Raw genomic sequence first — 71698 nt, 5'->3', positions numbered from 1 at the left:
CGCTGCTTCGCTTCACAGGAAGAACCGTCTGCGGCTGGTCTCCATCTCGTGCCTCTGCGCAAAGCACCAACAAGCAACGTTAGTCAGCCTGAATCCAGTACACTATAGAGAAAGCTAATGGCTGACCAGCACTTATCATCGTGGAGGCAACGAACATCTCCTGAGATGATGGACTTTAAAGGCATGGAGCAAACATGGTCCGTCCCCACCGAAAATGCCAGCTGCACAACAATCTCGGCACTCGGTGCATTCTGAAAGGGCTTTTAAATGACGGAAAATGTTGCCAACTCTGCTCCTATCACACGATGCAAAAAAGGCATCTCCACTTTAACATGGTTGTGATCTCGTATGACTCCTGTACGGCTGACACTGCAACAAGCTTTGGAAAACTTGACATAAGGGGTAGGCAACACTACTCTAAAGAGTGATTATTATGGAACATGGTACCAGTGCAAGAGACAAGGACAAGGGGAGAAGACAACATGAACGCCGGTCTCTTGCGCTGGTACCATGTTCCATAATAATGCAAATAACCAACTAGCCCAGCTGTCTACTCTTATCTAAAAAGTGAACTTCTGAACCGCTTGCTCGATTTCACTGAAACTTGTAGGGCTGTTTTATACCACTACTGGGAATTCTCTGCCAAGTTTCATTCTGCTAAGGGAGAGGGGGTGGGGGTGGGGGGGCTTTCCTTCTTGAACTCTGCAGCACTGAAAATAAAGTGGGGTGATTTTCAATCTTGTATTTTTCTCATTTAGTGTGTTTTCACTAATCTGTCAGCTTTGGAAAACTATCGTTCCAACATTACTTGATATTATCAGTATTGTAGCAGGCTTTCAGGAATGAACTTTTGCGAGGAACACAACAGTGCACTTGGTTTGTCTATTTTTTTTTTTCATATTAAACGAGTTTAAAAAAAATTGGTGGAAATGAAAAACCAATTTTTTTTACAATACTATAGCGATACTAAGCAAAATAAATTCACAGTTGCGTGCCCTGGACATTCCTAAGACCACATAATACAAATAATTGGGAAAATTACCCTTCTTTCCGAACAATTGCTCTCCTAAGCAAGCGTATTCACCCTTGTCATAAATGTTGCATAACGTGCTTTGTAATGAAATTTGCAAGGATAGTCCCAACAGTGATACAAACCAGCCCTGCAAGTTGCAATCAAACCGAGCAAGTGGTTCAAGTTTTGATCGTGAAGATTCAGAGAAAGCTGTGTAGTTTCCCATTGTAGCCGTATGACTAAGCTCGAGAGGATGCGAATGGGTAAATCGCTTCTCTCAAACGAAATCCACTACTCCAGTGACACGGTGTAGCACGCGTGACGGGGAGGTGGCTCACCTTCAGCACCCACTCGTATTCACCAAACTTGGAGTCGAAGGTGCCCTTCTGGAGGCTCTTGAGGCGTAGCGTGAACCGGGGCCCAATCTCCTGGATGCTCACCTTCTCCGCATTGCGGAACTCGTACCTGCAGCAGCAGGCGGAAGCAGCAGACAATTTTGTACACCAGGCTGCACTCCACCAATGGCAACAATTGTAAATTAAATCGCAAGTTTGGCTTGGTTTATGGGGGTTTAACGTCCCAAAGCGACTCAGGCTATGAGAGACTCCGTAGTGAAGGGCTCCGGAAATTTCAACCACCTGGGGGTCTTTAACGTGCACTGACATCGCACAGTACACAGGCCTCTAGAATTTCGCCTCCATCGAAATTTGACCGCCGCGGCCGGGATCGAACCCACGTCTTTTGGGCCAGCAGCCGAGCACCGTAACCACTCTGCCACCGCGGCAGCTAAATCGCAAGCGAAGGTTTGGAAGCATAAATAATTTATACCACCGCCCACCAAAGAGACCATTATGAATAATGCATATCGAAGACGTCTGACTGTTCCTCGCAAGGCCTAAATTGTTTTCAGATGGCAAAGCTTTCAATGAAAGTACAAAAAAACAGTCATACCTTAATGAATGTTCAAGGTAATGCAGACAAAGCTTCTTTGCCTCTGCATTTTATGCAAACGCCCCTTTCCTGTTCAACTGTGCCACAGGCAGCAATATACATAGAACCCTTCATTTGGGGGCCAAACTGGATTTTAGCCGCTGCACCCCGAACACAAAAAAAAAACGGGTTAAATCCAATTTTCCCCCAAAAATGCCCATTCTAGAGTATGCGCAAGGGAGAGGGAATAAGGGGCGCGTTAAGGTATACATATATATGAAAGGGCAAAAGAACGTACGTTTTCCTATACAAAGATGAAGACATTGCATGAAAATTAGCGGATATTCTCTGCATATTCCAGAGGAGTGTTCGCTCGATTGGTGATATTAAGCCTATCTTAAGGGGAAATTCCGGCGGTTTTTTGAACATTTTGAATTAATAATCACATCACATTCTTTAAAGTACCCTCTCTCCGGTGCAAAAACTGTTTTTTGAAAACACTGAGTAGACGTATTTTACAACCACAGAAACCAGGAAACCAAAACTGGGTTTTGGCCAAACTATGATGTCACGACATACCAACCTACGACGTCACGGATACTGTCCCACAACATATCGGTGCGTCGACCGACTAAACTGACGACTGTAATAGACAGAATGGGTCATTATTTGTCTGAAGTGACTAAAAACAAGCGCAAAAGTTTGCCTTCAGCACACGCACAGCGAATATTAGCGAGCGTGCCAACCTGTAACATCACACATGCAAGGTTGCCCATAGAAATCTCCCCGACTGAGGGCATGAAGTGGAGAATTTGAGAATTCATTTGTGCTGAAACAGGATGTCGCCTCGTTGTGAAATTTGGAACAAATGACCAGAAAACTACGGTGAACTTACTGTGAAAATTTTGGTAAAAAGCGTGGAGGTACAAAAAGCGCCGGAGTTCCTCTTTAACACCCGTTATTCATGCTGCGACTTAACTTGAGGATAGCTTCAACAAGTAACTTTCAGAGGTGAGAAGACAAAACATGGGTACTGACCAGGCATATATTTGGCGTCAGGTATCAAATGCTATCCATACTAACAAAGTTCTGCTACAAGGCTCTCGCTTGTTTAAAAACAAGGCAGCCAGGTCTTGCACGCAATGCGAAGTGCTGCATAGGGGATTGACAGTTTACACAACGAAATAAATGTAGTAGAGAAGAAAAATTTGAATTTGGTGGACATTTTTTTTTCTGCTGAACCTGTAATTTCCATGTTGGTTCTGAGATATTGAGCAAAAGAATGGGACATTTTGAGTCCCACATAAAAACAAGTGCTCAGAGCAAATTTTCTTTTGCTGCAAAAAAAGCACCTGAAAAAACCCGATTTAGACATATTTTTGTTCAACAAACCGATCTGTACCCAAATTGGTACTAACATCTTAGTCCGAGTTTTACCCCGCAAATTCCGGAAAAAAAACCCCCTAAAAATGAAGGGCCCTAAATATACATACAATATTGGAAAAAAATTAGAGGATGACTGAATAGATAATTTATTGGGGCAAATTAGTCACCATACGATGCTTTACATTGATGTACCACTGCTTCTCGCATACTGTCATTACCTAAGCAGCACATTTTGTTTTGCTATGCCAATGTACCTATGCCATGCACTGTAGATGGCACATGCACTACTGTATTCAGGCTGGAATTTGCCCTCCCTCAGTTCATACATCCTTGCAGAAGGGCAACTATGGCGCTCCTTTGTCTGCCAAGTTAATACAGAGCACAGCTTTCAACAATGCAAAAACTAAACCACAATTGCAGTGATATGTCACGAATAACTTTGGCGTGCTACCTAAATGCACAATAAAAACATGCGACTCTCCAAATTCATGATCATTTATGCTTTAGTTTCATACTTTGGTATTTCTACATAAATGAAATCAACAGTACATTCATATGCAACTAACATAGTAGGACTTGAAATGTTTTTTCTTGCATTTGTATGATACTTTGTGCATTTCTCCTATTTTGTGCCAAGATGCAAAGTTCATATCACTTCTTGTAAACTGCGATATCTCATAACCTGAGCTCATTAGTTCCTGGTCTGTTTTGCTGTACTTACCATTAAGCTTTTGATTTCTAACCTACTTGACACAAACTTTTGCATTTGAGGACCCCCTTTACACATTGTATATCTTGAAGCCAGGAAGGTATATGTAAATAAATGCATAAACATGCGACATTCTCCTGCTGCCATTTTTGCTTGCTTGTTCACCCTGCCACAGTTCCGAGTCATTCATCTCAGTAACTGTATAATTTAGACCTTTTTGTCTCATGCACGTGTGTATATTCATGGTTTGCCTTTTTCCTGTATTACGCCCCCTTACAGCAATGACCTGCATGTGAATTCAGTGGTACAAAAAAACAAAACATGTAACACCAAAGGAGTATGACCACATCCATAACCACTCAGTCACTACTGCCCAGTCCTTTCTTGCTGCTCTCCTAAATGATATACAGTGAAACCTCGTTAATTCGCAATCACTGGAGCCGCGAAAAATACTCGAATTGAACGGGTCTTCGAATTGGCCAAGCACACCAGGTGAAAAAAAAATTAATCGCAGGTTTGTGCTACATTTATTGGATGAACTCTGCAATAAAATAATCAGAAAATATGACAACCTAACTCCTAACCATGGCACACAACACGAAGAAATGGCGTAGACCAGAGTAGTGCACGTGGTCGACCCACTGCATGCACGAAGCAAGAACGGTTGCGCCATGGGAAACACACTAATACTGCTGGCGGTGGGGGTGCTTCAATGCTAGCTCTGCTAGACACTCCCTTGACGAAGCAGCAACAGCAAGTGACACTAAAACCAGCATCCCTTGTTGCGTTGGAGTGCAGCCAGTCTTCTCCTCTGCAGGAGCATGCTTTGGCAGTACGCAAACCCTATTTGTGCTAGGAGTACTGAGGCTGCGGTGCTTCATCTACCCCAAGCACCAGCATCGCTCTGTGGCATTGTCTTGCAGTTCCTAAGGGTCACCGCTTCACAGGATTTTTGGCAAAATCAGGATCAATAAATGGAATCAATCAGATTGGCCGCTGGTTTGAATTACCCCACGTCAGAATTCACATTAGAAACTAAGGGACTGCAGAAATTATTCTAATTATATGGGATTTCGAATTAACAGTCTTTGAATTACTGAGGTTTTACTATATACCGCAAGAATCAGCACCTCATCCACAGACTAATACCACTCGTTGCCCAGAGAAACTGACCTGTGGTGCCGAAAGAAGATGTAATCCCGCTGATTGTGGAAGGTAACGACCCGCCGTCCCTGGAACTGGGGGTCATAGTGGAACAGCGACGCCAGCATGCGTGCCACCGAGTGGCCCAGCCGGGTGTTGAAGTTGTTCAGGATCACCTCGGGACGGTGCACGCTGTATGCAGCACGACCCTGCACCAATGCGCAACCCCGCCGAGTGAAAAGACGACCACTGAAGGATCACAACTTAAGTCATCTGATGCAAGACAACGAATGCACACATCGCAAGCAACTGTCCAACGAACACAACATATATACCGTATAAACGCCTGCAAGGGCCGCACCCTGTTTTCCAGAAGGAAATATTAGAAAAAATAATATCCATGCAAGGGTCGCACCCAAACTTCAAACAGGACCCAGTGGAAGTAGCCTTCGAAATACACGCGCCGTGGCCGCCAAGATCAGCTTCGGCTGCGAGCAATGGCGCGCTTCATCGTGGAGGCAACACATGCGCACAGGAGCTTCCAGGAGCCGCCCACGGATGGTGCCAGATGCTGCGACTCATAGTCATCATCGTCAACTTTTTGGACCGCTGCCGGCTTCCGCCAGCTCACGCTATCCACAACGGCAGCAGTATCACCAGCTCCAGCATTTTGTGGCTGTCGAAGGCACGGGAGTTGTGGTTCACTGTAGTTGTGGCTTTCTCGTGCTGCCACCAAGCATTGTAGCTTTAGCAGTTTCAGCATGATAGGCAAGCACCTTAATAGCTACACGGCTGGGAGTTTGCTGTCGAACACGGCAAGCGTGCGGCGCGCAGAAAATTCGACGAGGCCGAGAAGTGCGTCCGATGACAGCGCAACCAAAAGGATGCATTGAGGAAAACAAGCTGCAAAAAGCACGCTTTCCCAGGCAAGCCATGGAAGTTTCCCGAACTGGAAGAAGAGCTGCTCTGCTAAGTGATGGAAGCGCGGAACAACGGCTACGCATTGACAGCGGACGTGCTGCGCGACTTCTTGTGGGATGAGCGTGCACCGGAGCACAGCACTAGCTCGGAGTCGGAATAGAATAAATGCCGCTGATTTCCTGAATGGTGAGTTTTTACTTTCGAAAAAAGTTTTTTCTTTGCAAATTGCGTGTACGGTCTGCACCCCGAAAACTGGCCCTCAAATCTGGAAAAAAAAGTGCGGCCCTTACACACATTTATACGGTAATGTTGAGCAGGTATTTCTAAAAGGTAACAGGTTACCTTCGGTAACCATGTCCATGTACAGTATTTACATGATTGTAAGTCGACTCGAATGTAAGTCGGCCCTCCCCATCACATTTCCACTGACCTTTATGTCTTTGCAGAATCTCACGCTGCTGATCCTGAAGTAGGCAGTGGGTCCATCTGGCAGGTGTGTCAACAGAAGTCCATCTGGAAGTCAAGAAGTGAGCCCAGCCAGAGTCAAGCTGATGGAAAAGTGCACAGCCGGCCTACTAACCTCCTACAACATATGAACACTGCCGCAAAATACAGTCTTTGTCAAAAGTAAAGAGACCATGAGGTTTCCTTCTGAGCCATGGTGTGCAGCTGGACTGTCAGGGTTCCAAATCTCTTCAGGCTGACCGGAACTCTTGTCCTCACTGCACAGCCTAGATGCTCCTCCCTTGGCCCCTTTACTTTTGAGAAAGGCTGTACATGCATCCACAGTTCTGGCCAGAATAATACGGAGCATGTTTTCGCGATCGAACTCCTCTTCGCCTTTACCTAGGAAAAATTGGAAATTTATACAGACGTTAACACATACCACTGGTGTACTCACATATGAACCCAAGAAACCACCATATTTTCTCTATGTAACGCGTGAGAAATTTTCAAAATCCGAAGCACGCTCCACAATATTTTGGCAACACCTGCAGTAGGGCACAGCTGGTTTCTCATGAAAGGATGTAGTGCCAAATGGTCCATGTCCAGAGCCCACGGCAGAAAAAGGTCCTTGACTACCAACATGATACAATAATCCAGAGTGCTGAGCATTATATAATGGCAACACATTCCAGAGAACAGCATGCAGCTAGGGACATGAAGTACAGCTACGCCATTAAGGCACTAGCTTAGAGAACATGCACAAATCTCAAACAATCTTATCAGACTTCTTACTTACTTCTCTTCCTTCATATAGAAGGGGTCAAAACACCGGCTAAAGGGACATTAAGATTAAAGTACTAAGTCCGTATAAATTGAGAGATTAGTGTCCTAAGATTTAAAAAATCTAATTTCACTGAGGATAGAGCTTGGAAAAACCAGAATAACCTAAAAGCAAGACTGTAGTGACGCCCTCCAACAATTCCAGTAACTGCGCCTGGCTGAGAGATTTTTTTTGCCAGCCATGATTGCCGCAAGCCTGCTGTGCGAAATGCTATTGTGATGCATAAAGTACCGTCAAAATAGGAAAGCGGCGTAGTGAGTGCTGTTGAGATATGAGAATGGTAAATGGCTTGCTCTGCATGCCGTGACGGTGGCCTACATAAAACCCTACAGTTCAGAGACTTCAAAAGTGCAGGCCAAGCACAAACTTTAGAGTTGTTCATGCTGTTTGTGAACAGCGAAGCCGCAACGGCTTGAGGAAATGCCTACAAAGCATGACGGGTGGTAAAGTGGGCTTCACAGTAAACAGTCACTTGATTGGCAGGTCAAGTAGGTTTTTTTTTTGTTAATTTTCTCAGACTCACTGAAAAAGCTCTAAGGAAGACATCACAACAATAATGCAATGCCTCCTGCACTCCATGGCGGAGGACATCGCAGACTTTGCAATTTCCTCAGCAATGCAGTCTCCTTTACAGAAAGAAAAAAAATGCTGGCAGAAAAGCTACTAATTAGTCTAGCGTAGGCTCTCATTTGCGGTGAGATATCCCTTCAGTTTCCTTTCATGAAGGTTTTGCATTTACACACTGCCCGAGAAAAACCCAAGTGACAAAGAATCTGAAAAATCAAGTCCATCATAGAAAATTCTGGAAGTTCCTAAAAGTCCCTCATATGCACACCCTTGGCCCACAAGCTAATTATAGGTAGAAAATCTCCCTTTGCCATGAGATATCAATGCTACTGGGACACTTCAAGCTGCACCACATGATGCTTTTACAATATGTGCACACTCCAGGGATGAAATGGTAACCTTTCTATAAGTAAGCTACCACTTCGCCTCCCATGAATATCAGTACAAACGACTGAAGAACACCAAGCACATTAGTATACTCTGATGAACTGCCCTGCCAACCGAACACAGCCCGAAAAATTAACCTCTAGGCTTAGAAAATCTAAAAGCAAATTATGAGAGAGCATCAATAAATTAAGCCAGTATTTTTCTTTTCTTTGGAGAAAGACATGAACAACAGAGCTGCACCTCAGAAATTGTATTCGTCACACTTACAGAAATACTGTTAGCAACTGAACACCTGGGCAACATTTCACTTACTCTATAAAAATCCCAGAATATTCAAAATTTCTGCCACTGGACACAATAAGGCTAAAGTTTTGTCTAAGTTTTCAAAGATTTCACAGGATCATGAGCCACTCAACTCACTTGGGTGTCTGCGATCTTCATTTATGACTGCGATGTCTGAATACCCGCGTTCAATAGCCTGCTCGACTGTCTTTTTGACCCGCGAGCGGTTCCGCCACCGGAACTCTGCGTTGGGTATGCTCTGCTTGAGTTCACGGCAGAACCTGATGGTGCGCTGCAACAGATGTGAGAGGATCTTGTAACAAAGACTGGCCACGAACAGGATATTTCTGACTCAAACACTGGGATATATTAGTACACAAACACTGAAAATTTTCACATTTTTTATTTTAAGTTCTTCCATTAGTGTCCTAAAGCCTCATTCCAAAATATAAACTTACCTCAAGCATGCAATGCACCAAAGAAATACATGGCATGTTGAACATAAACCCTGAGTAGGTACTAAATTCTTCTTTGAGCGCAACTATAGTTAGCAGGTACCAGAATCACACAAACAGGATTTGACTTCAAGATTCAGGATGCTGTCTTAAATCAGGACAAAAGCCAAACGAAGTTAGCACAAAACGCAATTGCAGCGCCAAATATGTTTGCAGTGCAGAGGCACTGGAAGTGATTGATCTTTTTCTCCCATTTTCAGTCTAACTTTTCTCGTGTACATTTTTCTGACTTGGTAGACAATAAAATGAAGTGGGAAGGACATTGCTATTCAAACCCACTACGAAATTCAGACTCCCTAAACATGTAAAATAACACAGTAAGTAGTTAAAGTGCTCAGCCTTTTAGTTATGTACGATTATGCTGTGGGAGGGGAGATGTTTTAAAATTTTGATATTTTTAGAAACATGTCACGAATACACAGAAAAAAATTTCCATTCTTCAAGGCGATTAACTATGCAATTTCTCTCAGGCCCTCATGTGTTATCTGGCACTGTTTCAGATTGTAAATAATACTTCTTTTGACTGATTATGTAAACAAATAAGCACATTTTAAGTCCTTTAAAAGAACTGTTCTTGCAAAACGCACACAAACAAAACACACTCATCAGAGCTTTGCAAGATCCACCATAAAATGGAGACACTTCAATATTAAACAGTATTTTCTGAATTCATTTCACATGTCTAACTTGACATGGATTTACAGCTTGCCGGCAAGGGTCCCAAACATAAGCACCAGCCATTTACAGCATAATACATTTCAACAGTGACCGAACTGGACACCGAACAAATTTCGTGCCCACATGCAATAACTGTGACTGACGAAACAGATTCACCAGATCTTGAAGAATCCTCCACAAACTCACCGTGTGTGGATTGTCACTTGTGGTGATGAGCAGCTTAGGTGTGTACTCCTTTCTGAAATAGGCAGCCATTTCGTCCATTGCTTCGTCGAGCTGAACCTGCAGAAGAGGGCGAAAGTCGCAGGTGTCAGTGTTCGCCTCGCAAACAGCAAAGGCCGCACAAGGTCTTCCACACAGCACACCGGTGAACAAGCTTACCTCCTCGTCATCTGGTTGAACCATGGTGTCATCTGGTTCCCTGGTGTTTTCAATCGTACGCGGCACTTGCTTTGGGGGTGCCTGCACAGCACAGCCGAAGAAAGTGTGTGATGCCATAACCGCCGACATCACAGCAGTTACATTACAAAACAAGAAACGATGCACTTACATCTTCGCCAAGGGCTTCGGCCTCCTTGCGACGTTTACGCTGGGCTTGGCGCTTGAGCTGCAATGTTTAGGATATTTATAACTGTACACGTAAATCAAAAGAAAAAAAACTGCGCGACAAACGCGACATACAAGATGACGCTCATGACGTCTAGTAACCAGACCCATGCGTTAACACGTCACTGAGTTGGAAAGGCGCCACGACTTCCCACGGCCTGAGTTTGCTTTACTGCTTTACGGCCACGACTGTTGTTAGGCTCAGCATATCAAGCGATAATAACACGTGTGCCACAGCACGGGGAACGCAAATAACCGAGCAGTGTTCACGTAAGCACACGTTTGCTGCCAGCGATGGTGCCCGAATCGGGACTCATGAGATTGACACATTCTCTGCTTAATGTCGTATGAAAACCTTATTCCGCTTCGTGAATAGCGTAGGTCACATAAGGCTATGTTATCTGAATGGTGCACCCTGCTGACAATGCCAGAAAGTAGCCGTCGAATGACATCCAAACGGAGTTAATTCAAACGCGGCAGGCTAGCCACGTGTATTAAGCAGTCGTGACTGGGCTTACGACGAAAGCCAAAGTGAAAGGAATTGAGCGCAGTGCTTGCCTTTTGCTTGGCTCGCTTGAGCTTCAAATACTCCTCGAGCCTTCTTTGCTTGTTCTTGATCTGTGAGATGTTTCGCTTGTGCACAGGCGCATCTTCAACGCTTTCGTCCGCCATGGTGCTTTTCTTCTACTTATTTATTGTGGATGCATGTAAGTATATAAGAGGCTTTGATGAATGATTAAGGCATTGCTGTTTGTATTAGAAGGCAGCTTGCGCCACCTAGCCTATGCTTTTCTCTTAGTTATTTTTTCTTTCCTTCTGTTTTTCTTTGAAAATGTCTTGGCTGACTATATTTTTCTCCACAAATTCACCCTTTCCTTCTTATAATTTTGACCTGTACGTTTTTGTGCGCATACTGCAATGTGAATGCGCATGAACTTAGCTGAAGTACCAGAAAGCATCCAATTATTTTTCAAAGGCAGCTAGAAAATATATACACCTAATTCTAGGTCATAAGCATGACTATACATGAATCACTACGTGATATTTGTCTACTAGCGCTAAATAATTTTTAACCAAATTTTTCCGTCATGCTGTTTCGACTTCAGCAGCAGTGTGAAAAAAAAAAAAAAACTGCAATATAATCGTTTTTCCTTCACTCATTATAATTTTGGATCTTGACGCAGGCTAGCTCTATTGTTATATTGCTTTATAACGACAAAGCAGCCATTATATGTGATACTGCAGGTTTTTCATGCCACATTTGACGTTACAGCCATCGTATGGCAGTTGAAACCCGAACAGCACGAACTCCTTTATATTTGTTTTTACGCTATGCATCTGTTAAGAAGTTCAGTAGCAATAAATTATCAATACTATAGATTATACTTTTTAGTTCTTTTATTGCTGTTGCTTCTTTATTTTGTTTTGGCTTTAGGCAGACCTACAACTGTTTCCTTGGCTCAGTTGTTAAATATCACGATTTCAAAAGGCCTAGATATATAAAGATTAGAGTTTTTTATATTGTTCATCATTATCCACAAAATTGCAATGTCAAAAACATGCGAAAACCAGTTACCAACGACATCAACTTCATAGTGCGTAAGCGGACCCTAGGAGATGGAGTGCAAGCTATCTAGAAAAGAAAAATAATTTTGAGTCTGGAAAAAAATAGTATTCAGCCACTGTATATCAACAATAGCATTTTTTTACAATAAACAAAACGCTGCCATTGGTTGGATCAGCGATTAATTTCAACTTAAAGAAATATTGGCAGATTCTGGACCCGTTATATGGAGGCAGAAATAAGTGCGTAAATGGCGATTTTGCCAGTAATTTATGTATTCGACTGACAGAACAGTGACATCACATTCCTATGCAGGTACAGACTCTACATTCTTGCTAATCATGGAGCAAAATTCAGTAGAGAGCGCCATGTCATGCGGCAGGGCTCCGCTAAACTCCCTAGAAAGCTTATCTAGGGGCTTTAGGCTCCGCAAGCCAAGCCCCGCTGAAGCCGTTCCCCTTCCTCTTTGTCTCTCCAGGTACAGTGTACACCAGACGCACCAAAGTCGGCCCGGCCCCTACGTGAAGGCTGAGCTCCGGCCTTGACCAATAAAACTGGCTCCAGGCTGTCACGTGGGACTGGTTTTCTACCGCGGCGCATTGCTTAACCACTGCGCCAGGAGTGGTATGAGGACTGCTAGGAATCTCCGAATGTAAGTCAAGAACGACCAAATCCGCATACACGGATATTAACCCACTCCATTTTTTAAGGAGAGGGTGGCAGTTACCGCAATTAATCTTACAAACCCAAGGTGCTACAGGCCTACATCCAGCCATGATGGCCACATTGTCGGAAATTTCTATGAAGACGTAGAATCGGCACTGAGCAAAGTAAATTAAAGCATAGTACACCGTGCTGATGGGCGACTTCAAAGCCTTGGTAGGCACGGTCACGTGACCTTATGGCGTAATCACAATCTGCCCATCGGAATGGGAGTAACAGATGGCTTAATATTAAATTAATGACTGATCGCGAGAGGTTGCTCGGGAAGACCGACCTGAGTTGCACAAGCCCCACCGGCTGCAGCGCCTTCCATAGCACACGGCAGAGGCGCATCCCTTAACCGCTGCACCATTGCGGAAGGGGTGGTGTGAGGACCCCCAGGGTCCTATGAACTTCTATATGAAGTTCACAGAACTGAAGACTTTCAGCTCGGCCTTCATTTTGTGGCGGAATGTTCTGGCTAAAGCTTCTGTCATTTGCTGCTCCAGTTCTGCCGGCACAGTAAACGGGAGACTATGCGCTACACTTTTATATGTCTTAGATGTGGGGGCACGGTGGTCGAGGCGTTGAAAGGCCGCTCTGCCCAGCTCACCTTCAGCTGACTATCATCGGGGTTCTTGGTCGTTGGTTTGCTTACGGATGCGCGTGGGCTTCGGTAGTCGATGTGGCGAGGTGTCTTATCGCTTGGGTGGCTGTGGACGAGTGATGATCCATACGGAAAATTCTCCCCCTTTCAAGGAATATTAGGGGTAAAATGTAGCGAAACGGGAATCTGATAGAATTTGAAGCTGCTACGGGGAAAAAAGGCCTGAAATGGGGAATTTCAGGTCTAATTCTCATTGAGGCAATTTTCGGTTAGGGAATATAACATCACTGCTTGTGGAAATATGGTGGTTCCCCCATGAGGCAGACTTCCCTCCTCGCCCAACCGGCGCTGTCCTGACGCCCGACGATGAAGATGGGCCGCGTCGAAATGGAGGGGGGAAACAGGTTCTCCACATGCTCTAGACCAAGATTTGCATCTGGATCGTTTCCTTTTCCAGGTAGTAACAGTTGTACGGGTTGGCCGGCTGCGATCTTCTTCGGGGGCGCTTGCCTGTTCCCTGGTCTGTTGTGGCTGCCAGTGCCGTGGAGCATTGGTAGTGTCTCTATCGCTTTGGGCGGGGAGGAGATGCGTTTTTTTAAAAAGACGTGCACGCTGCCTGGCTGGGCAGATGCTACACCTGTAGCTGCATGGCCGACGCTTCACTTTAAGTACACATTTAGGTTAACAGGCATGCACCTTCCAGGAGTTGTCTTCTACGCAGTTCGTTCAGCGGATGTTTTTTGGGGCATGGCAAATGTTTGCTCTGTCACCCGTTTTGACACAGAGACCGAAGATTTTTCGAAATGGACGATAGGGCCGGCGTCTGACCTCCGCTCCGTAATAGTAAACAAAAAAAAAGAAACTTCTTGGAACCTGCAGGCTGTCAAACGTGATAAGGACGGCTTTAGATTTCCCGAGCATACGTGCGTACAAGGTAGGGATGAGTGTAGTTACCAAAGCCGGTGACTACCCCTTTGCGTGATGCATCAGTTGTGGCGACAATGTGACATTTGTTGGGCCTTGTCCCCTAGCTGTACTAGATCGATGCGCCTGATGCTGCCTGCGAGTTCTTGCCTTGGTGTACTGGCTGCTACGAGATTTTGGTCACTGCGAGTTTGGGCTTGAAATTACTGGGTGTTGAGGCGAGCTGAGTGTGCAATCGATTAAGCCATAGAATGAATTTCTGCATTAAAAAAAGAAAATTCCGCAGCACGTGAGAACATTCACGCGGGTGTGTCTCGCGACAGAAGAAGAAGCAGCAGCATCTGGTGGAGTCGGTGCTCCCTGCACCACACCGTGAAGGGCCCATCTACGGCCCGATCGGCGCGTCGACTACGTCACGAACGAGGGGCCTGGGCACCGTGGTCCGCCCTACCGGAAGGCAGCCGGCACACCGGGCCGCTGTCCGTGCCCGGAGCCTCCTGCCGCCATGTTGGCTCCGCTTAGCCCCAGCCAAGCCGCTCCTGCCCCGCCGCTGCCATCGTGGGTCCACCACCACGCTCGGGCTCCAGCTGGACTTTGGACTCCAACATCCTGCTATGGGCCACCTGGTACCGTGGCCAGCATTGGCAACAACGCCACGGGGTTTCGTTGCTCTGAGTCCGGTCTGTCGGCATCACCGACTAGCTCTTCGCGGCAAAAGGCATCGCACGCAGTGATAACAGCGACGGACCAAGGCTGACGGGTTGTCGCAATCGAACTCGATGCATTTACTTTTTTTTCACTTTTGTGAAATATATACATATCTACCTGCACCTTAGAGTTGTCTCAATTCGTGGCTGAATGCGCGGACCTTGGCATGAAAAAGCGGCTCGCGACGCGCTTAAAGAAAGCGAAGGCATCGCGTCAAGGTTCACACTTACTGAGCCTATCGGCTTTGCATACGGAAACTGAAGTGGATGCAACGCTATTCTAGAACTGTCACTTATTTTCTCGCGGGTGGGACTATAGTGGTTTTTGATGATGATGATTGTCTCACAAAATGGCACATACCCATAAGGGGGATTGGCCATATCCAGGCGGTGACTACTTTCATTGCAAATAGCATGTGGCAAACATAGAATGACCTAAAAAATTGGGTAACTCAGTTTCCTTGACAGAGGTGGTTACGGGTGGTTAGAGGGGTCTAAAAAGCTTAAATTTAGGCAAAGGAGTAGGTACAAGAAATAAAGAGAAAAAAACATGTAGGAATTGCAAAAAGGAAGTACCCAAACACGAAAGCTTATGGAGGTATGGGCAGTACGAAAGCTTATGATGGCAAGCGTTTTGTTTGTAGAAAAAAAAATTAACGGCAGATCTTGAGCAAACATTCCCATTGGTATGGCCAAGCATAGAAGCGCCAAGAGGTAGAACCGCAGAAGACAAGACACAAACTGAGATTCTGTAATGGAACTTCTAACAGCGAAATCTCGACAATGCTCGCTTATCATGATTCCCCGCATCGTGATACAAAAAAATGGGCATTATTGACCGAAAAATTCCCGCGAAAAAATAATTGCAGAGTATATAAAATAAGGTCTCAGTTTAAACTGCTGTGGGATCGAGCACCTTGGACTTTTTAATCCTCTATTGCGCCGAAAAAAAAGTTAGGTTCTTAGGATTCAATTGTCGATCCATTTAAACCATTCGCATGGATAGGAGAAAGCTCCTAGGGAGTGGTTAAGATTTCCTCGCGCTGCTGAATATGCCGGGACTCAAGCAGTAACCTTTTGTTGTAGATTAAACTCCGCTTCCAGCACAATAGTCTCGTAAAAGTAAATCTTGCGGTCATATACTTCGCACTGCTCGCCCAGCGCTCATCCTTTATTAATGCGGATGCGTTACTAGTCCCATTACGGAAAAAGCCGGCGGCGTGTGTGTGTTTGTACGCACTCGCAGATGGTACAGAAAATCCCAGCGATGGCAAGCAAAAAGACACGTCTCCAAGCGGTCGTATGGCACACGCAGCAAGCCAAGTACCATCATTTCAGACAATAATATTAGTGTCGTTCAAGAAGTACTTTGGTGTGGGCTAATTGGTTCACAGCTGTAGTTGATGCCGGGACGGCGCGATAGGAGCAAGGACGTGTAAGAGAGACACAAGAACACATCAAGACAGGCGCCAGACCTGTTGTTTTCTTTTGCCTCTCTTGTCCTTGTCCCTTTCGAGCCGTCCTGACATCAACTACAGTAATGTCGTTCGTGTATATGTACTCTACACTGGCCGACCTCCATGTGGCGCCAGTTTTCCCGTCAACATTTATACCAAAACTGTGACACAACTGTTCGTCATACAGCGTTCTGGGTGGTGTCATAGAATTTCTCGTTGCATACAGCTGACATATGCTAGTTACGTGGGAGGCCGATGAACCGACGACATATACACCTTCCGATTGTATGCTTTCCTAGACCACTTACCTCGTAAGGTGCGGTTGAGGTGTCTACCGAGATGTGAGACAGTTACTGCGTTATTTCCTTTCCTAAAAAAAACTGATTTCGTATCAAAAATGTGACGCAACAGTGTATACCGATATGTGAGAGTTGCTGCGTTATTTCCTTTCCTAGAAAAACCAATTTCGTGTATCAAAATTGTGACGAAACAGTTCGCCGTAGAGCGTGCCGGGTGGTGTCATACGCGCGCGTGTGTGGGTTGGTGGATGGGTGTCAGTGCACCCAGGGACAGTAATGCTTTCGCATTCCCACACGCAAGAAGCCTTAAGTGTCTCTGCCAAAATTTTTTTTGTTTGTGACGTCAGCTTTGTGCTTCAGCACAGTTGCGGCCAATGTTACACGATTCGGCAATCATCCTCCTCGCATGCTTTACCTATAGAAAAAAATTGATCGGTGTTTGGTTCATGTGAAAGCAAATAAGCGCCACTTGGGTGCACTGCACATAAATGCAGCAAACCGTTCCATTTCCTTCGCACAATGCGAGGGTCGCTGAGGCGTGCTCCGCATTATTCTGGCAGCAATTCAGAATTTTTTAGAAACGTCATGAAATTTTGTGGCTTCTAGCGCATTTATTGTATTTGGCTGCTTCGCCTATCATCTCGCCAATTCCCGCTATCACGAGTATCGATTTATATAGGAATATAATATATAAGTATACAGTTTTTACTTTAATTACACGACGGCAATGGACAGCGACGGTGGTAGATGAAAGGTCGGCTTACTAAAAACGGACACCTAAATGACACACTTACCCTCCATATTTAACGGGGTTATTATTGCTTGCTCAGTATACAAGTGCTGCATTTCCACAATGCACCATTGTCTAAAAATTACCAGGTGACCATTAAATATGCTTCGAATGTGAGGTTTTTCAGGTTTAACACCGCTTCGCTGAATGAGGCGGTTAATTGTACAGCTTCCGCCAAGTATCGCATCTGTGAGGGTGTGTTGTTTACCGAGCACGCAAAGCCGAATGGGCTGCCTCAGAATTGATGCTCAAACGCCCGACTGCCACCATCGTGGTTCGCATGCTAGCTGCGTCTGGCTTGGTCGGCTGCTCATCTTGAACCTGGCGCCGTCGTCTCGTCATCACGAGCTCGCATGTCACCATGCCTCGCCGTTCAAGCCTTCGTTCGAGTCAGTCATCATTATCATCAATCGAACTACATTCTCTCCAGGATAAAGGCTTTTCCAAATGACCTCTAGGAGACAATGTCCCGCGCCAGGCGCGGCCACCTTATCCCGGAAAAATTCCTCAGGTTCCACCCGGCTCGGTGCCTCACCCTGCTATATATACGCTTGCCTCCTCTTTCACGGGAGCGCACGTCTTACCATAGTCATCGCTCGCGCTCGGGGCGACGTTCTTCCAGGTGCTGTCTCATGCGACACGTCTTCCGTGTCGCAGCAGCGAGCGATACAAGCCACGCCGCGCTGACATTCAGTCACGTGACGCTGACGCCACTCAGCAGCGAATGGCTTCACGCCCAATTAACAGCTGCCGCTGTAAAATCATGCGGCCGATGGAGATACACACATGGCGGTCTCGTGACGTTCGATAACGCGTGAGGAGAACTGGTGCACAAGTGATGCGCATGCTGAGCCTAGTCAGTACGGCACCAAATGCATAAATTGAAGGTGTGCATTCCAAATAGTGGTAGATTAGAGGAACGAAGTTTTACATGGAGGGCGGCGACATTCTTTGGTGGCTCTTCCTGGGTATATATAAGGCAGCTCCAGAGGATAACGGCAAGTTTACGCAATGTCACCTCCAAAACCCCTCTCCTTAAATAGAAAATCCAGTATAAGGTAGGAAAAATGGTCAACAGATCCATGTTCCCGGCACAGCTACACTTCGAGGCGTTAAGTCGAGGTACGTTAGAGATGAGCCAAACTTCTGCGAAGCGCGGCATGCAGTACAACCGCGTAAGGGATAGATGAGGGGTAAAGGAGCCCAGGACACGAAAGATGGAAAGGTCGGCTTACGGAACACGTCTTTGTCTTGATAAACGTCACGCGGGGGAAGGAAAGGGTGAACTAAAGAAGGGCGGAAATAATGTATGGATGAATTTATGAAAGAATACAGACGCGCACGTAATACGCATCAAATATAAATGCTAGAGAGACAGGCCTCAAGGGTGGCCCCACAAGCGGCATCCAAAACAGAACAGCATACAGGTGAGCCTTAAGTGAAACTCTCAATATTGCTCTAGATGATATCCCATCATGTCCACGCGCAATTTCTCATAATGAAAAAGGTACAAGGAGCACATGGGCGTAAAAAAAGGAAAACCCGCCAACGGGCGCTTTACTCGACATACATGTCACACTCTGTCTGTTGTGTGGGCAGTATAGGTATAGACACTGCCCAACACTGAGTGGCATGTATCACCGTAAAATAAAACGCGAAGAGGGCAACCGAAACGCGAACAAAAAAACACGAAAATATCAAATGGCACAGGTTCAATTAATACTTCCTTTCAATGATGCTCTTTAATTCTTCCGTTCCACTTAAGGAATACAAAGCAACAGCCCTTTTGCTCAGTTCCCCTCAATTATCTTGTTTTGTCCTTCGCGTTTCAGCTGGACTCGCGTATCATTTTAGGATGACTTACCTGTACTGTAGAAACGTTTGCCGCATAATGCTCCTCTTCGTATGACTACGGTCCATGAAGAACATACTGGTGATAGCTGCCCGGCAGTTATTTCGTAAATTTACTGTAGTACGTTGAGCCTTGATTGCTCTAGTATGCAATAAGGATGTGACGACGAAGTTCTGCCGCCCGTGACCTGTGGTTCACGAGGCTTCCGTCAAAGAAGAAGAACCTGCGGGAACTGCAGGTGCCCGAGTCCCTGGCCGTTCTTGGAAGCCCCTGCAGCCTGGCACTTCAGGGTGCGAGCCTCGATTGAACGGGTCGCCGAATATTCAGAACGCACCCGGACTTGCCGCGACGTCCCAGGCCTTCCACGAGACGTCGCCCGCGCAGACTGGGGCAGTATTCACGACCAGCTGCCTCTGCCGCCATGTTGTACCACATGGCGTCGCTCACGGGGCTCTTGGAGCGCGGCCAGAATCCGGCGTCTTCGCCAGCGTCGCACCGCATGCGCAGGTCTAAGATCACCATGACGGTTGCTGCCAGCCTGCTTGTCCTGGTGGTGCTGTGCGTCGCTCTGGGCTTCATGTTCGGTGGGCCACGACGGGACGACCTCCTAGACTTCGGTCTTCGGCAACCGGCCGTGGCCCGGGATGTCATGGAGAACTTCAACGCCGTGAACGCCTCCGTCGCTGTCGTCTGGGTCGGAGACTGGGGACGTCCTACGGTGGGCGTTTCTCCCGAACTTCATCAAGGGCGAGCCGACCGGGCCCAGAGTGTGAAGACCACGCGGCCCCTCGATTGATCCGGACGACAGCTGTGTAAGAGCGGGTCTCCGTGGACGAACTTCATTTTATCCGGACGCCTTGTGCAGTTAGACAAGCATTAAATTTGTTCCATGCATTACAGAAGTTTTAATATATAGGACAATAATGATGAAAGCGGCGAGCCGACAGCAGCTCGCGTTGCGGATAGAGAACGGGCACCATACAACTCCGCGCTGAGCTTAGCAAATATACTCCCCCCCCACCCAACATTCGTCGTAATTATTCGACAGCCGTTCGCTCCTGCAGTCACCAGATTTTGTTCAACACGCCATAGACAAGTCATGTGAACGATAGTCCGACGACGCGAAAAATGGGTAAATGGTTCGGAATCAATGCAGTCCTTGGACAAGATGTATTAACTCCCATGTATTAACGCGAAAGCGTTAAGGCTCCCGTTCTGCTGAAAATACGGCGTCGTCGGTATAATTGTGAGCGGGAAAATAGTTGAGCGAAAAAGCCGGTGGTCAACCTTATGACGTTGTCACAACCTTCCCACAGGATTGTGAGCGAACTGTCCACCGTGGCAGTTAAACGAATTTGTCATAAGAGGTCGCTCTAGAAGAGAAACCTGGGTGCCCCGCCTGTGCATGTGTTTTAAACAGCCACCAGCCGAAGCAGTGCATGGCGCTTCGCTTTATACTGTGTTACCACTTCGCCAGTAGTGCTACGTGGCTTCCCCGCGATGTATGAATGTATACAAAAGAGAATTACTAATTCCGGGTAATTCTCTACTTTATATTCTGCGTCATAAGCATAAGGAGGATCTCAAGTGTCTCCTCAAGTTTTGATTGCAATGGTTCTATTAGACGTCGTACCAATTGTATCATAATAATAGGTTTTTCGGGAAAGGAAATGGCGCAGTATCTGTCTCATATATCGTTGGACACCTGAACCGCGCCGTAAGGGAAGGGATAGAGGAGGGAGTGAAGAGAGAGAAGTGCTATAGTGCAGGGCTCCGGAATAATTTCGACCACCTGGGAGCTAATCTCTGCACCCTTTTTTAGCACCGAACAATTGGAAAAGGGTGTTCGTCTGGGGACAGCTGATTTACACCCTAAAGGGCGAGAAATTGTTTAGTGTGTGGGAATCTTTAACGTGCACTGACATCGCACAGCACACGACAGCCTTAGCGTTTTGCCGCCATAAAAACGCAGCCGCCGCGGTCGGGTTTGAACCCGGGAACTCCGGATCAGTAGCTGAGCGCCCTAACTACCGAGCCACCACGGCGGGTGTGTATCATTATGCTGGCGTGTGATCCAATCTTGCGATAACCATGGAGTAGTGCTAATGCATCGTGTGCCTGCCTCGCTGCGTTGGTGGTCAGCGAAGAGCTTGTTTTATGGGTCATTGTCCGCGGCTGGAACCGGACATGATGACTCTGTTTACAGGCAATAAGCCATGGTGGGACTTCCTCTTTAGAAACATGTACGCGTTGGCTGCCATGGTATTAGTCACGTGACCGTGACAGGTGGTGTGTGGGTTACAAGTGGTTTAGAAGACGCCTGTAGAGCAGGCTTGCTTTCCTTCAAGCCTCCACGGGGCAGCGGTAGATAAGAGATTACCACACATAAAAAAATTGCTTGGAGCTGAATGGCGTTCCTCTACGAACGTGCACGGGCGATTACAAACGTCAAGGCAGGCGGCATTGTTTCGAGCCTGGTCTTCTCCGGACACTCTCCGGGAACACTGTGCGGGCTCTGCGAAGAGACCGTGTCTGACAGTGCGAACAGGGCAACGTCGTTGAGCTTTGGCGAAGTAGTATGCGCGTCAAACTAAACGCGAACAAAACAACTGAAACACGAGCATGCGAGAGAGAGGCAGGGAGTGAAGAACACTGAATTGCTGAACTTCAAATTCTGGCTACAGAAAACGCAACTTCTAGAAGGTTAAGAATAGAGTCGAGAGCCATATGGCAGTTTCTCTCAGATCATAAATGGCGGTTTACCAATATCCCTCAAGAGAAAAGTGTACAACAGCTGCATCTTACCGATGCTCACCTACGGGGCAGGCAGAAACGTGGAGGCTAACGAAAAGGGCTCAGCATAAGTTGAGGACAACGCAGCGAGCCATAGAAGGAAAAATGATGGGTGTAACGTTAAGGGACCGGAAGCGGATACAGTGGGTGAGGGAGCAAACACGGGTTAATGACATCCTAGCCGAAAACAAGAGCAAGAAATGTGCTTGGGCAGAGTTTGTAATGCGAAGGAAAGACAATAACCGCTGGTCCTTAAGGGTAACGGAGTGGATTCCAAGAGAAGGCAAGCGTAGCAGGGGATGGGGGCAGCAGGTTAGGTACGTAGATGAGATTAAGAAGTTTGCAGGCATCGAGTGGGCGCAGCTGCAAAGGACAGGGTTAATTCGAGAGTCCTTTGTCCTGCAGTGGGTGTAGTCAGACTGAACTCAGGTTCTACTAAGCGCATCAAAAAAGTTCTTGCTGGAGGATATTCATGAAGCGGCGTCCTTCAACATAGCAGACATACAGCAACTTTATAAGAGCACCTTTCAGATGTCCTTTAATCTTACGTCATGTTTACTGATATGACGTCAAGCCCATACGCAGTTTCTCATGACGGTGCACGCGGCTGCAGCACGCATGGCGGGCAAAAAAGAATAGCCCGCCTAAGGGCGCAGTACTGCTCAATGTGCTCATACAGGTACACTGTGTCCGTTGTGTGGGCAGTATAGGTATAAATACTGCCTTGCATTGTGCGTGGCATGCATCAGCGTCAAATAAAACACAAACAGGACTACTGAAATGAGAACAGAAAAAAAGATATCAAATGCCACACACAGGTTCTATTAATACTTCCTTACAAAGATCGCTCTTTAATTGCTGTTTAGAAGTGCAAATAAACCGCTATTTTCTTCAGTTTCCCTCACTTATCCTTTTGTTCGGACCTTTGCACTCACGTTTCATTTTACGATGACAGTCTACTTACCTGCAATGCTGAAAAGTTTGCCCCGTAATGATCCATTTCGTATGACTACTGTCCATGAAGAATATGCTGACCGGGCAGTGATTTGTTAATCGACTGTGCGTTGAGCCTTCATAGCTCTAGCATACACTAAAGCCAAAAATAACATTCCGTGCAAACGCGAATGTGAAGACAAAGAAGTTCTGCGGCCCGTGAGCTGTGGGTCACGAGGCTTCCACCAAAGAAGAACCTGCGGTCGCTCCAGGTGCCCGAGTCACCGGCCGCTCCTGGAAGCCCCCGCAGCCTGGAACTTCAGAGCGTGAGCCTGGATTGAACGCGTCGCCGAGTACCCAGAACGCATCCCTACACGCCGCGACGTCCTAGGCCTCCCGCGAGACGTCGCCTGCGCAGACTGTGGCAGTATTCGCGACCAGCTGCCTCTGACGCCATGTTGCACCGCACGGCGTCACGCACGGGGCTCTTGGAGCGCGGCCAGAATCTGGCGTCTTCGCCAGCGTCGCACCGCCTGCGCAGGTCTAAGATCACCATGATGGTTGCTGCCAGCCTGCTTGTCCTGGTGGTGCTGTGCGTCGCTCTGGGCTTCATGTTCGGGGGGCCACGACGGGACGACCTCCTGGACTTCGGTCTTCGGCAAGCGGCCGTAGCCCGGCGTGTCATGGAGAAAGACGCCGTCAACGGCTCTGTCGCTGTCGTCTAGGTCGGAGACTCCGGTCGTCCTACGGTGGGCGACGTTTCTGCCGAACTTCATCGTGCGCGAGTAGAACGGGCCCAGGGTTTGAGACCACGTGACCACTCGAATGACACGGACGATGCCCGTGTGAGAGAGGGCCTGAGCGGGCAAACTTTTTTTTTTCACATGGACGCCTTGTCCAGTTAGAAGAGAAATAAACTGGTTCCACGCATTTCCGATGTCTCACTGGACACTAACGATCAAAGGAACGAGCAGACAGCAGCGAGCGTTACGGATAGAAGACGGCATCATACAATTCCGCGCTGAACTTAGCAAATATCCCCCCCCCCCTCCTGAACATTCGTCCTAATTATTCCATAGCTGTTGCGGCTGCCGCAATCACCAGATTTTGTTCGACATGTACGCAGAGAAGCAACGTGAATGATAGTCTGACGACGCGAAAGATGGGTAAATGGTCCGGAATCAATGCAGTCCTTGGGCGAAATGTATTAGCCCTTGTGTATTAACGTGATATTAAAGCTCCCGTTCTGCTGAAAATTCGGCGTCGTCAGTGATTGAGCGAAGAAAACAGGTGGTCAACTTAGCGGCGTAACCACAACCTGCCCATAGATTGTGAGCAAACTGTCCACCGTGGCAGGTAAATGATTGAGCATGAGGGGTTGCTCGTTGCTCTCTTCGCAACCTGGGTGCTCCACCTGCGGCTGCTTTTTAAACAGCCACCAGCAGGGGCAGTGCATGGCGCTTCGCTTTACCACTGCGCCAGGAGTTTTACGAGGCTCCCTCGCGATGTATACAGAAGAGGACTGATTCCGGGTCATTCTCTACTTTACATTCCATGCCATAACATTATAAGGAGGAGCTTAATTGTCCCCTCAAGTTTTGATTGCAACAATTCGATTAGACCTTGTCCCAATTTTGTCATGCTGGCTAGTCGTCCATTCTTGCGCTAACCATGAGTAGTGGCAAATGTATCGTAAGCCTGCCTGGCTCTCTTCATAGCAGCACATTGGCGTTCAGCGAAGAGAGCTGTTTCATGGGTCATCGTCTGCGGCTGGAAATATTCACGATGAATACGTTTTGAAGCCAATAAGCTTTAGGTGGGAATTCGTTCTTTTTTTATATCTGTACGCGTTGGTTGTGTTTGTGTTGAGGTCTCGTGAGTGACAGGCGGTGTGTGGGTGACAAGAAGGGGTTCAGAAGACGGCTGTAGATCATGCTTGCTTTCCTTCAAGCCCCCACGCGGCAGGGGCAGTTTGGAGATCGCCACTCGTGAAAATATACCTTGGAGTTGAAAGGAATTTCTCTACGAACGTAGGGGCCATGATAAACGTCACGGCAGGCAGCATCGTTTCGAGCCTGGCCTTTTCCGGACGCCCTCCGGGAAGACTGTGGAGGCTCTGCGAAGAGACCGTGTATCATTGTATTCGAACAGGGCAACGTCGTTGAGCCCACGGCGAAGTAGCATCAGCGTCAAATTAAGCGCGAACAAAACATCTGAAATATGAGCATGCAAGAGAGAGAGGGAAGTGAAGAATACTGTATTGCTGAAATTCAAATTTCCCCTACAGGTAGCTCAGCTTTTACAAAGCGCATCAAAAAATTCTTGCTGGCAGATATTCGTGAAGCGGCGTCCTTGAACATGGAAGGCATACTGCAATTTTGTCAGAGCACCTTTCAGAAGTCTTTTAAGCTTACGTAATGTTTGCGGATATGACGTCAAGCCCACACGCAATTTGTCATGACGGAGCACGCGCGTGGAGCATGCATGGGTAAGAAAATAAATATCCCGCGTACGGGCGCTGTGTGTACTCCTCATAGAAGGCACACTGACTGTTGTCTGGGCAGTAAAAGTATATATACTGCCCTGCACCGTGCGTGGCAAGTATCAGCGTCAAACAAAACGCGAACAGTACAACTTAAATGCGAACAGAAAAAACACGAGAATATCAAATGCCACACACACTTCTTTCCAAATACCGCTCTTTAATTACAGTTTGGAAATGCAAATCAAACGGTATTTTGTTGAGTTCTTCTCACGTATTCACTTGTTCTGCTCTTCGCGTTTCATTTTACAATGACAGTATATGTACCTGCACCATTGAAAAGTTTGCCCCTATGCTCCTCTTCGTATGACTACGGTCCATGAAGAATGTGCTGGTGATGGCTGCCGGGCAGTTACATGAAATTTACTGCAGTACGTCAAGCCTTCATTGCTGTAGCATACAACGAGGCCAAAACGCAGAACATTGCGTGCAAACGCGAATGTGAAGACGAAGTTGTGCGGCCCGTGAGCTGTGGTTCACGAGGCTTCCGCCAAAGAAGAATAATCTGTGGTCGCTGCAGGTGCCCGAGTTCCCGGCCGCTCTTGGAAGCCCCTGCAGCCTGGAACTTCAGGATGCGAGCCTGGATTGAACGGGTCGCCGGGTACTCTGAACGCACCCCGACGTCCCAGGCCTCCCAGGAGCCGTCGGCCGCGCAGACTGGGTCAGTATTCGCGAGCAGCTGCCTCTGCCGCCATGTTGCACCACATGGCGTCGCTCACGGGGCTCTTGGAGCGCGGCCAGAATCCGGCGTCTTCGTCAGCGTCGCACCGTCTGCGCAGGTCTAAGATCACCATGATGGTTGCTGCCAGCCTGCTTGTCCTGGTGGTGCTGTGCGTCGCTCTGGGCTTCATGTTCGGTTGGCCACGACGGGACGACCTCTTGGGCTTCGGTAACCGGCCGTGGCCCGGGACGTCATGGAGAACTTGGACGACGCCAACGGCTCCGTCGCTGTCGTCTGGCTTGGAGACTCCGGTCGTCCTACGGTGGGCGACGTTTCTGCCGAACTTCATCGTGGATGTCTCAACCGGGCCCGGGATATGGACACCACGCGGCCACTCGTATAATGAGGGGAGCTGTGTGGGAGTGCGCCAGAAGGAACGAACGTCTTTTGATATGGACGGTTTGTCTAGTTAAACGAGCAATAAATTGCTTCCATGCCCGATGTTTGAGCATTGTCATCATCAGCCTACGTCCACTGCAGGACAAATGCCTCTGTTATATCTCTGCATATAACGCGGTCTTGTGCCAGCTGTGGCCACCTTATCCCCGCAAACTTAATTCACCCACCTAACTTACTGCCGCATCCTGCTGCGCTTGCCTTCTCTTTGTATCCGGTCAATTACCTTGAATGACCATCAGCTATCTTGCCTTCGCATTGCATGCCCTGCCCAAGCCCATTTTTTCTTGATTTCGAGCAGAATGTCATCAGCATTTCTTCTCTGACCCACTCTGCCCTCTTCCGGCCCGTTAACGTAAGCACGTGCCCACTCTTTAGCACTGTATACGCCTCATCTCTCCTAACCTCACTATGACATACGATATTCCATCTAGTACCCGCTAGTTCCCCGAATAGAACTGCTAAACTATCATAGAATAAGGATCTAGCGCTAAATATTGCCACGTTGTTTCCGGAGCCACATAATCTCAGCACCATCCGCTGCGTCGCAGGTCTGACCGTCGCCTTGGTCAGGTGCTCCGCAGCCACTGGGGACTGAGGGCCGAGGACTAACATTATTCATATATAGGAGGCTGTGGCCAAGTAATGCACCAGGGTGGCCAAATTCTGTTTCGGCGAGGGAGTGCGTTGTCTGCTTCGGTCACCGAGACCAGGCCGCACCCCATGCCTGGTTGTGTAATCCTATTGACACGTGGATTAAAAAAAATCAGATGGAGAATTGCGCGGCATCGGGATTCGAACCTAAGGCTTCTCGCACACGAGACGGACGCCATAGCTGCACATTACATAGTATATACACATATAGCTTACAGTAAAAATGGCCGGACAGCGAAGGGGCGAGCAGACAGCAGCGCGTTTTATGAAAACGAAGGCAACGTACAACTCAGCACTGAGTTTGGCAAATATCAGCCCCCCCCCCCCCCTCAATTTTCTTCCTAATTCGACAGTTGTTGGCTGCTGTCACCAGATGTCGTTAAACGCGTACGCAGAAAATTCACGTCAACGATAGTCCGTCGACGCGAAAGATGGCTGAATTGTCCGGAAGCAATGCAGTCCCTGGGCGAAATGTAATATCGTCGGTGTATTAACGTGACAGTGTTAAGGCTCTCGTTTTCCAGAAAATCCGGTGTCGGTAGTTGCGAGCGAGCAAGCAATTGTGACATCATCACAACCTATTTACCGGATTGTAACCAAACTTCTCGGTGTGGGAGGTGACAGTTAAGATAATGACTGGTCGTGATTGCTCTGGAAGAGCAAACTGGGTCTCAAGCCCAACCGATGGTTGTGTTATCCGTGCCTGCGAACTAATAAGCAAAGTGGATCCCAGACCGCTGAAACGAGCCATTCAAGCTCGGATATCTTCTAGCTGCAATAAACAAAAACCCGAATGCGGAACAGTGGGAGGGGATGCTCTCCAGCGAGGACCCGGCCGTCCAGCGCGGATTGGTGCGGAGAGCCTACCTGGCGGCATACCTCAGTGGAGCCCTGGACCAGGGGCCCCAACCCTGTTAAGACGGGCTGCAATAACTCATCGGACGATGAAGAAGACAGCCCGCGACCGCTAATAACAAATCTTAATATCAAATATAAATAAAGTTTTTCCTTCTCCTCCTCGCCGTAGCTTTAGTAATGCAGCAACATCTTAGAAGCTTTTCCTGCACAAAATACTTATTTTACGTAAACTCGAGTATGCATCAATATGGGATCTTTATCAGCATAACTTAGCGCACTCAATTGAAATTGTTCATCCTGTTTAACTACAATACAGCTGCAAGCATTACCAGCGTGAAAGCTATAGTCTCGGTTTGCCATCCCTTGCGTCTCGTTGTAAACACTTCGTCCTCGCCTTTTTCATTAACTTTTTCGCGATTCTTACCTGCTAGAACTTTCACTCCCACAGTACGTGTCACCGCGGATCAATCATGCGCACAAGATTGGAGTACCATTCTGCAGACTGAAAACTTACTGTAATTCGTTTTTACTCCAGACATCCGACGAGAGGAACCACCTCTCCGCATCACTGGCATTAATTAATGATCACCGTTCATTTCAAGAATGCATTAGCCAACATTACATAACTAGTAGCCTTCTGTAAAATTAGGCCCATATTCTTGTTTTGTTGTACTACTTTGTATATCTACTCCCCTCTATAATTCCATACGGCCCTTGGGGCGTTGTAAACAAATACATTCATAAATAAATAATGAAACAAAATCCGATACCAGAAGCGGTGCAGTACAGCAAGGCAGACACCTCACAGCGTTGGGGGAGGGAAGAAAGCGAACAGAGAGAAGGATAGAATGCGTGTAAGGCCCATTTTCTTAGTACTCGTTCAGTTCGAGAAAAACCTTGGATGGAGGCGAAATGGAAGACGACCACATATTAACCGCAGGCGGTCGAAATTAAACCGAAGCCTTCCACCACGGCGTTCCTCGTAGGCCACGTGTAGCTTCGGGAATGTTAAACACCACGTACCGTACCAAGCCATTACATATAGCGCTAACTCAGTGTCGCGGGAAGACATCTTCGAGACGTTACTGGTGATGCACTTCGCGTTTACTGCTGAATTAACCTGCTTAACGCGTAGCTCGAACACTCATTTTCTACGCGCTACGCTGATAATAACGTCCACATTAATATCGGACACAACACATACTTTATCCTCGACACCTAATGCAGCGTTATAAATTCCTTTCTTTCTCTCCCATACAATAACATAGGATACCAAAGCCATCTGAGAGCACGGCGGAACGCCCAGGGCGCAAAGGACCAGAATGAAATGAAGTTCCCTGGCACGCGAGCAGGTGATGTTGGCGCCATCTCGTGACAGAAGAAGCCGCTGTGGTCGTCGCTAGTGCCTCAGCAGTCGCTCCTGAAAACCCCCTCTTGCCCAGGAATGGTGTTCGCTCTGCCCTAGACACGACATATCACGGAGGAGCCCTCTCTCCGCCGCCGTGCCACGGAGCAGCCCGACGCGCCTCATTCGTCGCGGAAGGACAGGAGGCAGAGCCGCAGCAGCAGGGATGCCACACAGCACATCGTCCACTTGCACAACACTGGTGCGGCTCGGCCATCAGGACACGGCTCCGGTGCAGATGCCTCTCAAGTCGCAGATCACTGTGGTGGTGGCGAAATCCTCTTGCGCGTCCCGGTGATCACCTCCGTTACGCTTGGCTGCTGGATGTGGCCGTTGCAGGGCTGGGAGACTTGGGACTTCAGCAGACGGGCGTGGCAGCGCTGTGCAAAACTCTGGCTCCCACGACGGTTGCGTAGCTGGGGCGGCCTTGCGGAGACGTCCTGGCTCAACTTCTTACGGCTGTACATGGCTGAACGAGTACGACGGACTGGCGAAAAGGTCCATGTGTCGGGCCCATGAGAGAGAACTTCAACTGCAATATATTTAAGATCTATACATTTTCATGACAGATAGAAAGTTGACATTGCGCACAGCAAGTAAACGGCGTTTTTCAGTCGAATTCTTCGATGCATCTGAGCCTTCCTTCCTGAGTATGCCTCAGGCCTTCACTGCAGGTGGAAGTTGTGGGGTTTTAATGGGGGAATAAATACGTTCTCCCCACATAATCGTGGCAGACACAGTTCAAAACCGCCCGGACCCCGCCCCTTGATCGCGTACGCTACAAAGGAACGACATTCTAGGTGACACAAACATGCATTTATTGCTACAACAATAACGCCAGCTAGGAACGAAATAGGCTGAGGAATCGAGGTCGTCCGACTCACCAGCAAGGTTATGAGCAAATGTTCGCCCACGCTAGGGCAGGTGATACTCTGCGGCCGGACAGGACGAGATGCGTGAGAACGGTCCTCACCATGAGGCCTCACCCCGCGGACGGAGAGCGGAGCAACACGGGCGATACGTCCGCTCTCTACGACGTTCCCCAATTTAAGAAGGTGCGTTCCCCCAAGCGCGCGCGCAGTGATCACGCCGTCCGTGGGGCTCACCCTTGTTAGTTAAAATAACTAACCAGAGAGTCACGTGCCGCCGTGGGCCGAGGCGAGGCCGTGGGGGGGGGGGGATGCGCTCCATCGAGCTATTGGCGTGTCAAGCAGCACCAAATGACCTCAGCGTCCCGCCGCTGCTCGCCAAACAATCCTTCAAATGCGCAGTGACGACAGCTGAAATTGAGAGGTGTTAAAAATGTCAATGCTTTTAGCCAAATTTATTGACGGGGTTGTAGTAGGAACACTGGGCCACGGTCAGCGGCGTCCTGTATTTCTCCCCTGGCCATTCATAACAGAAGGAAAATCAGCTTCTTAATGTCTGATTATATTAAGTAAGCCAGTCATCAAAATTCTAGAGCTACTTCGCAGCTCTGTTGCTGCTACTGTATGTGTTTGTGTCAGTTACTTTGCGATTTTCGGTCCCTAAAGCGCCATATTTGGACAGTAGCAGGTATCTTCTACGCTGTGACGATGAAGAAATATGCATATATAACATTTCTTGCTCATTTTTCATTTCAATTCTCTATTTAGGTTGCTTTCTGGAGACTAGGTTGCTCGAAATCTGGTGGGCAGGTTGTGATGACGTCACAAGGTCACGTGACCTCTCTCAATCATCTGGCGAGTTTCGCCTCGTATGTCGGCGGGACTTTGGTGCGGCGACAACTCTAAAGCTGCGTCATTAAAACATACAACTAGGCACGAGGGGCACTTGCGGCGGGCTGCCTGTCTTACACAAGCGGACACACTGTAGGGGCCCAGTAAGGCCAGCCTGACTGGTAGACGCTGCTTGGACTGCTACGTGAGGGCCTCGACTGCCGTGGAGAGGTCACTATCCATCATGTCTCTGGGAATGCCGTAGACGAAGCCGAGTAGAGGCTTTGCCTGAAGCTACTCGGGAACGGATCTGTAGGAGGTCCTCCAAGGCCTTCTGGATGGTGACATCGAGGGCGATGATATGCGGCACCCGCTCACAAGAACCACCGCGCCAGAACGTAAGGAGAGCTCGTCTGCGATGGTGAATTGCCGAACGTCGTTAAGGGATACCTAGGAGCTCTTTGGTCTGATGAGTACTGTAACAAAAGAACTGTAGCGCGACCAAGACGAACACAAAACAGAGGCACACAGGACTAGCGCTGTGTGCCTCTGTCTTGTGTTCGTCTTGGTCGCGCTACAGTTCTTTTGTTACAGTATGCACCATCTAGCCCAACAAAAAGTTCTTCTAAACCTGATGAGTACTGTCGCAGCAAAGCCCTTGTTGCTTTGAGAGTGCGGCTGCGTGCTCGCGCGATCCGCCAGAACTCTGCTGAGGTGTCCGGGTACTGGTCTGCCTGCTGTGTGGGAGTCTTCAGCCGTTGCCTGAGGAGGGAGGTCCAGTGGATAGGCGTTCAAAGTGGGGCCCTCTGATGGAAGGACCGAGAAGCAGAAGCCTTCCGGGGGAGGCGCGGATGGCGTGACACACACTAGGGGCTGCAGAGAAAGTCTTTTTTCGAAGCGGCGTGGCGGCACCGACTGGGGGGGGGGGGGTGCTTAGGAGGTACTCAGTTCTGGTGCAGATGTTGCGTGGGAGTGAACGGACGGAGGTGGTGTTGCGGAAAAGAGGTCCATCGGCTGTGACGTTGCGGGAGTTCAGTCCTGTGGAGCCGGTGCTCCGGGAACGGAGTCGACAGCAGATGATGCAGGATGAGAAGGGAAGTGCTCCGAGGCCCTGGAGTGCCATACAGATGGTAGTCTGTGCACATGACTGCGCACTGTACGTCCAGCCATTCCAGGAGGATATCGGCTGCCAGATGAATGGCAGCCAACTCGGCCGTGGTAGAAGAGGACATGAAGGGAGCTTACTTGCTGGTCGTAACCAACGTGTAGTGCAGGCGGCTGCGGGAGATAGGCTGTTCCCGGAAAGGACCGAGCAATCCGTGAAGGCGTAGACCTGGTAGGGCAGCCCTCCTCCAGGATTGTGGCCACCTGCTGAAGGTCCACTGGTGTGGTGCTGTGCCAGGTTCTGGCTCTCATGGGTGTGAGCCTAATCTGGTGCTCGGGTCCAATGCAACGGGTAACCTTACGGAAACTTACATAACAGTTTTATAACATTCTTATGTTCGGTGCCATCGTGGTATACTGTGTGTCAAAACAGCCCGAAAACCCGAGGCAGACGGAACGAAATTCGTGCAGCCGATAGAGCTTATTGAACAACGTGGCCCATGGGTTGCAGCAGACGACGACCTACTTCGCAGGCAAGGCACTTGCTCTGCACTCGAAAACGGCTTGCTAAGCTGCACGCAGGCAAACATGGCGGGAGCGCTGCTATCTTTTCCCTTTTGTGCTTCTTCTTTTCCTGTTTTTCCGTTACTATAGAAAGGACTCGAAATTGACCGTTCCTTCTCCCACTTTTCGACGCTGCCGCGTCCAGTCGCGCGAAAGGACAGCTCGTTTTCCATTTCCCTCACATTCGTCGCCGATTTTGATTCGTGCTGTCTTTTTGCAGCCTTTGTGCATCCCCTCAGTGTTCCTCAGGGCAATGTATTAGGCAGACATCAGGCTGGCGAAGATGACGACGGCGGAAAACGGTGCAGCAGCACGTGAACCGCCAGAGCTAAGCCTACTTTCCAAAACTCGCCCCGAAACACGCGGCCGCGTGGAACCTGTTTTATTACATTTTTTTTCTGCCGTCTTCTCCGCTTTGTGACGTTTATTATGTTGCTCTGCCGTGCCGCATTTTATTTCGGCGCGGCACGGGAAACCCAGCGGTCGATTTGCGGCCGTCCGCCGCTGAGGGGGAGATCTTTGTTCGCCGTTAGGCACTTTGACCTTGACCCCGGGGAATCTTCCTCTTTCTTTTTTTTTTTGCCTTGCGCTCGTTTGCTGGGCAACCCTCGCCAGGTCATTTTCTGCTTGCGAGCCACTATTTAGGCGCGAAAGCATTTCCAGCTTTTGGACGAGTTGCTTTGAGCCATGTCCGCTTGCACGTGTGTTGCGTCTTGCTAATGTGAACGTGGTTTCTGCGCTACAGTTATATCTGAGGTGTGCATAATTGGCCAGTCACTTTTGAGTCAGTCTGTACTGTCTTGCCATGGAACACTCAGTTCTTTACGGCTCGTGCGTGAGTTGTAGAAGGAGGCATTGGTTGATGCGTGGTTGAGGTGATGAAAACAAAAAAAAACATTGAGATAAACATACATGTGAAAAGGCTTGGTCTTGGCCCCGTTGTGCCTTATGACGTCTTAATTCGTCTGTGCGTGTGTTCAGCGTTGGTGCGACACCACTTCGCTCTTTACCGCACATTTCTGGTTGATAAATATCTAAACGGCAATCGGCCCCCCGTGCCTTACACAGGAAGTGAAATAAACCTGGAGTAATACTGCCTGCCTTGAGCTTGCGTGGAGAACAATCTGGAGATTGTGTGCACATATGCTGCAAACTGCTGAGATATTTCGGTATAGCCACCGGAAAATCTTCAGTTGTTCAGGGCATGTTTAGAATCTCAAGAGAACCCTCGAGGGGTCTCCCGTTCGGTATAAAGGAGAGCTGCATGCATGAAGCAAGTGTATAGGAAGGATAGTATTCAGGTACATTCTTCAGTGGCTGCCTTTATACTAGACCGCACTGCCATTGCATGAACGTTGCACCTTAACGTGACACAGCGTCACACGCTATCTGTTTTTCTTCAGGACGCTGCATTTCTCAGATACCCCGTAAATGCCAATGCCGCTGGGATCGCTTTGCAGTGCCTTCATCGCGAATACCCGTCTGCATTGCAAGTTTTCGTCCGTGGCTCTAAGTGTTTGCGTTTCTTATGCACGTGAAAAAAATCTACGACCCAGTTTTCTTTTACTTAGGATTTTCTCTTTTTTTCCTGAACGTGCTGGCACTTTTCAGTTTTTTTTTCTCTTGAAAACATTGTTTCTCCTGCCTAGGATTCACCGCTCGTCTGAAAATTCAGCCCGCGTTGTCCATTTCGCCGCTACTGCCACCGTTGACGCAGCGTATTCTGCAACGCGCCAGCGCGTCCGCTAATGCAGACGACGCACAGCCGCACTGGGACCTATATAGCACAACGCACACGACATCCGCCATTCCACCGCATCACGTATGACTCTGGTGCCCAAAACGCGTGCGTTTCTCAAACGCTTAGTCCGGACGATAAAAGCTACAGCATCCGCGAGTGTATTTTTGAAGTAACGCTAGCAGCAGACGACGCAAGTCACCGTGTGTGCTATGAAAGCAGACGATCTCCGTATCCGCGACCGCGGCGTTGCAAGCAGCGCAGCAGACGACGACTTGTGCACAGACGATGCACTTACGCATCCGGAACCCCGCCTGAAGGGAGGCGTACATCCAAAACGCGTCAAAGGCAGCCAGGCAAAACATTTCGGCTCAAGATGATACGGGCTGGTACCTGCTGCCGCCTCCAGGCGATGAGGACGCCCCGTTTCGGAGGGGTCCCGCGGCGCATACCAGCTCCGCCATGGCAAGAAAGCGGCGGGCCCGCGAAAGCGCGTTGCTCTGCGGCAGTCATTCCAGGTTGGCGCATAACTTCGCGATACATCGGGGTCACGGGCGCCCCGCCGTCGTGTGACGTCATACGTGACGCCGCGTGCCACTACTCCATGCCGCCCCGTGCTTGGCAGACCGGAAAGCGAGCACTGTTTTGTGTGTGTGTGTGGCGACCAAGTCCGGAATGCGATCGTGTGTTTGGGCGAACAGGTTCGTTTAGAATGGGAGCACATGTGTAGCGACGTCGGCGAGTGCGAGGCATGATTTTTGCCCCCAAGTTTTGTGAATGGGTGGAGATGACAGGCGGTTACCGCGGCTTGGTACGCGGAGAAACTTACCGGAATTCCGTCGGAAGCCGGACCTGCCGTTTCAATACCGTATTCACTCGCATACTGGTCGATAAGTCGTATAGGTAGACGCCTCCACGCCCCCCCCCCCCCCCTCCCCAGCAACTCGTACCGTTAAAAGAAAAAAAGAAAGGAATGTCGCACAGAATGACCAGGGAAGGCTCCTACCGACAACATTGGACTAAGGCGACCATAGTGCAGTTAGTTACTCGTATATCGGAGCTGCGGCATTCTGTACGAAACTTGTGACCAGAGGCAGCGCACTTGATCATCGAGCTAGAATTCGGAATTTCCGAAGAAGGCGAAATGGGAAACACAAGGCGTAAACATCCTCACTTGCTTCGAATAAAGGTCGACAGGCACCCTCAACGTTTGCAGCGTGCACGGGAAGCTTGGCGCTGCTAATATTGCACGCCAAAAAGCAATCTTACTGCCTGCGCACAGGAGCTGTATGCGTCGCATCTACTTTCTCCGTCCAGTCTTTGGCGCTGTATTTCTGCTGCGGCCCGCCAGGTAGCTCTGTGGGTTTGGAGTTTGGCAGCCGATCTCAAGGTCCCGGGATCGAATCCTGGCCGTGGCGGCTGCATTTCGATGCGGGAGAAATGCAAAAACGCCCGTGAGCTGAGCGATGCCAGAATACGAGGTCGTTTCTGTTAATCCGTAGCCCTCCACTATGGCTTCCCCCATAGACGATGTTTCAATTTGGGACATTAAAACCCACAGATTTAGTAATATTCCTACTTAAGCAGGGTGTATTCCTGGCTGGGCAATTTGGTTTCACATACTCTGGTACGCTGTCACCTCGAGCTCCGCAGCCGAACGCCTTAAGCCATCCAGGCGTGCCCGCGAAAGCGTGGTCATACCATTTCAATTGCTGCAGCGATACCTGAGCTGCATGTATTCGCGCCCTGTTCACACTACCGACGAGAATGACTGTCGGCCATGTGAGTGGCGAGTCGGTAGGAGGGAGGGACTGAAACAAGTCAGCTGATTACCGAGCGGCGATCCTAGTTCACTCACTGTATTCTAGCTACACATCTCAATAACAGTAACATTGTTATTAGCTAATTTGCAAGTACGTAGTTGAAAATACTTTATTGCGACACTACGCGTACTAGTCTGCGGGAAAACCGCAAACTATCCAGATCTATACATTAAACTGTTTCGTTATACTTCGCGGCATAAAAACATTAAAAACGATAATTTCAGGCATACAAAGGTGAGCGCTCTGTGGAACGGCTGCAGAAATGCATTTCCCATCCAGTTGTCCACGCAAGCCCCTGTATTCTACAGAGGAAAATCTTTCTCTCCGTCTTTTACTTCGTCCTTTCCTTCCAGGATGATGTGCAAACGTGGACAGCCTCTTCTCTTGCCAACGTAGATTACTCTTGCTTACGCAGCGAAGTATGAAGCGTACGGCGCAGAGGCCTATCGATAGGCCCAGTACGCTCTCAGTGCAATCGATGAATGAATCAGTTAATGAATAAAAACTCAATTGTGTTTCCGGATTGCGCAGAGCAGCAGATGACTCACCCCCAAGGGCGACAGGCCGGTGACTTCATTGTACAATGAGGAAGAATAGTATACAGGATGAATATAGGGAGTTTGCACGAAAGCCGGCGGCGCTATGCATTCTGGGTAGTCCGCCATTTTGTCGTCCTTGTTAGCAGCCGACGCACCCAGGCCAGGCAGCAGTGTTTTTGTGCGAGTGCCGTATCGTCTTCTACAGTCATCAAAACTAACAAGGGGTTGCATATTCGCCGCCCCGGCGTGCTTTGAAGATGTTGGCAGTTTCGTCAGAGACCTACGTGTCGACTCTGTGCCCGAAAGACCGGGCGCGCTACGAGGAGAAAACAAAACAGTGCGGCGTGGACCCATTCACGCTACGCGCGGATGACTGCACTGTCGATTTCAACTTGTGGCCGCCCGTCGACATCGCCGATATTCACGAATTTCTAGTTCTGAGAACTAGTTTTGTTACTTGGCAGCAGCTTAAGGCGAGAAAAGCTTTGGAGGGGCACAACTTCCTCACAAGTGGATGGGTACGCGAGCCATGCATGAAAACGGTCGTAGCCGACACAGTGATACTCAAAACACAGGTAAGGACATAAAACCTTTTTTTCGTGAAGTACTAATTCCTTTCGTCGCCGTTGTCATTTGAGCCCAGGTGAACCAATCGCAAAGTTTGAATAAGCCACTCATCGCGTGCAGATCCACCAACTGCACCTAAAAAGAAAAGTCGGAATGCGGATTGACGGCAAACACGATTTTTCAGTGTAGAAAACCAAGCGGGCTTACCAGCAGAACTGAACTGGCGATGGGATCGTGCTTTGCGACGATGATAGCGCGACTGATCTGGTTTCTTTAAGGCATAACCCAGGTGCAGCGATGGGGTCCAGTCGGGGCTGGAATCGTCGAAAAGTTGACGGCCGACCTAGAAAATAAATGTACGCGTGTAACCAAGAGTGATCACTTTCGGCAGCAGTTCCTAACTTTCAAATACATTCGAGACGCATGTTTAGGAAAAACTACGAAGAGGCGCGTCGCGAGGTGCCTGTTTTGCAAAGCGTAAAGCGCGGGTGCAGAAGTAAAAAACAAACGCGCAGTAAGCCAAGAAATCGTTGTACGCACCTGAAACGAAGTGGAGTGCACAGACTTTATACTTGTCTGGATTGGCGTCAGTCTCACTCCTGGTAATACGTGCCAGCCACTCGCGTCGGCGTCGATATGAAAGCTGCTTTGCTTTCTCGCACAGGCGTATTTTTGGAGTCTTGAAGAACCGGCAGTCGGCCTGTCCTGTCTTCAGTTTCTGCGCTTTGCTTCGGGTTCTGCTGGTGCAGCCCACAACAGCACAGTACACCATAACGCCAGCACTGTTGCACGCACGTACTACGCGAGCGTAAAAACCAACGTGCGCTTCCTGCGTCGGCTGCTACCAAGGACGACAAAATGGCGGACTACCCAGAATGCATAGCGCCGCCGGCTTTCGTGCAAACTCCCTATAAAGGGCGCCGCCTGCTACCATAGAGACATGACGTATAGGAGGTCACCTAGCGACCTCTAGGGGTATAAGTGCCATGTATACTGTGCGCTCTTGCCTCCCACTTCCTCATTAGGCCTTGGGCCATCATTGTCAATAAAGATTGATGAATGAACGAGACCGATGTCTTCGTTGTTTGCCAGCTGAGCTTGGACGTACCGTTATCCGGACCAGCTCTGCAGCGGTGGAGACGCAAAGCTCCACGAAGTGCAGACTGTGGGTTAAAACCCGGATCACACGACCGGACATCACTTACCTTCTCTCCAACTTTATGAAGAGTGCGACGGAAATATAGTGTGCCCAGCGACACACTCGGCACATCCGCCTGAAAAAGACTAGAATCGCGTATGAAATTCTGGGTACCGCGTGGAATCCCGCGGCCTCATGCATGCTTGATGCGTAGACTCCGTTTAGACGTCGCTTGCACGCGAAAGTACTTACTGGACAAGCGATACCCCGGACTGTTCCACTTTTGGCATGGCCGAGACTGTAGAGCATGTTCTAGTGGTTTGTACGGTATATGCGCGCCAAAGACTAACGTTGGCTGCTTTCTTCAAGCGTTTGGACAGCAGGCCACTCTCGATGGACTTACTGCTAGGCGTTTAGCCGCAGAATTGGCAAGCAGCCCCGGCAATGCGGGTTTTCCACGTTTTTTGAGTTACACGGGCCTCGACTCGCGGTTGTGATGCCATCAAATGTGTGCGCACAGACTCTCATCTCTCTTCTCAGCACATCGTCACCCACCATGACCCTCTTTCTTTTCCTCCTCCCCTTCCCCGGTGCAGAGCAGCACGCCAGATATCAATATTTCTGGCCGACTTCTTTGCCTTTGTTTCATTAAAATTCTCTTTCTCTGGCGCAGAAGTCGTAGAATGCATTTCTGGATAAAGAAAAAGAAAAGAATTCCTGCGGCACGCGAGACCCAGCGCGCGGGGGCGCCTCGCGACAGAAGCAGCAGCAGCCTCTTGTGTAGTCGGTGGTGCCGGTGCTCCTTGCGTCGCACCGTAAAGGGCCCATCTACGGCCCGATCGGCGCGCAGACTACATCACGAACGAGGGGCCAGGGCACCGTGGTCGCCCCAACCGCAAGAAGGCAGCCGGCACACCGGGCCGCCGTCCATGCCCGGCGCCTCCTGCCGCCATGATGGCCCCCCTTGGAGCAACCAGGCCACTCCTGCCCCGCCGCTGCTATCGCGGGTCCACCACCACGCTCGGGCTCCAGCTGGACCTCCAGCTGGACTTTGGACTCCAGCATCCTGCAATGAGACACCTGGTACCGTGGCCAGCATCGGCATCAACAACGCCACGGGGTTTCGTTGCTCCGAGTCCGGTCCCTCTGCTGTCTAACACTACTGAAGGGCTCTTCGCGGCAACAGACACCGGAGTGATGGCGACGCACGAAGGCTGACGGGCTGGCTGTAATCGAACTGAATTATCTTTTTTTTATATGTTATGAAATATACCTACCTTCACCTTCCGTTCCTCAGAACTCGAGCATGACTGCATGGACCTGGGCAAGAAAAAAAAATCGGCACGCGATACGTTAAAAAAAGAAAACGAAAACGCCCAAGATTTGCAGTTTACGGCAAACGGCACTATACGGCCAGGTCGCCAAGCGATAAACTGCAACGGGCTTGCACTGGTTGGTTTGCGCAGTTATGAGGATACTTTATGGCCTCGTGTGAACGGACGTCCTTTCACATAATGGCAGGTAGAGTGTCGTCCCAGTAACGCTTTCTAGCCGCGTTAGGTAGGTGACGTGTCTTATGGGATAGCTGCGCTGGAAGTAGGTCTTTTAGGGCTGCAGGTGAACGAGGAGCACTTTGTAGGCTTCATGGCTTTGCAACATGATAATGATCACTGATCGTGAACTCTTTGCGGATAGCTCCCGACTATTCAGCGGGAATAAGGTGTCCGTAGCTGGCACAGGACAGGGTTAACTGGAGAGAGGGGGAGAGGCTGTTGGCCTTCACTGGGCGCAGTCAGGATGGTGATGATGAATATCAGCGTGATACAGGTGCAGGAACGCTGGCCAACGAGATGACGATGTTCGTTGCAGTGAGTGGGCACGATAATCAACCTGTGATGGCATTTCAAGTATCAAGCCAACTAGCCCGACAACTACTCTTGCTGAAGATCACGTCTAGCCTTGGTTTGGCTTTACTGTTCGCGAACATACTGAGCCGCTATGGCTCTCTCCGCATCTGGTACGACGTCATCCGGTGCCGTCGCGGCGGCGGTGCTGAAATTTTACAGGGTGCCAGTGTGACCCACTCGGTGTCGGCGAGTGTGTCTAGACTCTCGCCGCTTTTCGTGAGCACTGCAGCGTGGACGCGAGAGTACTACCGCAACGGTGGCTCAGTGGTTATGGCGCTCGGCTACTGATCCCGAGTTCCCGGGTTCGAACCCGACCACGGCTGCCGAGTCTCGATGGAGGCGAAACGCTAAGGCGCCCGTGTGCTGTGCGATGTCAGTGCACGTTAAAAATCCCCAGGTGGTCGAGATTATTCCGGAGCCCTCCACTATGGCACCTCTTTCTTCCTTTCTTCTTTCACTCCCTCCTTTATCCCTTTTCTTACGGCGCGGTTCAGGTGTCCGTCGATATGTGACATATACTGCGCCATGTCCTCCCCGCCCCCCGCCCCCCCCCCCAAAAAAAAAATTCAATTTCATTAACGGCCGGCTGAAAAACTAATTTCAATCAGGCGTCTGTCGGTAATAGTTAAAAAGTTAACTATTAGAATTTAGTTCATCACTTAAATAGTTGATGTGATTCACATGCTTTTTGACGTCCGCCAAAACTGGTATTACTATGCCGAAAAAAGCTGATCTGTACCTCAAAAATCCTATTTTTAAAAATTAGTAAACGTCTTTCCGAAACACCTAGGTATAGAACCCGTCACGCAGCTACAAGCAAACAGCCACCTTTTTCATTTTGGGGGGGAGGGGGAGGAGGGGGCATAAATAAAGACGGTTCACAAAAACAACCAAGGTGCCACAAATGCAATGAAGAAAAGACAAACACACAGGTAGAAAGCACCGAATGTGTGTCTACTCAGCGCTGAACGGATCACACTAAACGGAAACGCGCCTCCAGGACAACGACAACGAGCGATGTTTCTAGTCGGTTGCGGGCTCTAGGTATTCCCGTTCTCAGAGTGTCACGATGCTGAAAATCACAATGACACTGTTGCATCAATGCAGCAATTACTCGAAGATATACTCTCCAATTTCCACTGCAATGTCACTGGTCAGCACGGAAAAGTCTCACGATTAATAATGTGGATTGTTCGGTCACATTTGTTAAGTCACACGATTGTTAAGTCACACCAGTAATTTATCAAGTCACTGGAGGTGCCCGCCGTCACAGGACGCGGTTTGGTTCTGCAAAACAATGGCTCGCACCTCATCGCAATGGGTCTCAACAGGCAGCGATTTTATTAACCGCGCGGTTTCAAACAGCGCGGGTGTGAAACGTCAAACAGTACTATTTAGCTGATGTTTCTACAATAAAATGTCAACATAGTCACATGAGGGTACAAAGCAACAAGAAACTACCACACAAAGCACTTCAATATAGGTGAACCACCGAGTTTTAGGGAAAACTATAAACCTTGATAAACAAAAACGAATTTTGGGCGCCGAGTGACAAAAACCACAAATCTTAGGCATAAGAAAAGTAGGATGGTAAGGTTTTTTTTTCATACAGCGTGAAACGTGGTATGCGAAAAGATATATAGAGTGGGCACGATGATCAGTGGCCAGAAATACGCGGCCAGGGCAACGGGCACCGCTCGACGGGGTTCATGAACGTCCCCGGGCGGCAAGCGAACGCCTTGGCGAACGCCTCCTCGTTGATGAGCGCCTCGTTGCAGCCCGTGGCCTGAGGGCGCAGATTTCGACGGCAGCCCGTGTAGCAGACGCTTAGGAAGAAGAGCTGTTCAGTCGAGAACTGTCGCAGCTCCATGAGGCGGACGTTCTCGCCGAGGCGCAGCAGCTTCTTGAACGCCGTGTACGTCACCTTCAAAGCAGCCACGTCGAGAAACGCACTTTGCAGCTTTCCTTTCCAGCTGCACGACGGCTGCTGCAACTGCAATGCGGGCCCCGACGTCGGCTTCGAAGAGGACGTGGATGACGCGTACTGCGGGGTCTCCGATGCTCCCGGGGATGAGCTTTTCCAGAAGCCGGAGGGTCGCCTTAGCTGCGTCCAGTTCGCCGACGTCGTGTTCTCAGCTGGAGACCCGGATCTTCTCCTGATTCTCCGAAGCGGCGAGGTCGAAGATGACGTCTCAGACTTCCAGAAGGCCAGCTGAGAAATATTACTGGACTTCGAGGATAGTGTCGGTTCGGCTTCTTCTCTGGCGTTCTCGGATGGAAAAGCCGTCTCCGACACTTGAACCCACTGCGCCGCAGCCTCGTTGGAGACATTGGCCAGCGTTGAGTTCAGCAGACGTGACGGTTCTGTTGTCAAAGACGTGATCTCTGCCATGGACGACGCTTCTCCCTGACGACCCCTACCGGTGCTCCACGGCTGTCTGCGTGTCGTCTGCGCTGGTACCAGCGGGTCCGAAGGAAGAGCAGCGTTCCTCCTAAGTCTCCCGACGGCCGCGCCAGGTCGCACTGTCCCAAAGGTAGGCCCGAGTAGCGACTCGGCGTAATCCACGGCCCTGGTCAGCTCTCGCGCGTACAGGTACCCGACGCCCCCGTAGAGAACAGCGTTGGGAGCCCGGCCGTAGAAGAATGGCGGCCCCACGGCCACGGGGCTCAGCGTGACGGTGTTTTCGACAGGATCGTAGTCCACCAGCTCCTCTTGCAACGAGCGGCGTATCCTGAGAAGCCGCACGTTTCTGCGCTGGCTCAGCCAATCGTCCACGTACTGGATGGCCGAGGACCAGCGCTGGAAATAGAAGTGGCCCTCCATCGGGACGTTGTAGTACAGGGAGTAGAGGTGCAGCAACTGGTCGTCGCGGTCGTCGTCGCCTTTTTCTCCCCACAGCACGGTCGTCGTGGCGTTCACGTGCCTCGCGATGGCTGCCCGCAGCTCCGGAGGCCAGTCGGCGCCTTCCACCTTACCCCCCAAACGATTAACGAGAATGTCGTACATTAATGCGAAATCGTTAGAAGCCTCATCGGGAACAAAATGTGTCGTGGGAACATATATTCACTGACTGGCTGGAGGGGAGTGACGTCACCAGACCGGAGCATTCCTATTGGCTGGAGGGATGAAGAGTCACCGGAAGGGAGCATTTCCATTGGGTGGAGGAAAGTGACGCCATTTCCGGTAAAGGCATCGATAGATGCTAATGCTATCGCATTGACATAACATATAGTGGAATTAGGTACCCGTGTGAATTGTGCGGCGATAGCCGTTGGTACGACACTGAGGCATCGCGTTCGACTCTGCCTGCTTCATGAGCTCTGCCTGCTTCTGTGAGCTTCATGGAGGAGCCGCTATGATCGCGCTGCGCTCGGACCTATAGAGTTTCTCAATATCACCGCAGAGGGAAAAGTGGCGCTGCAGTGGTTCATACACAGTGGTGTGGTGCTGGAACGTCGGGAAGTGGAGGCTTTGTGTTCGGCATGACTGTTGTTGGGCACAAAACGTGGATGAAGTCGTAAACACGAATGCCTCTTTTTAGTTAAATTGATTGAAGAACCGAAAGGTGCACTATTAAGAGAAAATTACCTGTGCACGAAAGGGCGACGACGAGTTCGCGACATAATTCACGTTCTCGGTCCAGAACTATAGGTAATCCTTATACGAAACCTCATTTTCTCTCTCTCGAGCATAGAGATGTCCCACGAAGTGTACTATACGCGCTATCAGTAAACTCATTCCCTCACCTTCTGCAGGACGACGTTCTTGACGGCGTCGAGCAGCTCGTGCAGCCGGTACAACTCCTCGGGACTGCGCGTCGTCTTGTCGTATTGCACCAGGGGAAACGCGAACACAGACTGCACTTGCTGGCTGCATATGTGCTCCAACACTTGGCCGCGGTACCGGTCTGTCCTGTCGTTGTTGCGGTGCAGAAGAGAGACACACTTTGTGCGGCGCATAAGTCATCGCTGTGGAATGTAAAAGACTGCCGCAACGAAGCGTGATCAGCTGGCTGGTAGGAAGCGTAGTCGTTATGTCGCCAAACGTGGTTTCGGTACGCGCATAGAGCAAGAGCAACAGCGAGGGTGGAGTCATATGCCTTGCAGGTTTCACAGCGCAGAAACTGAAGAGGCCACTTAAGACGCAATAGCGTTAATGAATTAATGCCAATATGTGCGGAATTGCTCATTCTCATACGTTATACGTTCATACAAACTCCTGGGAGTCCTCGTACTATGCACTCCTGGCTCACTAGAGCAGCGGTTAAGCGATGCGCCACTACCCTGCGATGGCAGGAGCTGCCAACGGTGTGGCTTGTGCGATCCACGTTGCCCTGTCCGAGTAACCTTTCGCAACCAATCATTAATTTAACTGCCACCTGCCAGGGCGGTCAGTTTGCTCACAATCCACTGGGGCTGGTAGTGGTGTCGCCACAAGGTCAGACAACCTAGGTGGCCCACCTATAGGCTGCTTCTACGGGAATTTTTCGCTCACAACGCCGACGACGCCGACGCCGGACTTTCTGCAGAATGGTAGTCTTAACGCTGTCGCGTTAAACCAGCCAAGTGCCGAGCGATAACTGCGGTGTCCCGCAGTAATGGGCGGCTGACCTGAGGTACGCAGCCGCGTCGGAGAGGATCATAGTGCCGAAGTAGAGCGCGATGGAAAACTCGAAGGTGGCCAGCACCAGCAGCTCGTCGTTCTCGGCGAAGAGCATCTCGATGGTCTCCAGGACGCGGGTGTCGACGACGCGAAGTACGTCCTCGTGCACGCTCACTGCCGGGTTGACGCGCAGCGCCGCCTGCAACGCCGACGTCCACACGCCGGGAGAAAGCGAGCCCTTGACGGTGGCCATCTCGATCAGAGGGATCACCTTGGGCCCGGGCCTGCTGCCGCTGCTCCTTCCGGGCGCCTGAGCCCCAAAAAGACGCGGACACGCCATGCATGCGGAGAACGGGTAACCGGGACGGCTGGTCGTTGAAAAATTTGAGGCCTCTCGCTGCGTAAACTTGAGGAGACGCAGCACAGAATGACGAAAACCGTTGTTCTGAATTACTCTGTTCAGAGTTGAAAAATTCTGGGGCCGGCTAAGTAGCCTCAGGGGTATAATGCCGACGTATAGTGCGTTGCTAACTCTGCCGTATGAGGTGGTCGCACAAGGACTCAACTATCGCACTGCAGAAGAGCCGCATGATGGATGGACACGTAGAACCACCTTGTTCGCCGAAGTCTCTGTTCAGTGAACAGTGTGTCTTCGTGAAGAAGAAGGCAGAACACCGACCAAATAAAATGAACACTTAAATGGCGCTTCGGCTCCCACACTGGAGCCTTGTTCACAAGCGTGGTTTGTGAACAAGGCTCCCGTTTGGGAGCCGAAACGTCATTTAAGTGTTCATTTTATTTGGTCCGTGTTCTGCCTTCTTCGTCATGTACACCCCCGACTAGACGGGTTTCCGTCCAACCCTCGACTTCTGTGTGTCTCGGTGTGGGCGGTATATGCTGCGCAGGACTGGCCGCCTGAACGGTTGCCGGTTCTTGATGCATGTGCATGTCTCCCGCAATTTTGATGTGTAGGTGGAGTGCAGTGTAAGAAGACATTAGAGTGTGTGTCTCTGCAATGCGGAATAGCATGCGTGTACGTAAAGCATTTGGTAGCTCAGCGGGACTTATTTCCGTGCAATGAAGAACAAAAAGTTCCTCAGTGGCCGAGGGGTAGCCCGATTCATGCTCCAAAGGGGTTTGAGTCCAGGTTCGACCATTTTCCTTTTTGGCGCAACTGCGTCCCTTTCTTCAGAGGCACAACGCAATGGCGGTTGAATGACGTATCACGAACGTGTAAACAAACGAGGAATTGTGCAGTGACATCATCAGAGTTGCACTTTGTAATCGTTGTGGGTGTTTTAAAGGTCATGTGGTTGTGATGTCTCATCGTCGTGAACCAATGAGGAATTTTATTGCGACCCCGGGGTCTTCGGCGACCGTTCGCTCAACGCTATCACATGAATATATTGACTTTATACTTAGATACACAACGTAACTCTGATGATCTCCGTGCTTTGAAGTAAGCACCATACAGAATTACTCCGCCACGAAAAGTAGTGCGTTGCTAAAGCTTTTGCATTGGTCAGCGCAGTAAAACAGGACGCCGCGGACCGTAGCGTTTTGAATTACCAACCACGTTTTTTTTAAACTTGTATCCTACTGCAGAGTAAAAAAATCCTCATTCACGCCCAAAATGTTGACAGCCATTTTGGTAGCACCTCTTGATATTCAGCCGCAACTATGCAGACAAAATGAAGGGTGCACTAAACAGGAAACAATCTTCCCAGATCACCGGATTCTAACCGGTTCATTAATTGCAGGCTAATACAGGAATTTCACAACATCGAGGGCATCACGGAGCAGCTGCTGATTCAGAAATATGAGCTACATTTTAAGCCCTACACTAGCCAAGCCAAACAAGAAATCTCGTCTTCACGGCACACCCGCGATGGATGAAGTGCTCTTAAAATCGCTTAGACGGTGGTGCCATTTTTTCCTATAGGTAATACTGACGAACTACGTTCACTTCCTGTAACACAGCGACTGGCGTTTACTGCAGTAGGGCTGCTCGTTCTCTAGCCTGCACGTAGGACACAGGATTGCCAGATTGCATAGCAGAAAAGGCTATAGAACGATGTTTTTTCACTAATTAAGAAATACTACCTGTCGCAGCGCTTGAAAGAGGTGCGCGAGACGCGACTGCAGCGCCACGGTGCGGCTCGCCCACTCGCGATCCACGTCAGTCATGGCCTTCCTGCTGGCGGCAACCAGCATGGCCTCCCACACCACGGACACGCCGCCGTTGACCCAAACGTTCAGCTCATCCAGGACCTGCATGGCATAGCAGCCACCGTGCACGCGGATGAGAGTAAAGCATTGGACACCATTCGCATACCGTGTACCGTGTTTCAGTTTTAGACAGTTTTAGCTTAGCTGGACAGCCGTAAGACAAATACGCTAATGCGTTACCGTGCTACTATTGCAAGGCTTGCCTACCACCTAAAACTTTTGACGAACCCCACATTTGCCGTACGATAGCAGTTGCTGTGATTACCGTGCTTATCTTACGTTATGGCTAAAACGTTGTATTGTTACCGTTACCGGAATACCCCCTTCCCCCCTCCCCGCGTCCGTGCGCTTGCGCTGATTGGTCCCGGTGTGGCAGGCGCGCGCAGCAGCCGGGTACCTGGCGCCATCTGGCGCTCTCGGGGCGATTTGCGCATGCGCACTGACGCTGCGTGGGCTCCAGGTACTGCGGTAGAGGTAACACGGTACATGGTATGCTAAAGGTGCCTATTAGTCGGCTGCAACCAACCAGCACAAGCATTAATGAAAAAAAAAAGCGCGTTTATAGACTATTCCCCGTCTAAAAAATGCTCTCGTCCAGAATTTCTGGGTATATTTGTTTCATTGTGAACGCATCAGTAGCGACACTGAACAGCATCTCGATGTACATACCGTTGAGAACTGCATTGATTTAACATACGAAGACTTCCCTTACAAAATGGTCTACAGGCAGTCCATTTGGATTTCATATAGACTTTATTGCTTTCCTACAGATATTTCTTTTTGTCTATTCATATTCTTGCTAGTGCACGTTGAAGAGCCTCAGGTGGTCAAGTTGATCCAGAGCCTTCCTGACAAAGGCGTCCCCTCATAGCTCATGCTAAGCTTTGAGGCATAAAACTCCAGGTACCACACAGTGCTACATGAGCTGTCGCGATCAGAAGTTTGGTTTATGGTGGTCTAACGTGCCGGAGGACAGAAGGCTCGCATGCGCAGAGCGGTCGAGTGAAAAAAAAAAGCTGAGCATAATCACGTGGGTCTAGCTGCTCTCATATACCTAGTGGATATTCATAGTGATATGAACAGTAAGATCCACGTGCCCAGTTCTCTGTGCCACCTGTTTACAAGCAACGAAACTTCACTTACAGGCAGAACAGAGTGAACCGTATCTCAGCAGGCGGAGGTGCACATTGAAATGGAGCTCACGACTCATGGGATTATTTACGTAGAACACTCAGTTGGGCAAGTTGGTTTTCACGTTTTGCCTTTATTTCACGCGTCATGCCTCTTCTTCGTCCTTTATATACCCCAGGTTTTATGAATGGAGCCTTAGTTGCGAGTCAGCGCTCGTCCTGTGTCCTTCTCTCTTCTGGTCTTCTGTCTTTTGTGCGCTTTTCTACAATATGGAATATTTACGAGCACCGAAGCTGATGTGTCCGTTTAAAGTTCACTCCATTCAACAACAGTCTAATTAAAGGAGAGTAGACAATACATTTTTCGGATTGTGTCATGCCCAACAACTCTGGGCGAAAGTATTTTTGAACAGCAAAGAGTTTCTGAGCGAAATTTTTTTCACATGTCGTAAGATTTCACTATAACAATCACCATATCCGTAGATCTTCTGTCGGCAGCCTTTCATCTTTTTTTTGCTGTTAATTTTCTTGAAACGGTCAGGAGAGCTTCCCATTGGTCTTCTATGGCAGTGTTAACTCCTCGATGCGAGCGATGAACAAACTTTATAAGTAAGACTGCTACACAACAGAAGACTGGACCACTACCTTCAATATTTCCATTACAGTACCTTACAATTTTCCAATCTTCAAAATTTTTGTCCAGCTATACCGTACATGGTACGACACTAGTAAACATCGATCCCCAAGCGGAACTCGTCACCGCTAAAGTAAGCCGCTTACCCGAGAAAAGGACTGGGTGAGCGGCGACGGAGTTAGGTAGATGTCCCTAGTTCCTTCGGCCGCCGCGCCGGGCACGTAGACCACATCGCACAGGAGTGGCAATCGCCAGCGCACGGCGAACACGAGGAGCCGCTCGAGGGCGCTCACAGCGTTCCTCGCCACGTTCTTCTCACTGAGCCGATGCCAGACGAAAGCGTTATCGTCCAGGAACTGCACACGGAGCGAGACTGACATTGAAGCTCCAGGACAACCCTTACAAATATTTCTTTAGACAGTCCATATACTTCTACCTATAAAGTCAATAGACTTTCTATAGACAAACCATAGAGAACAGTCTATAGGGAATACAAAGGTTATAGACAGTCTATAGGCAATCTATAGATTAATGGCCACACACTTTTAGTGGACATTTTGTCTACAGACAGTCTATGTACCATGATTAGACAAAATAAATATCTATAGGAGGGCTATAGAGTCTATAAGAAGTCTATAGACTGTTTTTGTAAGGGAATCGTCTGCCACTATCTCATCTCCCCACCTGACAGCACAAGCATGAAAAAGGGGTGGGAAAAGAGCATCTGCGCACCGACCAACGTTTCCACGAGAGAAGAGAGAATCATCTTTTAATGCATTAAAGGAGACCGGAGCGGATTGTTGGTGGGGTCCCCAGTCCGGGACTCCGGTAGCTTCCGCCGACACTTTGGCGGCCTTGGAAGAAAACCTGTCTTTCATCTGGCTCAAGAATCCATCCTCCCTGCTCTTTGTCCCACTCCCTACACTTTCCCTCAGATATAATTCACTCTGTTCCCCTATCAAACCATCAGCTGTCTGTTCTCCCTCATTACATTACCCGAAAAAAGTACGCCATTCCCCCAAATTTTCCTAGGATATCCCTAGGAAGAGCTGTAGGAAGGGTGAACACTTTCCTGACATATCCATCCTTCCAGGCCTGGGAAAACGACGATCACGCGTGCAAGTTGGGCTATGCGCCTGGCGGCGAGGGACGTGTGCAAAGCGGCAGAGAAGCAAGCGTCAGTGGGCAAGCTTGGACGGCCTTTAATTGGCAAGGCGCTTTTCAGAGCGGAAGCTGCTAAATGCTTGTAGTGCGGAGATCGCGTCACTGGCACAGACTAGCTTTAAAAATCACGTCCCGAGGTCATACGACATGACGATGCGATGACGTGGCCACGTATTTAAACAGGTCAGAGGTATATTAAAACGCTTCACCTGAAAAATGTTCGTGTGATGAATTGACGACCCATTCTCGTAGTCGATGACCAAGTGCCCATGACTAATAAACCAATGGAGTGACATGAGCCCGACACTCTTGTACACATGTGATTGATTTAACAGCTCACGCTGAAGCTCGCATCAAGTTACGTGAACACACCTCCATTTTTTAGGGCACACATTGTCAGACTAAGGCAATCAGAAAAAGAGGTAGTTTTACTGAAGCCTATAAACGGACAGACGGGCGGACATGCATACCGATAGAAAGAGAAGGTAACGAAAACAGTAAACAATAGTAATAGGCTCAAGCTGATTAAATATGTACATGTCAAATCAAACTAATAAAAAACACAAAAGGAAACGCTATCAGTCCCACTCAAGTGGCTACGGGTTTAGGCGGCTACATGCTCAGGTGGCTCCGAGCCAACTGCACTGAACGGCAACATGGCGACGACACTGAGGGACTAAACCAAGACTGGCAGTGACGTACCGCGCGCCAGCGTCGCTCCGTCACATCGACCGTTTCGCCCGGCCTATAGATGCAACGGTTGAGCAGGTCCACGGCCTTGCGGACGCCCCCTACCAGCTGCACCTGCGGACAAGGCCAGAGAGAGGCTCTGCAATGGACTCGAGAGGGGAAACGAAAGACAAAAGAGACAGCGCAGCGACCAAGCAGGACGAGCACACGCTGGTGTATACGGGAAAAGAGTGGTACACCGGGTAGACTTTTTCCGCAAAAAGCTCGACGGCAGGTCCTCGAGCTACTGAGCAGAGTGCGGGGGAGTATCTGCCACAGTATGAAAGTCACGCAACATTAGATATACCCTTGGATATAACGAGCCCTAGTTTGCCACCTCGGATATAATGAACTTTAGTGTTGTGACGAACTTAGTGTTGAACTCGGATATACCGAACCCCTCCACACACCTCGTATATAAGGAACTTTAGTGCGTCAGAATCGGATGTAACAAACGTTTGGTTGCTATCGTATTCAAGCGATCCAGCGACGGTCGCCAATGAGTTTTTTTTCGGCTACGCAGTGAGTACTCCGACAGTGCTTTAGGCGAAAGAATGCGACCACTCCATAGCGGTAGCAATGCACCAGTTTCTGGCGGCGCTGCGATCGGTCTCTCTTGAAAGCGGGACGCAACTGGCGACACAGCCGGGGACACGCAGAGACACACGCCGCTACACTCTTATTCTAGTTCACTGCAGCAAGGTGGTTAAAGGAGGAAGCCGTCAGGAAATGGGAACTATACGACCTCCTACTCATCTTCGCCGTCCTACTCTGCGCATTAACTCCAGAAACGACTGCCAGGGGTACTAGGCGACAATTATCACCACGCCGACATAAAGTGGGTAGTAGTAATTTTGTGAGCAAATCAAGGGGCTTTAGAGCGGACATGCCCAACGTGCAGCCCCGAACATGCCGTGGGCTTCTCGCAACCTGTTTAGCCGATCCGTCGTCGGCCTGCTGCAAGAAGGCGGGGCTGAGGACGCGTGCGAACCAGTTGGCCATGGATGCCTGCGCCACGGTGACAATGTAGGGCCCCTCTCCGGCCCATCCGCCGCACGCGTAGCGCTCGAAGTCGCCGCAAGGGTGAGCCCTGGAGCTGTCCACCGCCTGGCTAAGCCGCGTTGCGTGCTGCCGGCAGTCGTCTGTCGTGCACAACTGGTCGTTCTCCAAGCGCCAGCCGTGGTCCCAGCTGCGCGCCGATCCGGGAGATCAGATCAGAAAAAATTCACAGGGACGCCTAATTCCATCATGTGTTGGCAGTGCGATAGCATTAGCAGCTGTTGGTGCCTTCTCCGGAAGTGACCTCAGTTTCATCTGGTGACGTCACACCCCTCCGGACAATGGGAATGCTTCTGTCAGTAACGTCGCTTCTCTCAGCTAATGGGAACGCTGAGGTCTGGCGACGTCAATTCCCTTCAACCAGTGGGAATCCTCTGGTCTGGTGCCGGCACTTCCTTCCAGCCAATGGGTAAATTTTATGACCCAAAACACAGTTTGACCTCCAGAAAAGTCCCTGGCCAGTAAGCGGGAGCACTCGGAGAAGGATACCGCAATGGCTGACACCTATCCACTCCTAGCGGAGGACAAAGTAGTATACTGCCGAGGACACTGCCGAAGCATCAGTACGCGTCCTCCGCCGACCATATCCCGAATGGTGTCTTCTGCGTCGCACCATTTGTCGCTGAATTACGTGATGTACGTAGCTAATGAATTTCGTCCTTTTAAAAGCAAGAATTAGACCGCACTTCCAACAAGTTGGCTTCTACTGGGGCTCGCTGTGCCAACCTTCGCTTTTCCATGGTGAACAGTTAGAATTCACAATGGAATGCAAGGCGGATGGAAACAACTGAACAGCGCTGACAAACAGGACGGAAGAAGAGAACACAGACACATTCGCTGCATTCTTCCCTCACACCGCATGTGTCTGCATGTTCTTCCCTTCTGCAGTGTCCTGCTGTTGGCACTGTTGAGTCATTTCCATCAACATGCACCAACCAGCCCGAGTAACCTCTATTCAACTGCGCATGGGACAGCACAGCACAAACATGGATGCGAAGAGCAGGAGTACAGGCGCCTGTCCTTGTGATGTTTACATCCATGCTTGTGTTGCGCAGTCCCTTGCTTAACAATGTACGACCGACTTGCGCGACAACGTGCACGCTTGATTTCCGCGGTGCTTGTGCTCTTTCAGAAACTCGCATAGACGGTGGCGGCATTTTTTTTCCTTCAGGTAATTTTTAGGAACTGTGCGGGCCAGTTAGAGTCTCGGACTGAGATGCGTGGAGCTATAATGGGCCGTACTTTCTGAGCGCCATGGCAGCCATGACGAAGATGCCGCAGGAGATGGTGAAGAGAGAGGCGACCACGGAGGCCGGGCTGGGACCACCACCTCCCCCCACCCACGTGCCCAGGCCCGGCGGTGCCGAAGTGCGCGGACGACGCGCGGCGGCCGTCGGAGGGCTGCACGACACCTGCAGTGCGGCAATACGCAGGGAATAGAATGAGAGAAGAGAGTAGCGAAGGCAGCTGGGGTTCAGCGCCCACTGTACACAGTAGAGAACTATAGCATACCGCGATTAGCTACCGTGATCCGCGCCCGCGCACTGCTACTGCGCACGCGCTGATCGGTCCCGACACGCCCGGCGTGCGCGCAGGATGGATGGATGATAGGAGCGGCCCCTTTGAAACAGGGTGGTGGCAGTTGCCTCCAAGCTCGGCCTTTTTTTTTGCTTTCTATTTCGTTAACTGTGTTATCGGTGTAATAAATCGGTCTCTAAATTCGCAATTTTCTTTAAATTCAATTTTTATTCCTGCATTTGTACACTTACGTAACCTCTTTGCTTTTGAACCACCGGACTCCCAATCGTTTTCTGCTAACTTATACCGCAGATTCATACGCATGGTGGTAGTTATATCTAAATCCTAGCGTCTCAGGGAGGGTAACTGTGCCTGCGTCGACATCCGCCACCACATTCTAGTTAAGATGTCCAATTGCTTGTACAGATTTACCACACACTGCGCATGTGTCATTATCTTTGCTAAATTTCTTTTTGTAGAGACCTTGATCTATAGCGTCAAAAAGCAGGGCACCGCCTCTTCAGTTTTCATAGACTATTGCTTCCTGAACTGTCTCCAAGTTTTTATGTAGTTCTAATCTGCTTATTTTACATTTTTTAATCCAGTTTCTACTTTCTGCGTTTTTTACCTGGCGCTTAAAGTTGTATTTCTTCGCCCTTGTTGTCTGCATACTTACTGCTTAGTCTCTTTCTGTATAAGTATTTAAACACCTTAGCTGCTCACCTGTTGTCCAATTCAATTCAATTCCATTTATTTCTCAGGAAATTCTGGCTGGCTGCTTGGACTAAAAGCTGTAGGTATACAGCCTGACGAGGCCCAGGCGGCCTCAGGCGTTTTTCATAAATATTTTTGCTGTGAGCTTCTCGCGCTTCTAACAACGCCCAGCCCATGTCCACCTCCCTGTACTGCCTCGCTTGTAGTTTTTCAGTGCGCACGTATAGTGCAAATCTTCCACAGCTCTCCGATTAGTTTTTAGTCCCTACCTAACTTCTGCCCTTAGGCACAAAACTGCAGATTGCCGGCACATGGCGCCACCTGGCGCCCTCAGGACGATCTGCGCATGAGTTGTGGCGCCATGTGGAAGCGGATCACGGTAGCGGATCGTGCCATGTTATAACTCTATAGCGTGATGGTGATCCTAAGAGCACCGAGATATCCTCGTCCCAAGCTTGTGCCACCCATTTTCCCCCAAAACCAAGTCCCCAAGGTGAAGACGGAGAAATGACAGTGTGGCCGCACTTCCGAATGCGTCCACTGCTTGCCTTGCCCACAAGCGTTATTCCGTTATTTTCACGGGACATAACCGCAGTGACGATGAAAATGATGATGATGTCAGTTCTGTCACCGGGATATAACTACAGTAGTGATGAAGATGTTGCCTAGTTCTGTCCACGGGACATTACTGCAGTATGAAGATGATGATGATGTCAGTTCTGTACACGGGACATTACCACAGTGATGATAAAGATGATGTTAGTTCTGCCCACGGGACAAAACCACAGGTCAGGTCGAGTATCAGGTCAGGCCAGGCCGAGTGTCGAGCTTCCACTGAGAGAAAACTGCCGTTCTGAAAGCTGCGAGGCGCAACCGGAAATTATGGTTGCGTGCCATAGACAGAACGGTACCACGCCAGTCTGGGCAACTTTCCCTATTGGCAGGCAGGAGACTTTTATGTCACGACATACTAAGCCGGTACCGACGCCTCTGACAAGGTAAACAGCCATCTAAGGATCCGCGTAGCCAAAACAAGTTCGTAACGGGAATGTTCAGCGTTAGCTCTACTCATAATTAATAATAATTGGTTTTTGGGGAAAGGAAATGGCGCAGTATCTGTCTCATATATCGTTGGACACCTGAACCTCGCCGTAAGAGAAGGTATAAAGGAGGGAAAGAAGAAAGGAAGAAAGCGGTGCCGTAGTGGAGAACTCCGGAATAATTTCGGCCACCTGGGGATCTTTAACTTGCACTGGCATCGCAGAGAACACGGGCGCCTTACCGTTTTTCCTCCATAAAGACGCAGCCGCCGCGGTCGGGTTCGAACCCGGGAGCTCCGGATCAGTAGCCGAGCGCTCTAACTACTGAGCCACCGCTGCGGGTCAGCTCTACCCGTGGGAATGGAGGAATTTCAGTAAGCAGTGTTTAGTTTCGGGGTAGTGTCGGGACTATGAGGGAGGGAGTGGGAGTTTCTCCTCATCGCGTGACACTCGCATGACGCCTTACAGTGTTGTAACACATGGCGTTACTATACGCAGACCAATCGACGTGTTTTGCTGCGCGTTTCTATGGCATGTAGTAGTGACGTAATGCGTGACGTCGATGCACGTTGACCAATCGACTTGTGGGATAGCCTGTACTTGCGATGTGGGCGCCGACAACTACTACGCCGTAAAACAGGGATAACAGCTAGCGCTGTAAAACTGGCACTACATGCGTTAGCCTTATGCGGACACTAGAATGAATATAGTTGAACATTAATTCGCAGGAAAGGAAAGGCGCAGTAACTGGATTCGACTACTAGGTGCTTGAACCGCAGCGGGAAAGGGAAGGGCGAAGTACAGGTACCGCTGTTGGTTAGGGGGGGGGAGGTTGACTACAAACACAAAGCAGCGACCAGGGACGAAGAAGGACAAAGGACGAAGAAGGTCCCTTGTCACAGCGCTGTGTTTGCAGAAAAACAATGTAGCAACTAGCTCAACTCTCCGTTTTACTGCATTTAAGGAGGTGTGTGGGCGAAATATCCTCGACCTTCGCTATGATCGTTGCCAGAGCCAACAGCTGGCGATTGCTCCGGTCAGATACAAGCCGATGAGGCGTCCATCTCACCATCAGAGGACGCAGGTCCTGCAAGGAAGCCGCTGCCTTCGGCGGCGCTCGTGCAGACACGCGTCGGACCTTCGGTTCCGGGGGAGCTGGGGTGGGCACCGCGCTTTCTGTTTCTGCTTCGGGTTCGGCTCCACGTTGCTCTTCAGGTTCGGCTCCACGTTGCTCTTCAGGTTCGGCTCCACGTTCCGCTTCAGGTTCAGCCTCAGGTTCAGTTTCATGTTCAGCCTCAGGTTCAGCCTCGGGTTCGGTTTCAGGCTCAGCCATGATCTCGCCGCTAGTGTGGAGCGTGTCTGCAGAGACGCGTGGAGGAAGACAGAAAGCCTCACACGCCTTCTTCTTCTTCGTCCTCTTAACGCATGGCAAGAATCTCACCGACTGCCTTGCTAAGTGTTTCAACCTTTTCTTTTCTATCAATTATTACATTTTGACTAAATCATTAATATTTAATCACTCTCTTTATTATTATTCTTAAAATTTTAAAATCAAAACACTAATCCCTTTTCTGTTCATGACGAAAAATTCACCGGTGTTATGCTCCCACGTGCTTTTCCTTTTTGTTAACTGCGTTCAGGTGAATAGCCACCCGATTCTTGGCCGATCCCCCAGTGTGGGTATGTGCCATCTTTTGATAGGCTAACAACAACAACAACAACATGCCCACATGGGGGGATTGGCCAAGGTGTAGTGGCATAAACAAGGAAATTACCATAAGTGATTACTACAAAATTTTAGCACCAAGCGTGAATTTTGAAAAATGTATTTATAAAAACGACAGAAGAATATTTAAAGTAAAATAACAGACAGCATTTTGGTGAAAAAAGAAGAGCTCGAAGAATTTTAAAAGAATGAGCAAATCAACCTACCAGTTGCCATTATGTAATCGTGGAGAATCCCACAAATTGAACCCAATGCAAATCCTTTGGCGCTTGCACCGAACGATAATAAAACTAACAGAGATAACAGGAACCCTAACCTGGAGAGAGGAACCTCCAGGTCAATCTTCCTCTGAAGTGCGTACTGTGGACAGTATAGAGGAGAAAATGGTCTACAGATTCAACTTCCCCGCACGCGTAACATAGATTTGCCGGTGTCAACCCACATCTGCATAGATACAAACTCAAACTGGGAATCCTGCATTGCAATCGCGTCATTGATACCTCACACAGCAAGGTTTTACACGAACGGACGTTCGAATTATATGCTAAGTGCTGATAATCAGTGGTATTTAGTAAAAGATCATGTAACCTGGCTGATATGTGTTGGAACCGTTGAAACCTGGAAATCGCCAGGAGGCTGGAATTCGGGACAAGCTGTGTCACTGACCCGTCAAGAGCCGACCTGGCTAAGTAATCAGCCACCTCATTTGAATGAATACCTGCATGGCCAGGGACCTAGACAAAGCGGACCTCCTTCAAAGTGCATGGGACAAAAAATCGCAGGAAACGCACGCCTTCTGCCTATTCGTCTTCTTCTGCGTCCCCAGTTTCTTTTCTTCACGCGCGCGATAGTCAACGCCATCATCTTTTGCCGTGTGAGCACTTGCGTACGTAAACAAATTTCTTCGATTTTAACGAGCCACTCCCAGTCATACAGCGCGCACCCGAGAAGGCAACATTAAATCATATTTCTCCATATGGAAAGGATGAAACTTTGTTAGGTAATAAAGTTGTGAAATACTTTCTGTGCACGCTCTAATTGCCGTTGTTTTAGTGCGAAAGCAGCACTTAACACGGTCCCCAACCAAGAATGTTCTGTGAAGCTTGGGTTAGTTCGGAAAAGCGTCGCGCCAGCTGTAGCCACATGGAGGGTGACCTTGGCCAAACCTAGCATAGCAACAGCCCATGCAGACAAAAAATGAATATTGCCGCCACTGCGTTTCGAACCCGCGGCGGCGCGAACGGATCAGCTTTGCTGGACCCGCCGCGGTAGCTCAGTGGTTAGGGCGCTCGGCTACTGATCCGGAGTTCCCCGGTTCGAACCCGACCACGGCGGCTGCGTTTTTATGGAGGCAAAACGCTAAGGCACCTGTGTGCTGTGCGATGTCAGTGCACGTTAAAGATCCCCAGGTGGTCGAAATTATTCCGGAGCCCTCCACTACGGCACCTCTCTCTTTTCTTCTTTCACTCCCTCCTGTATCCCTTCCCTTACAGCGCGGTTCAGGTGTCCGCCGATACATGAGACAGATACTGCGCCATTTCCTTTCCCCCCAAAAAACAATTATTATTATTATTATTATCAGCTTTGCTGGCCACTGGACGAGGGTATACTATGCTATCGCCGCTGCCGATCACACTTCGTGCTAAATTGCAACGCACTCCCGCGCTGTGCATTTCACGTGGTCATCTTCACCAACTTCTAACCAGTTCCAACTAGTGGTTTAGCCAACCAGGCTAAGCATATGCTTTCAGACGCCTCTGCCGTTTAACTGCGTTAGAACCTTACGTTTTTTCACGAAGGAAGACAGCTCGTCCATCAATACTGCATAAAACTTAATATCATGATAAACGTTTAAAAAATTTATTTTTTCATCATCCTAAATGTTCATCATCTTGAAAGAGGGGTCTCATCACTGCCTCCATAAGCGAGTTGTCTTGCACTCATTCAATCCGAAAAATGAGTGTGGCAAATTGGAAGCCTCAATCGTTGCAATAGCCGACCGATCCGCAATTAAAGCAGCCGTCTAATATTCGTACTGACCGTGCGATCGCAAACTATAGTTCACTCTTTTCATCTCCGAAATTGCTTTTTAAAACTTGTGCAGCCTTTGTCAAAAGTATGCAGCCCACCGAGTTACACTTCTGAGCCAAGCAGCATGCTTTATTTAGCATTCTTTGCGTTCCGAATCTCTTGAAGGCGATAGGAGGTTTCGTATTCGTCTCCCCAAAGCTCAGCATCTTCAGGTGTGTTTGATGTCCATGCATTATAGAAGCTACTATTTCAGATAATTTTCACATATATTCGTGCTGAGTAAATCGTGGCTGTTGCGTGACTACTTCATCGTTTCAGCCATGTACGGCAGTGGGCAAAATACGAGGGAAAAACTTTTTGCAGAAAAATGCAAATTTTCCGGTTATTTCTCAACTAAATATAACAATGCATGAACGACATTGCACGCCTCTAGAAAGACTGGTAAGAAAACAGAGAAAAGTGCGCTTCTCACACATAGTTATGGAGCAACAGTCGAACCTCGTGGTAACGAAACGGTTTATAATGAAATAATGGATATAGCAAAGGAATGACGATTCACTTTGGAAACTCGGTCAACGCGGGCGATAAGGAAGTTACGCTATAACGAAGTAATCGCAGGGCACCTTCCACTTCGGTATAACGAGTCCACTGTAATACACTAATCAATGTTCAAACTTAGTTCCGTCGCATGTTGCTCACGACTGTACCTCGCATATAAGCGCAACTCGACTCTTTGCGTCGCTTGATGAAAGAAGACACGGTTCAAGCGCCGCTCCCCGTCGCAAAAGTTCGATCAACAAGAAAGGCAGGTGGCGGCCTCTTGCGAAACTTTCGCGCGGCTTCGTGAACTCTGGGGAAATTGTTACGCGTCCTGAAGAAGGGGCTCGCTGGCCCTTGAGCAGTCAACAGCCACAACAACAACAGAAAAGAGAAGTTATCATCTACGGAAGTACAGTTGTTAACGAATGTCGTGCGATCCTGGGAGCGCACTTCCTGCTACCGCTTTTCACGTGAGTGAACGCGAGGTTCGCTTGTTGCGCCATCTGCCGAATGTCGTATCTCTGGGGCAAGACGTAAAAAGCAGAAGAGAAGTGAGACGTTTCTAAGGAAAAGCGAAGCAAAAGAAGCGACACGTAGTCGCATCTCGTGCCGTTAGAGGACGCCGCTATCGCTGCCTCAGCTTCAGTCGCCCGAACTTGCCGTCGGCTTAAGTATAAATTACCCCAATCTCAATTTCCCGCAGGATTATCTAAGTGACATCTTTAGCAGCGGTACCAATGCTGGCCCGTTCTTCAAGTTGACATTAATTTTACTTTTTCTGTGCTCCGACACGTACTCTTGCGTTCTCTTAAGTGCAGCCTTTTCTCATCGCAAACACCACGTCGTCTGTTTCGCAACTTCGTTCAGAAGTGGGCGAACTTTTTGCAATCCCGAAGTTCCGCATAGTTGACAGTGCGTGTGCGGCAACTTCCTCTGGGTGTCTTCGAGAAGCAACAACTGGGATAATAGAGTACGCAGATTTAATAAGCCATTCGCCAGACTGTGCGGCACAGCGGTTACCGTCAACAAAAAACTCTCCAGAGTTCCGAACTTCTCCGCGCCCTTCCCCAATACCAGGATAACGCGAGCACAGCAGTTACTGTCATCGACCAACAGGTAATGCCGCATTCTCACTGGTAAAAAAGGCGATTAAGTCCGCAGTTATGACGTCACTCAACAAACACACAAAGCTGAAACTCTTCGAATCAAAGATTATGCATTAAAATAAGAGTTGGGGATAGAATTCTCCGATGAACCCCCACAAGGACCCTTTGGTCACATTTGCCGCGAAACTCTCTACGGTGCCCACGTGTCAATAACCGGCGGTCTTATTAAGCCAGAAATGTCAGGTAGGCCGATTGTCGCTCCGTCTGTGGGCAGCAAAACGAACTGTGGACGAGTTATCACCTACTACGTGACTTGATATATCGGAGCGACGCAGTGACGCCAGGACATGATCGATGAAACAGACGCATAAAAAAATGCGCAGCTATAGCGTACCCTTTAAAAGCTAAAACAAGCGGCACACCACTGAGCCGATAACCTGAGTTGGAACCCGACCGCGGCGGCAGCGTTTCGATGGAGGCGAAACGCAGAAGGCGCTCGTGTGCTGTGCGATTTCAGTGCGCGTTAAACATCTCCAGGTGGTCGAAATTATTCCGGAGCCTTCCACTACGACACCTCTTTCTTCCTTTTTTTCCTTTCACTCCCTCCTTTATCCCTTCCCTTACGGCGAGGTTCGGGTGTCCACCGAGATGTGTGAGACAGTTACTGCGTCATTTCCTTTCTTCAAAACCAATTTTAATTTTCACCCCCATTTATTTTCTATGGCTGTCAGAAAGAGTTGATGTGAGAGCAGGAACCAATTTACACGACAAATTTGGCAGCGGCAAGGATAAGTCGGCCATAACAATAACCATGTCCGCGCAGAATCTCTCGGGACTGTCTAGTTTTCTCAAAATTGCAGGCTCAAAATAACCCCATTTCTATTAAAGCGGTGCTCGCAACTCCTGGCCCAACTGCTAACTGCTGAAGGTCCATACATGTCCTAGAAAGCTGGACATATTGGCGCAGGATATTTTTAACACTTAGTGCTCCACTGCAATGAAGTTCTTTCTCTCTGTCCGTTTTGCCTTTATTTATTTCCGTCCTTCATTATTCCTTTCTGCCTTTCTGTTTTTCTGCCACTATTTTTTTCTATCTGTATTTCTTTCCGTGCACATCAGACCGCAAAGCCGCAACCGCTGGTCGAGCTGTACACCTTCACGGCAACAAGTACAAGTTGCGCATCCCAGCGCGCTCTCAAAAAGAGACCGCGAAATATCAACACTACCACCGCCACCACCACCACCATGAGCCGTGCTGGCTCCAACGGGATGGAGTCGCTCCAAAAGACCCCCAGAATACCCCTGTTTCGCGCACAGCCGTGCAGCATGTACAATATTCTTGGACAAACATTTTCATAATTGAAAAACTGTAAGTTACTGGTACAGAAACATTGAAGGTAATGGTCCATTCTCCCAATATGCAGCAAGATCTTTCTTTTAGAGCATTTCCATCGATCGCATCTAGCAGTTAAGACTGCCGTAGGAAACCAATGAAGAATGCTTTTGACGATAGCAAATATGTTAATCCGAAAAAAAAAATGCAGCCTGCCGATGGTATGTCTGCGGATATATTGATTGCTATAGTGAAAGTTTACAATATTATGTGAAATGGCGCTCACAAACTTTTTCCCGCTCAAAAATGCTTTTGTCCAGAATTGTTGCGTACGGTCATTCTCCGAGCTCGTCCGCCAGTCAGAGCCTCGGCCGGTGTCCGTGGGAATTTATTTAGCGCAAAAGCACCGCTTCACCAGGTCTGACCAGCTCACCAAGTTTGCGTGAAGCCTGGCCTTGAAGGTGACCCTGGCGAAACCTGGCATAGCAGCAGCCCGTGCAGAAATAAAATAAATATTGCCGCGCCTGGGACTCGAACCCTCGACGGCGCGAACAGATCAGCATCGATGGCCACTGCACGAGGGCACTATATATGCCATCGCCGCAGCCGATCAGACCTCGTGTTATTCTGCAACACACATGTATTTTTTTTTTGCGAGAGTGTGCCTGCTCGCATACAGTATTTTCTAAAAATATAGACATACACTGGACTCTCGAAGGAAGTCTAGTAACGACTGGTGGTGCCGGCGGCCTAGAAATCCCGTCTTCTACATCCGGTGGACGGCCTGGGGCAGTTCGCACCGGAACAGGTGTTTCTGCCTGATAGCACGTAAAGATCGAGGGGCAGTTCCAAAGCAACACACTCTCCCACTGTGCATCGAGCATCGTCACCTTCATCAACTTCCATCTAGTTAGCGAACAGATTAGATCATCTTAACCTCGATCAGAGCTTAACCTGAGTCTAATATCGTCGCCAGGCGGGCCGACGACCAAGCAAAGCAAAACCATGAGCCGACCAGGCCAAACAGATGCTTTCGCATGTCTAGTCGGTTTCGCTACGTTGTAACCCTACCGTTCTCCCCCCCCCCCCCCCCCCCACCCCCTCCCTTCTTAATGGTATTACATGCCCTGCCCGTGTCCATATCTTCTTTTTAACATCCGCCAAAATACCCTCCACTCAAATCGCGCTTGGTCTCTAATTCGAGCAGCTTTCTTCCTCTCCACATTACAGTTTGCCTCTGCATCGCTCGCCACACTATTCACATCCTGAAGTGTAGACGTTTGGAAAGATTTTTGCGTAAGTACGGGGAACGTCTTAAGGGAGCAGAAAGTATAGCGCTCGGAATAGAATTAAACGCTCATCGCAACATGTCTTTCCTGAGCGAGCCTTTGCAGGCGATGGGGAGCTCACCAACTTACTTCGCAATGCCTCATCCAGCTTCTCTTCGTGCAGCAAATGGCGATAAATGAAGCTAAGCCCAAGCGAAGCCGAATTTAGACCGGGTCTACTGCATAGTCGCGGGCGGGCTTAGAGCCGCCACGCTGGTGGAATTTGCGAAGAATAAGTCTAGCCGGTCACGCAAGGCCACCAGAATACGTACTAGCAACAAGGAGGCCGCAACTCTGTCTTCCTATAACACCACACCTTTATCGGATGCATCCAGCACGAACCGTTTGCGTTTTTCTATCCTGCGTCTTTAACTCCCATACCGGAGTTTTTTTTTTTTTACTCTTATTGTTACATCGCAAGAAGGGCGAATTATGGGAGTCTGTGTGCAGGGGAGAGGAGGGCGAGAAGTGCGGCAAAGGATGCCGGGAAAAAAAAAAGCAGCGACGTGGGAAAAAGACGGTCCGCGGCAGACGTATCTGGAACCCGAGGCGAATAACAATTAACGTCCGTGCTTTAGGGTGGGCGAACCGAGCGCCCCTGGCGGTCTTCGAAAGAAACCACGCCTATCAGTGCGGCGCGTCTGGGTCTTCTGCTTTTTGGTTTCTTCTCATCGTCTGCTCTCACGCGCCGCGGAGAGGTGTGCGTTTCTGTGTGGTTATATGCGCGCCTGTTTGAATTGTCCGAGAAGAGGCCCCGGCGCACTTGAAGGCTGCTGTGTAGTTTCGTAGAGAGATCGGAAAGCGGCCATTTATTTTCTTCTTGAGACCGTTGCAAGAAAATACGAATGAGACGAAGATGGAAAGAAGGACGACCTACCGGGATACTCGGATGCAGAGAATAAGCAAAAAATAAAGAATGAAACTGATAGGTTCCGGTTCCTAATTTTTATTCAGGCGAGAGAAGTAAAAGACCACGAATAAAATAGAGACTTCAGAATCACGTCGCAGGTTTGGTTGCCGTATCACCAAGGGTACAAGTGGGCCTAGTACGGTGCATAGCTATGAAGGATGTTGAAGACACTATTCTTAGAGTCGTGTATCCTGCGATGCACAGCCACCCGCTCCCAAAAGCAGTTTGCTGTCAGCGCTTGGTGAGATGTAATTTGATACCACTGGCTACAACAGCACCTGCCAGATGTAAGGCAGGCGACGGTGTGGAAAGGAGACCAGAACCTGCAAAGGCGTTGCTCGACATGTTTTCAGTGGTGGTTTATTTTGTTAGACGCTGTGAGGACGCCTACATCGTTTCAACGCAACGTCAGCAGCCGTGGCGCGATATAGTTAGCAATATGGCAACATGCCTTAAGTCACCGCAAATGGATCCACCGGCCAAACGTCGGGACTTACTCCGGGGCCGATGAGAATTGCGCTCTGTTGTGCTCCCTCCCCTGTCGGCCAGTGAGAGTGCGCTGCCTGTGGTCACGCAAATAAAGGTGTGATCTGCACTCCACGGACGGGTCCCTTTCGGGGTTGGGGAGGGCCGGCAGAGCCGCCACTGTCACTTCTCTCCGAGGCAGGCACACAAGTCCGCAGGAATATTGGTGCTAAAGCACAACTTAACGCGGTTCCAAACAGAAACCTTGTATGAAGCTTGACGTTAAGGGTGGCCTTACTTAACACGGTTCCAACCATGAATCATGTGTGAAGCTTTACCCTGAGGGTGACCTTGGCCAGCGTGGATAAATAATATAAAGGACTCCTGCGACTGGGTTTCGAACCCGCGGCGGCGCAAACCGATCAGCTTCGCTGGCCACTGCTCGAGAGCAATATAGTATATGCTATCGCCGCAGCGGATCACGCCTCGTGTTGAACTAAACACAAGCTAAACGCCAAGCAAAACCACGAGCCAACTAGGCTAAACACATGCCTTCGCACGTCTACTCGGTTTAAACCCGTTAAAAATCCTACTTTTTTTTAGTACATTATCTCGGTTGGTCCTACACAACACAGGGTATAGTGCTGTCCAGTACCACATGAAGTGCGCCGAAGGAGTTGTCTACGAAATTCTCCTCTCGTGCGGCCGCTCCTATATAGGACAAACTGGGCGCTGAGTTAACGAGCGAATCAGGGAACACGAAAGAAACGTTGAGCAAAATAAAGACGGCCCAAATATTCCTAAGCATATAAGGTCCTGCCCGTCACGATCTTGTCAGCCATGTTTTTCCGGTGCGCGAATTCTCTCAAAAAGCGAAGATACAAAAGCTAGGTAATTAATCGAAGCTTTTTTTTTATTGCAAAGGAAGGAAGCATGTGTGTCAGCGACACGTCCATATCTTTGTATAAGGCTGAGAACAATTTTTTCACCCGTTCGCTATCATATCAACTTTGAAGATGATAGCATTCCTTGCGTGATAGACGGCATATATTTGTGCGTGTTGCCTTCGAATAAATCACTTGTGAGTGGCGCTTCGTCCCGTCTTTCTGCCTTGTGTTGTGACTTTTTTCGCGCCTGTAACCAAAGATGACCACAAAAAGTACTCGTAGCTTTTGCTTAGTGCTTCCAACTCGCTCTTTGCCGAATCGTCGGTCTCTTCCAGAAAGGCAAGCTGTGTTCAGATTTTCTTTCTTTCCAAAAAAGACAAAACTCCCATTCAGGAACCGGAAAACCGAAGTGGCGTTACAACATCAGCATTGAAGTGTTTAGCGTTTTTACAGCGCTAAACACGTGGGATACTTATTCCGGCCTAAGAAAGGCCAAATGTTTCATCCCTGCATCACATGACAAGAAAAAATAAATTCATGAATACATTTTAATCTGCCCTACCCTCACGTATAACCATCGTCGCCTCTTGTCACGTCCAGCCTCCAGGACCTATATGTCCTTGAGGCTGGGAGGCTGGGGCTATAAGGTGAGGCCCCCTGTAGGTTCACTGTGGGTAGCCCATGTGAGTCCTGGTGGGGTTTGCAACGTGAGCCCCCAGTGGGCTGTCCACATATGCCTCAACAGGTTTCACTTGGGAGCTATATTGGTTAGATGTGGGTAGTCCCCGAGGGCAAACAGGTTTTCATCTCAGCCCCTCCGATATCCGTATGAGACCGATGTGGGTTTAAAGGGGCAAGCCCCATTGGTGCCAGCCCACATGGTGTGGTCCCCATAGGGGGCCGGTGTAGATTCTTGAGAGACAGACCCACCCCACACGACCCCCTTGTACCCTCAAGGCATAATATCACGCACTATTTTTTCTTCAATTTCAGCCTGACCTAAGTAACCCATCGAAATTTTCTTAGTGTAAACACGGAGGCAAATGGGTTATGTGGGCTGCCCACAATAAGCCCATGTTGCACTTTGTGCAGGCAGCGCACCTTATTGCTGGGTGTTGCACAGATAGCCCATGTTTGTGTTCCTAACTAGAATGATGTTTGGAGAGTCTCAGGTAGTCGCGAGCATCCAGATAAGTGGTCACATTCGTTCCTGTGCATGGTCTGATTATTTTGCACAATTTAGCTGAGTGCCAGGCCGAAGCATGTAAATTGATGTAATCGAGTAAAGATGCTGATTATATAACAATTGAGCTATAATAGTAAGTTATGAGTGCATATAATACAAATTTATAAGTTGAAAAAAATGCATGCATTACACGATAGAGCCACGTCGGCGAGTTAAACCCCGCTGTAGCCGCTGTATAGGACCGCCTGCAGCAATGATTCGGCTTTCACATTTGGGCTTGCCGCGTTTTTTTCTCGCATAGCGCCAACATTTGTGTTGCATCTGTGCAGAAGGCCCCGACAAGGGACCGACGAGGGCAGCTTGTGGGCACGGCCGCTTTCCAGCCATGACATGGCTGATGTGAGATCCTAACAGTTTTGTGTGTGCAGCCCCAATTAGGCTAAACGAGCTATGTAGGGTACTTGGACTCAAGTGCCCTACCAGGAACAATGTGGGGAGCATGTGAGCGCGTCATTTTTGCAGCCCCACCACGGGCTATGGGGACCTACAGCGGTTTCGTGTGGGCAGCCCCACTTGGGCTAGCAGATGTTATTCCAGCATAGAGCCTACATTGACGCTCCCTCTGCCCTCAGGTACCCTACATGGGACCGATGTGGGCAGCAGATGGGCACGCCCGTTTCCCAGCCCCGCCATGGCCTATGTGGAACCTACGGCGGTTTTGTGTGGGCAGCCCCATTTGGGCTAGCAGAGGTTATTTCAGCATAGAGCCCACATTGACGCTCCCTCTGCCCTCAAGCACCCTACATGGGACCGATGTGGGCAGCAGATGGGCACGCCCGTTTCCCAGCCCCGCCATGGCCTTTGTGGAACCTACGGCGGTTTTGTGTGGGCAGCCCCATTTGGGCTAGCAGAGGCTATTTCAGCATAGAGCCCACATTGACGCTCCCTCTGCCCTCACGTATCATACATGGGACAGATTTGGGCAGCAGTTGGGCACGGCCGTTTCCCAGCCCCGCCATGGCCTTTGTGGAACCTAGGCGATTTTGTGTGGGCAGCCCCATTTGGGCTAGCAGAGGATATTTCAGCATAGAGCCCACATTGACGCTCCCTCTGCCCTCAAGCACCCTACATGGGACCGATGTGGGCAGCAGATGGGCACGCCCGTTTCCCAGCCCCGCCATGGCCTTTGTGGAACCTACAGCGGTTTTGTGTGGGCAGCCCCATTTGGGCTAGCAGAGGCTATTTCAGCATAGAGCCCACATTGACGCTCCCTCTGCCCTCACGTATCATACATGGGACAGATTTGGGCAGCAGTTGGGCACGGCCGTTTCCCAGCCCCGCCATGGCCTTTGTGGAACCTAGGCGGTTTTGTGTGGGCAGCCCCATTTGGGCTAGCAGAGGATATTTCGGCATAGAGCCCACATTGACGCTCCCTCTTCCCTCATGTACCCTACACGGGAACGATGTCGGCAGCAGATGGGCAGACCCGTTTCCCAGCCCCGCCATGGCCTATGTGGAACCTACGGCGGTTTTGTGTGGGCAGCCCCATTTGGGCTAGCAGAGGCTACTTCAGCATAGAGCCCACATTGACGCTCCCTCTGCCCTCACGTATCATACATGGGACAGATTTGGGCAGCAGTTGGGCACGGCCGTTTCCCAGCCCCGCCATGGCCTTTGTGGAACCTATGGCGGTTTCGTGTGGGCAGCCCCTTTGGGCTAGCAGAGGATATTTCAGCATAGAGCGCACACTGATCCTCCCTCTGCCCTCAAGTACTCTACAAGGGACCGATGTGGGCAGCAGATGGGTACGCCCGTTTCCTACAGCGGTTTCGTTTGGGCAGCCCCATTTGGGCTGGCAGAGGTTTTTTGAGTATAGAGTCCACATTGCTGCTTCATCTGCCCTCAAGTATCCGACAAGGGACCAATGTGGGTAAGATGTAGGAATGTGGCATAAGGTAGCCCTAACAACACCGATATGGGACCCATGTAGAATCAACAGGGGCAAGCCCAATTTGTGGTGGCCTACTCATTTGCCACAGGGGGTCAGCGTAGGTGATCTAGCAGTTTCCCCAGCTCCCCTTGCCCAAATAGGACCATTAGGGCCCCCCACTGTGTGCTTCTTGAGAACGTTCAAAAACTAGCGCCATCTGTTGGCCGCCAGTACATTAGCACAGCGTAACCCAATGGGGGTATTTTAAAAATAATAATAATTGGTTTTTTTGGGGGAAAGGAAATGGCGCAGTATCTGTCTCATATATCGTTGGACACCTGAACCGCGCCTTAGGGGAAGGGTAAAGGAGGGAGTGAAAGAAGAAAGGAAGAGAGAGGTGCCGTAGTGGAAGGCTCCGGAATAATTTCGACCACCTGGGGATCTTTAACGTGCGCTGACATCGCACAGCACACGGGCGCCTTAGCGTTTTTCCTCCATAAAAACATTTTGAACATGCAATTCTGAGAAAACTAGAGAGCACTGTGAGATTCTGTGCGAAAATGCTGATTGCCATGACCCAGTCTTCTGTCTCACTGCAAAATATGGCCTACAAAATCCTCCCTGCGGCCACGACAACTACTTCCGGCGTCCGTATAAAATTTATCTGATGTACTAAAATCGGAATTCTCGCGGTGATTTAGAGTGTTCAGCGCAACGCGAAACGTGGTGGCAGCCGTGGAAAGTGGAAGCTTTTGTTCGGATTTCCTGGGCTTGATTTCCGCCAGAAATGCCTCTTTGGGTTGAGCCTCAATAGAAAGACGGCTTCCAAAACGTTAGAAATGCTACGCGAAAGTGAATATTTTTCTAATAATCTCACAAGGTGCCTCTGCTACTTTCTACTCTTTTAAAGTCTCGTACTACTACATCTACTACTTCAGAAAGAGGTTTTATACACGTAAATCATAACAAAAATAAAAGTAATATAGTCTTATTATACTCTTACGAACACAATCTTAGGTATCTGCCTGTTTTCACAGCATACGAACACAGAGGAGAACTAAGTTATATCAACAGGACACATGGAGAACATCTCATCTTTGTTTACCGACTTCAAATTTTAATTGATGTTTACATAACGTACATGTGACTATGCTTAACTGCGCGTAATTTTTTCTCACCGTGCATTATATTACCAACTTTTATCCCATTTTTTTTTCCAACCAGCTACCTCTTTCAGAAAAATTGCGTCACGCGATCAGCCATCCTTAAACGTGCCGATTACTGGCCAGTCGTCCCACAATGCGGATATGCGCCGCTGTTTGTTTGAATAACGGTAGCAACAACAACAACAACCTATGCTCGACAAGAACCCGGAGAATGCGAACCTTCGGCATACTTGGGCGCCTGGAGAGCCGCTGGAACCATAATCGCCCGCCAGCATTCCCTCACCTGCTTACATACAACGGCTAAAAGGAAGCAGACTACGCCGTTGCCTGGTCGTCGGAAACGAGCATAGCAGACGACATGCAAGCCATGGTTCTTCCCCCGGCCGCAGGGTGGTGCGAGAGAGGCAAAGAGAAAGAAGTCCACGGAAAGAAGATTGCGCAACGAACACAACGCGGGGAGACCCAAACGGAGGAAGAAGGTGGAGCGATAAAAAGAAGCAGAAAGAAGGAAGACGCGTAAGCAGAGTTTGAGCTGTACAAGCCGGGGAAGAATGCCCGAGCGGCAGCGGCGGCGGGCAGATAGCCCGAGGGCGCAGAGTCGGCCAGAGAATGCCGCCCGCGATTCTGGGTTGCCGGAGGTCACTGGGTCACTGGCGGAGCGTGCGTGCCTTCCTCTCTCCCTTAAAAGGAGGAGGGACATGAAACGCGGATGGGAAAAGCCCCGCATCCGAGATGATGCTCCCGCCCTCCGCCCAGGGCCCCGCGGGGCGCAGCGGAAGTTTTGCGATTCCCGCGGTGGCGGCGGGCCGTGCGAAGCACCCGTTTTCTGTCGGCCTGCCGACGTGGCTTGAAGGACCCCTGTACAAGCGCGGGGCATGGGGTAGATGGGCCCGACGATTGATTTGTAACGCTCTTGCGCATCGGATTTCTCTGGCAACGACCCTTTTGTGTGCGCACTGAAGAGCTTTGCGCGAGCGTACTGACGCGCTGATGTTTATTACGATGTTTGCTGCTTGGGTTTAGGCGGCTTGTCTCCAAAGTTGGTAGTCCGTTAAAGGAGAGTAGAGCCCTAATTTTGTAGTGATAGCTACATTACGGTAGCATTTCGGGCCTTCAGCGAGGCGGCGCTGCCACCCTGTGGCTGCGCCACCACGCTGTCACGTGGGCGGTCACGTGGTGCGGAGCAGCTGCCAGCGGCGCGGCGCCGTGGCTGATCACGTGGTTCGTCACGTGACCAAGTTCCACTCGGCTAGCTGTAGCTATCGCCTCACTCCAGGTTTAACCAAAGATAAACCACCGCCAATATTTAGTTGCGTGTTTTCTTCTTTAAGATGATGCGTTAGACATTGAAATACATGGTTCACCTCACTGTTGCTCGCCAACGACCGCTAAATAATTTACAATTGAATTGCTTCTTGATTCTGTCTCAGTTTCATCGACCGAACGATGCCTGGGACATGTAGTTGGCCTGTAGGTCACGTGAGGCACAGTAAAGCCAGCCGTATAATAGCTGATACGTAGTTTTGATTCAGCATAACACTTAACCTTCTGACACGCTACGT

At 49.4% G+C, this 71698-nt stretch overlaps 2 protein-coding genes across 3 annotated transcripts in view; both read right to left on the bottom strand.

The window, feature by feature from the left end:
- The window catches only part of LOC144111141 (ribosome production factor 1), an 11991-nt gene extending 874 nt beyond the window's left edge, over nucleotides 1–11117 (bottom strand). The window contains exons 1-9 of one of the 2 annotated variants that reach the window (XM_077644295.1): nucleotides 10983–11117; nucleotides 10369–10425; nucleotides 10200–10280; nucleotides 10005–10100; nucleotides 8764–8917; nucleotides 6532–6614; nucleotides 5211–5389; nucleotides 1351–1477; nucleotides 1–54 (exon numbers count right to left, since the gene is read on the bottom strand). The exon at nucleotides 1–54 is cut by the window's left edge and continues 874 nt beyond it. In XM_077644295.1, coding sequence (XP_077500421.1) covers nucleotides 13–54; nucleotides 1351–1477; nucleotides 5211–5389; nucleotides 6532–6614; nucleotides 8764–8917; nucleotides 10005–10100; nucleotides 10200–10280; nucleotides 10369–10425; nucleotides 10983–11096 — 933 coding nt within the window. In that variant the 5' untranslated portion in view covers nucleotides 11097–11117 and the 3' untranslated portion in view covers nucleotides 1–12. Of the gene's footprint in view, nucleotides 55–1350; nucleotides 1478–5210; nucleotides 5390–6531; nucleotides 6615–8763; nucleotides 8918–10004; nucleotides 10281–10368; nucleotides 10426–10982 lie in introns of both variants that reach the window. The other variant, XM_077644294.1, reaches the window with a different exon arrangement.
- An 18768-nt stretch (nucleotides 11118–29885) lies between these two features.
- LOC144110963 (uncharacterized) lies at nucleotides 29886–68426 on the bottom strand. The gene is made up of 12 exons (XM_077644036.1): nucleotides 68324–68426; nucleotides 56598–56887; nucleotides 53499–53668; nucleotides 52128–52386; nucleotides 51171–51272; nucleotides 49451–49660; nucleotides 47415–47582; nucleotides 45320–45621; nucleotides 44456–44621; nucleotides 42403–43679; nucleotides 39662–39867; nucleotides 29886–30115 (listed from the first exon to the last, which is right to left on the bottom strand). The coding sequence occupies exons 1-12, from the start codon at nucleotides 68424–68426 to the stop codon at nucleotides 29886–29888; spliced, it is 3483 nt and encodes a 1160-aa protein (XP_077500162.1).
- Nucleotides 68427–71698: the final 3272 nt, after the last annotated feature.

This window comes from Amblyomma americanum, chromosome 11, assembly GCF_052857255.1.
Source record: "Amblyomma americanum isolate KBUSLIRL-KWMA chromosome 11, ASM5285725v1, whole genome shotgun sequence".
In the NCBI taxonomy this organism is placed as follows: Eukaryota; Metazoa; Arthropoda; class Arachnida; order Ixodida; family Ixodidae; genus Amblyomma; species Amblyomma americanum.
The sequence above is the reverse complement of the archived record's forward strand: the minus strand, read 5'-3'. Positions and strand labels throughout refer to the sequence as shown.

Excerpts from the sequence above, each read along its gene's own strand:
- LOC144110963 (XM_077644036.1), bottom strand. The coding sequence starts at position 68,426 with ATGGGGCTGCCCACACAAAACCGCCTAGGTTCCACAAAGGCCATGGCG. Across the intron at positions 56,888-68,323 it reads ATCTGTCCCATGTATGATAC|ACACGCTCCACACTAGCGGC; the intron begins GTGAGGGCAGAG and ends GCGTCTCTGCAG. Across the intron at positions 53,669-56,597 it reads AGGACCTGCGTCCTCTGATG|GTGTCGTGCAGCCCTCCGAC; the intron begins GTGAGATGGACG and ends GCCGCACTGCAG.